The 72,089-nt window shown below is 47.7% G+C and overlaps 1 long non-coding RNA gene across 1 annotated transcript; it reads right to left on the bottom strand.

Moving 5' to 3' along the window:
• Positions 1 to 29,656: 29,656 nt before the first annotated feature.
• Positions 29,657 to 32,110, bottom strand: LOC144173662 (uncharacterized). The gene is made up of 2 exons (XR_013323349.1): positions 31,739 to 32,110; positions 29,657 to 30,834 (listed from the first exon to the last, which is right to left on the bottom strand). It is a non-coding gene; the product is annotated as an uncharacterized LOC144173662 (long non-coding RNA).
• Between the last annotated feature and the right edge of the window lie 39,979 nt (positions 32,111 to 72,089).

The raw sequence follows: 72,089 nt of genomic DNA on the forward strand, positions 1-72,089 counted from the left end.
GTGCTGCGACATGGAGCCCCGGAAGTCCCAATCACAGTCCGCGGAACGGCATTTACTGCGGAGCTGATGCAAGAAGTATTACGCTACAGCAACACGGATCACCGAAGAACGATGGCGTACTACCCCCAAACGAACGAACTAACAGAACGTCTGAACAAGACAATCGCAGATATGCTGTCAATGTACGTTGGCATTGAACATAAGACTTGGGACGAAGTTCTCCCGTATGTCACGTTTGCGTACAGCACGGCTATCCAGGTGACGACGCAGCTGACGCCGTTCGAGCTTGTCTACGGTAGAAGGCCGACTACGATTTTGGTTCACTGCTATGGTTCCCCGTGTTCTACGATTTGTACGCGTGTATTCTTTGTTGTTCTTTCGTTTGTCAGTTTGTTTAAAGAATGCTGTGTGCGAATTCATACTGCCATTGATGACTATCTACGAAGTGTCATTTTTTCCTGGATCACTGGAGATTCGTTCTCGTACGTGCGTCACTTCTTTGTTTTACTTTTTTCATAATGTGCAAGCCCTTGTTACTTGCAAAAATATCAAACCTAAGCTAAGAAATGTGTTGTATCTATCCATGCGGGGGCACGGCACCGCATCGAGTATGCACAAACATCATCTACTGCTCTTGCAGGTGACCGTCACTTGGGCCGTTTGCTCAGCGCTTCCCGGCACGTACAGACTGCGCCCTGATGACGTGACACCGCCTTGGCCCGGATCGGCACTTCCAGCGCAGATCAGCAATTTGAACTTTGCGCGCAACTGGCAGCAGCGCTGTGGGACGACGACGGACACCGCCGCCGAAAGAGGACTGAAATACCAGCCAGCGAACGTCCACTTCGGGCACGGCACCGCATCGAGTATGCACAAACATCATCTACTGCTCTTGCAGGTTAGTTACCTACGGCGCGCTTCATGTATTAGGAGCAACGACTGTTGTTTGATCATGGTGTCGTGCCCAGTTGAGTGTAGCATCATGTTAAAGCGCTCCGTTTCATTCCTGTGTTCTATCAACTCTGCAATATTCGACATGATCCTCTTGATTTGTGGGGATGTGGAATCTAACCCCGGTCTGATGTCGAAAACTGAGGCAGAGGAGTTTGCCGCTGCTCTTCAGTCTATTGAGAAACTTCTGGCAGTACAAGCTGAACTGCTGGCGGATTTTCAAAGCATGAAGGATAAGCAGGCTTCTACTGCTAATGAAATCGTTCTTCTGAATTCTAAAGTTGCGGCCCTTGAGCTAGCCTTGGGGTCCAAAAAAACATCTGTGTCCGACGATGAGGTAAAAGAAAAAATGATGCTGCAGGATGTATCAGCTCAGCTCACTACAATTACATCAAGGTGCGAGGACGCAGAAAATAGGCTCAGGCGTAGTAATTTACTATTTTTTGGGCTGGAAGATGATCCTAAAGAGGACTGCACTGCACCTGAAAAGAAAGTTGTTAAGTTGTGCTCCGACAAACTGGAAATTCAAATTAACAGTTCGCAGTTTGAGCGAGTACATAGGCTTGGAAAATATCAAGAAGGGAAAATCAGACCTGTAATAGCCAAACTGACTTTTTTAAAGACAAGCAACGCATCTTGTCATCTGCACACAAGCTAAAAGATTCAGATTATTCAATTGGCGAAGACTTCTCGCCGTCTACGCGACAAGCTAGAAGGAAGCTACTTGAATTTGCGAAACCCCAAAAAATGGCTTTTAAACTATCAGTTGATCGCTTGCTGATTAATGAAAAGACTTACACATACGACAAAGTCACTGATGCAGTTGTCATGTCACATAGATAGCTAGACATGAGCACGCGCCCAGGGGCAAATGCTCAGCCGAAGCCACCCATATATTGGACATTGTTGGCAGTATCTTTTGCTAACATTCGTAGCGTTTTGCCTAAACGTGACTTAGTCTGTTCCCTAATTGACGATAACAAATCTAATATTCTTGTTTTCACTGAAACATGGCTTAATCCTGACATAACTGACGATGAAATCCTACCACATACCCAGTCTTACAATATATATCGCAAAGATCGAAGTGGAAAAAGAGGCGGAGGTGTTCTTCTCGGCATTAAGAAATCCTTAACATTTTTCTTGTCAACTCAAATTCATCTATTGAAATTGTGTGGGTTTCAGTAATAATAAATACAACGAAACTACTAATCGGTGTTTGCCACCATCCACCTGACGCCAGCGCAGCTTTCATTTCCGAACTACGCAGTAGTTTAGCCACAGCTGTTCATCTCTTTCCCGCGCATTCTGTTTATTTGTTCGGTGATTTCAACTTTCCCCTTATAAATTGGGATAACCTTTCATCAACTTGTCGAACATCAGTTGAATTTATTAACCTCGCCTTAGATTATAACTTTTTCAGATAATTCACGAACCCACCCGCGGTAGTAACATTCTCGACCGTTTACTCACCAGCGCTCCCGAAACAATCGGAACCGTATCACACCTAAAAGGATTTAGTGATCACGATTTACTTCAAGTAGACATAAATGTTCCATTACCTTTTACAGGCACCACAAAGAAGATAATACGCGGCTATAATAAAGCTAACTTCTTAAAAATAAACGAGGAACTTGAAATATTTTTGAGTGACAGGCTGCTGCCCTCTTTCAATAATTGCTCTGTGGAAGATAACTGGGTTTCTTTCAAGAATAAAATGTCTGCTCTAAGTAACCAATATATCCCTTTGATCTCGATAACTAATGACAAAGCCAATCCTTGGTTCACTAAAGCTCTTCGGAAGCTTAGGAACAAAAGAAACGTCTGTACAATACAGCCAAACGTATAAACAGTGCTTCTGCATGGGAAAGGTACAAGCTATGCTTAAAAACCTGCTGTTCTGCCATTACTGAAGCTAAAAATAAATACTTTTCCAAAGATTTACCTTCTCTTCTACAAACCAATCCAAAAAAGTTCTGGTAAGTAATATCCCCAGACCGCAACGCAAACCAGATATCTTCCTATAGTGAATCCAACGCCCCTCTTTCAGATAAGGATTGTACCTCTTCCTTTAATGCATTTTTTCATCGCTTTTCACCACAGAGGACCACATCAATTTACCTAACGTCGATGATTATGACTGGCAATACACAAAAAGTATTGATGTCACAGTGGAAGGCGTAGCATGCATCATCAACAATCTAAAATTATCTTCTCCAGCTGGTGTTGATAACATCTGTTCCAAAATGTTAAAAAACACCATATCTGTGTCTAGCATTATTCTGTGTATGATATTCAAGCAGTCCTTATCCTCTGGACAGTTGCCCAGTGACTGGAAAATAGGCAAAGTGATCCCCGTTTTTAAATCTGGAAATAGAAATAACCCGGAAAATTACCGCCCCATTTCATTGACCTGCATTTGCTGCAAGATTATCGAACATATATTAGCTTCCCATGTTTTCAATCACCTCGAGTACAATCATTTCTTTTTTCATAATCAAAATGGTTCTAGGAAAAGCTTATCGTGTGAAACACCATTACTTGAATTCACAACTGACCTGCACTTTAACATGAACAATAACCTACAGACTGACTGCATTTTTCTCGACTTCTTTTTGATCGTGTTGCCCATTGTCGCCTTATTACTAAATTAACCGCTCTTCGCCTCGAGTCCTTCACGCTATCGTGGCTTAGAAATTTTCTTTCCAATCGTCAACAGTTCACAGTAGTTAACAATATTGCTTCATCTCCAACTTACGTTACATCAGGTGTGCCCCAGGGCAGCGTCGAGGGCCCTTTGCTCTTCCTTATATACATTAACGATTTGCCACTAAATATTTCCTCTCGTATTCGCATATTTGCCGACTATTGCATTATTTATAGACCAGTTAACAGTACTGATGACCACCAAGTGCTTCAAAACGATCTCAGCCTAATTTGCCATTGGTGTAACACTTGGCTAATGTCTGTAAATGTGTCAAAATGTCAAGTAATTTCTTTTAGCCCTAAGCGCGTCAACTCACATTTTTTTCTACAATATCAATCACAATGAACTGTTGCAGACCATTTCCTATAAATATTTAGGCGTTTATCTAACCGAAAACCTCTCATGGTCATCCCATGTTACAGCCATATGTGCCAAAGCATCAAAGACATTAGGCTATTTACGTCGTAATCTTAGTAATTCACCTTCGCATATTCGTAAATTAGCCTATCAGACATTTGTTCGACCACAACTCGAGTACGCATCATCTGTTTGGTCCCCGCATCCTAACTATCTAATCGACATGATCGAATCGGTCCAAAAGAGAGCCGCCCGTTTCATCTCCCGTGATTACAGCCACCATTCCAGCGTAACACAAATGAAGCTTGATCTTTCCCTCCAGCCTCTAGTGCTTCGCCGTGATATCGCCCTGTTATCATTGCTCAACAAATATGTTTATAACTGCACTCGTTCCACATTACCTATCCAAATCGCATCAAACACGTCCCGAAGATTAAATAACCATTTAAGTTTTTCTCTGTATGTATGGTTTCACACATGCATTTAACTTTTCTGTGCTTCCTGTGGTCATTCGCCTATGGAATAGCCTTCCTGATAGCATTGCTTCAGAAAATAATCAGGAAAAATTTCGGTGGCTCAGTGGCTAAGGCGTTGCGCTGCTGAGCACAAGGTCGCGGGTTCGATTCCCGGCCGCGGCGGCCGCTCTTCTGATGGAGGCGAAAAGCATAAATGCCCGTGTGTACGAGATTTCGGCGCACGATAAAGATCCCCAGGTGGTCAAAATTAATCCGGAGCCCTCCACTACGGCGCGCCTCATCGCCTGCATTGCGTCGGCGCGTTAAACCCCACAATCAATCAATCAATCAATCAATCAATCAATCAATCAATCAATCAATCAATCAATCAATCAATCAATCAATCAATCGTATTCTTCTACACGAGCACTTGCAGAGCAGCACATATAATTAGGCATCCCCTTGTTTCCTTCACTGGGCAAGGTTTTCGAAGTGCTGCGGTTTTTTCACTTTAATCTTTTTTTTTCCCTTACCTTCAGCTTTTTTCTGTGCGTGTCATGTGCACGCTATCTGTCGCAAATATGTTAATTCTTTTTTCGCATTTTCTGACGTCAAATGTTATTGCGAGATTTGCATCTTTCATTTGATGTGGTTTGTGTGCTCTGAACATTGTAATACTTTTTTGCGTTATTCTCTGCAATGTACATATGAGTTTTTTTTTTCTCTTGTTTTTCTCTGATTTTGCCTTGTGTGTACTGACGCTTTTAGTTCTTTACAATCTTTTTTGCCGAGTGTTGGCTACTTGCACCTTCTGTAATTTTCATGTACCCCCCTTACTCAATGCCCCCGGGCCTGTAAGGTATTTTAAATAAATAAATAAATAAATAAATTTTATGTCATGCGCCGGGGGCTCGTTCAGCTGCTTTTTTCTGTGTGCTGTTTCTTTGTTTATTTCCTGCCTTGTGTGTCATTTCTCACAATCCTCGCACAAACTGCGCTCTTCTTAGGTGGCTCACGCACAACTCTGTCCGCGTCGGCACCCATCGAGGGGTCGTCATTGTCCGCCTTGTGCCCGGGCCGCGGGCCGCGGATAAGCCATTTGTGGCTATTTTCTGGTTTCCTCTGGAAGCGGCGGCATTTTGCTTTGAGGACGCGGCCCCCTCGCTAATCCGCCCGCCTGCAGTCTTGAACTTCAACGTCGCCTTCTGCCATTTTGAGTTCCCCAGTGTCTGGATGACTAATTGTCGATTTTACGCTTCCGCCTTATGCGGCAGGTTGTTTCCGCTCCTTCGGAGTGAGATGCCCAGTACCCCTTCCTTATTTGTTTACTTTTCTTAATATTGTTGTGCGTGGGTGGGCGGTGGCTGAAGGAAACACGCTTCCTAAGTGCCTCGCTTTTGCTTTTCGCAGCGTTGTATATTGAGATGGATTACCTGCGCGCCCAGTCGTGCAGTACGTTTCTTTCCACTTTTTCTTGCTGTACTTCCTTCGTTTACACTTTTGAAATCATGTGTCCACGTGCTCACAGCGCTCCCTACGAGCCTACATATACCCTGTATTCGACCCTTGTACTTCACTTGAAAAAGGCTGGATACCAGCTGAAAAGTCGTATTAAACATTGTTAGGTTTTTCGCGGTGACTCTATTTTAATATATATATATATATATATATATATATATATATATATATATATATATATATGCAAAAGACCAGTCACACAGATATGTTGAGCCCAGGGGTCATCCACGTTCACATATGAGGTATTGCCCACACTGTAGGTTCGACAGACGGATACCACAAGAATATTGGTTGACGCTACCCACTCACAAAGTGATGTCGACCTAGACCCACCATCTACAGAATTAGTCAGACGAATCTGCAGGAACGAGCCTGAGTAACGAAGTGTCCATTCCAAAAACACTCCGTAATTGTGTAAAACTGCTAAATTTTCCCGACATTTGGAGATTCTGTAGTCGCAGTACGGCGAATCTCTATTGTCGGCGTTTGATTTACGGCGAACCAAACAAATTGAAAAATATTTTGATTACGCACCTGAAGGACAGGAAAAATGGCGATGTTGCTGTCCTGCAAGTAAAAGTGTCAAAATTACTTTTGTGGGATTTGTAGGAAAGGTAGATTTTCATACGCTTATAAGACAAGAATTTACGCCGTACTAAACATAGTCGCGATAGTTTGTTTTATTGGTCACTTAACTAGACACTGTTCATAAACGTGAATTACCAATGTGTATGGTAGTGCACTTTAATAAATCATTTGTAAGCCTTATTTGACACATCTAAAGTAGGTCTTAACTAGGTGGGCAATAATTCGCCAGCCATGTCTAAAACTATTCGTCACGTTTCCAGCAATATTCACTTCGTGGAACGCAGGTTGGCGGCTGTAGCAAGGATATCACTGTATTACTCCACCCAAGGAGATATTTTTTAGGCGACTTGCATGAGCGCCACTGTTGGAACATGGCGCACATTCAGTAGAATTCATACAAAACTCTCACATTTATCAGCTAGGAAACGTATTGGTGCCTAATATATTACTTTTTTTAGCAACAAAAGAGACCCGGACGAATTTCTCTCCGAGCGTCGCTTTTTTAAAGAGACACTTTGTATAAGCTTTTCACCAAAATACCCAGAAAATTCTGCCGAATGCACACATCATGTCAGCGTTTGAACAAAGTTGTAATAACGTTTGGGACACTAGAAGACAGAGGACGTCGTGAATGGCCGATACCAAGATAGAGATTCGTGAAGTATGATAGACTTCTCTCATCCAAGACATCATGCACAGCATCACAAATCTGCTGCCTGAAATGCTTCAACTGCAAGGTCCATTAGGTTACAACCGCCGTCGTTCGAAGTGGACTGCCACGACAGGTAGCGTGAGCAAGCTGCGTCCGCCAAGCTGGATGTAACCTGAGATTTAGGCTCACCATGGTGGCTAAGTGGCTAAGGCGTTGCGCTGCTGAGCAAGAGGGTGAGGGTTCGATTCCCTGCCGCGGCGGCCGCATCTCTGATGGAGGCGAAAAGCAAAAAAACTCCCGTGTATACGAGGCTCTGCCGCACTTTACAGATTTCCAGGTGGTCAAAATTCCCTCCACTATCCCTCCACTACGGTGGCCCTGATCGCCTGCGTTTGGTCGGTGCGTTAATCGCTAAAATATTCAAACATATTCAAGCTGTGGTTTTGAAGTGTATATTCTTGTTCACCGGAATAAACGAGGGATTTTTTTGGTCACGTAGCGCGCGAATCGACGGCTGCATTTTTCGGGGGAATATTTTTATTATATTTTTTCACTCTGTATACTCCTCGGAGTCATTTAAGGAAGTCGAAAACTAGTCTTCAGTTACTAGAACAAGCTAATTCACTTTGGAGCCAATTAAAAGTTTTAGTAGGCATCTTTTGCGTTTTGTGTATTGAAAACGACAATGTTCCAAAAATGAAACCTGTCCAAAAATGTGCTTGCTCATTGTAAATATGGCTGTATGTTTTGTCAGAGGTTATGTACAGTCAAACCCGGTATAACGAACTGGAATATGCGCCACGATTAGTTCGTTATAGTCAATAGTTTGATATAGCCGAACCCACCTATAACGAATTTATTGTTACGAGTTCGCAATACGCGGGAATCCCCGCATGCATAAACAAACAAAATAAAGTATGTCATTACGATACACAAAACAATCAATTTATTGCAAATAATAACGTACTTTCCACCTTAACTCCTTCACTGACTATTTCCAAAAAAAGCGGGAATTTTTGCTTTCCCTTTTGTTTTAGCAGCTTCAACTAGCGCAGCCTTCTTTACACGAGATATTGTTTGCTCCAGTTCGAGTCCGTGTCCTTCAACATCAAAGAAACATTGTCGGAGGACATCGGTTACCGAAAGCACTTCATTAAGCGTCGGACGGTTTTCATTCGCAACATCCTCTGCCTCCTCGGTGCTTTTCATCAGCATTGCGACGGTGCTGCTGACGGTGCCCGTGTCCGAGGGGTTTACAGGGATGGCAACGTCGTCATCGAAAGTCAGGAAATCTTTGAAGCACACTCCTTTCGTCGCAGCATTGAGAAGGTGGGCAAGCTGCCGTCTCGGTCCGGACTCACTGACTGGGCATCCTCCGTCGTGAGTCCCACGCGTCGGAAGCAGTTACGGAAGGTGTCGTCGTGCTCCATGTCGCTCCATACGAGGCGCAGTGTCTCAATCGCGGCCTCTGCTCAGTGGTGGCGGCCAATTACATATCTCAATCGCCGCTCCGAGACTATGCACGCCGAGTTTAAGATACCAGATGTGAACTTAATTATAAGGAATATGTTTGGCGTGTATTTTCGTAACTGATCTATTTTTGCTCGATATATAGCATAATTCGCTCTATCCGGGTTTGTTATAGTCGGGTTATAATGTATAAGCCAAATGCAAATTATTAAAACCAATTTCAGTTTTTTGCATGTAGCTTCATAGTCCGGCATTTACAGGGTTAATAGTCTTCCCATCATTTCCTTGTCGCGCAGTCCGTGTATCTTATTTCAATATGTGCCTCTTATTTCACAAGCTCTCCGTATTGTGCACGCAACAGAAAATGAATGAGGTCGTTCCTCTCAAAATTTCGAAGTTTAAAGACGATAGCCAGCATGAACGTTTTCAAAGTGCTCTTTTAGGAAGTGTTCAAGTGCTGCGGAAAGCACCAGTCCTCGCTTGTGTTGCAGATGCGATGCATCAGCAATTAATTGTCTGGTCAGACACTGATGCGGCACAACGATCTAGATATTCCGCATGCTGTGGAGATTCGAACCCAGGGTGAAGCCACTTGCTCCTTGTTGCGCCACTTTTATGAAATCGTATAGCGATCCCCCTCACCTTACCCTTACCTGTGTTCTGTATTTAGGGGGAGTTCAGAAAGTGCGCTGAAGCGCACCGAAGTGCATCATGGAGCAGAAGTGCATATAAAAAAGCCGATTCCAGCATAGGTGAAATATAATGTTGTCTTTAGATTTTGCGAGAGCTTCTCCCACGTCGAAAGTCAAAGAAGAATACCTTATTTCCTCGTTGGAGTTTGGCGACATTACATTAGCGACGAAGCAAGAAAACAGTGTCTCTTTTAAAGAAAAACGTATTGCTTATGTGAAATCACCCGTGTTACAAATACGTTAGCAAGGAACTAAACGTACCTGAACTGTATTTGTTGTCTGAGAAGCAGGCACACAGCACACAGCGTCGCACACAGCCCCGCACACAGGCCCGCTCCAGATGGCTTCCCTTAGATAGCGCGCAAGATGAGTCGTTTCTGCCACTGCGCTAAAACCTTTCGTCCGGGCATAAAGCAGTTTCAGCGCTTCGTTTTCTAGCGCTATTACTGGGCCAAAACTAACAGCAATGTAAGCAAGTTTGATATTGCAGAGAACAATACATTTTACGTTTTTTTTGTGTTCAATATTGTGTTGCCTGGAGCGTCTGACGCCGAACAGAATTATCGGTAACTGGAAAACCTTCTACTGGACCAAATGTAACCTATTATGTATTTCATTTGCTTTACTTATACTTGGGTGAGAGAGCTGATAACGGGTTTCTCTGAGGCAGTCCGCGGAACACCTCTTAATTGTCAGTATTATGTTTTTTCAACTAGTGTACTGCCTGTACGAGGGGTATTCCTTTAAAGGCTTTATCGCAGCAATAATTTCTGTCTGGTATTACATACCTTGGACTCAAACCTTTCCACTGGCTTTTCCTGAAAAAAAAAGGCACGTCAAGGAAAACACTCAGCATATATAATATGCTGCTATCAGGATACTGCCAATAGCTGTAAAATACAGAATAATATCAAGCAAACGAGGAACTAAAATATTCAGGAAACGAACAAAGCCTTCATAAGCATTTATACGAAAGGAAAGCAAACATACATTGCACTTGTTGAGTAGTTTTGCGCTGAGAGCGTATCCCGAAACAGCATGTCAATGTTGTAAATGAACAGAGGTGTTTACGATATAGGAAGAAGAACCGTTAAGGGGAAACACTGGGGTCGGTAGAAAAATTCGTTGTGGGCGCACCCTCACTTAGCGTTATACCACGTTTCTGAAAGCGAGAAATTTTCTCCGAGCGTTCTTCCCAGATTCTCTGTGTGAACAAACTGGGGTCACAAGCCCTTAACACGTTAGGTTTTTTCTTCCACGAGTTACAACATTGTTTACTCCAGGACGCTGGCATTGCGAGGGCCATCGCCACCACGGATGCAATTCTGGAGGAAACCTCGCTTTTTTATCGGAGAAATAAGGGCCCCGTGGGCGTGGTACCACTGAACGAGACAAAGATGTGTGCCCATGACACCCAGGTGAATAACGCAATAGTTAAAGGGACACTGAAGTCAAAACCGAAGCTGGTTTAAATAGACAGATTGGCATCTCCGGGATACTGAGTTCCCACCTTCTACCTTAAAACATATTGCCTAAATAATGAAAAAGTGAAAGTATCAGTCACCCAACAGAGATGGCGCAAACGGAAACGGAGTCACGTGACAAACACCAGATTGACGGCGGCGCACCCAATCTCTCAAAGACGCACATAAAATAATTCTTTGCACGCTACATTTTCTAAGTCATAAACAATTATAAATGTAATGGTACGATTCAAGCCATGCTAACATTCGCAAGCTGTTAAGCTGAGCCGCCGATTGCTATTGCGATGGTCATCGCTGGTTCTGCGCATTCACAAGCCTGATATCTCCTTGTTTACATCATGGCGGCTAGTATCGCGCCTGCCTTACACTCTTCTGCTCGTCTGTGGACTGTCACTTGAGTCTGATAGAACAGTTTTGCTCCCTCACGTAAAGCTGCGTGCCTGAACGATGCTCGCAGGCAGGTCGGTGGCTGAACGAAGTTTTCACTCAGGCCGGTGGCCGAAGCTGTGTGTATGTGTGTGTTGTCGTCATGTTCACTTCGCGATAAAGTGAAACGACGAGCTCCCGCGTTTGGACTGTTCTTACCACGTTGGAATTATCACTAGAGAAAATTCAACCCGCTCCGCGTATGTGCAGAGTGGGCTTTTTTTAAACCTCGGCTTGCACCGGAGTGAAGTCGCTTGTTCGCCCCCGTAAATCGCCACAAGCGAATGCTTCCCTTACAAAGAACAAGAGACAATCGATCGCCTGATAATTTTGCGCTTCGGCCTCAAAGCACATATAATGACGATGTGTTTGTTCTAAACCGTATCTTGAGTGTGTTAAAGTTCAAGTAAATGTGTGCGCCAAACCGGGTCTTTCGATTATGGCCATTGTGTGCGCTATGCTTCCGCTGCGGTGCGCACTTAGTAAAACGAGATTTGTATGATGTTATGCGCGCTTCTCATTCCGTAATGGCGCCAAGTAGTTTGTTAAAAGCTGCTTGGGTGCTCTTAAAAGCTGTACGCACACTTCTGCAAGATCGATAATAGGCTACTGACTTCGCTAAACATTCAACCAACGCCGGAATAATGGTTACCGTATGAAGAGGCAGAGCTGCCCAAACGTTATATAAAACGCGCGTCGCAATGCCGACGTAGCGGGCCGCAAAATTTTAGCGTTGCATACTCTTACAAGTTAATTAAACTAACAGATGGCGCCACGCTTTTAGGCCAGTCAACGCCGCCGGAATTGGCTAAGTGCATCAAAGGGAATAAAACCCGAATATCCATAACGAAAATGGAAATCAAAGAGCGCTGTTGTCGTCGTTTGCACTGCTGTTTTACGGTCAACTGAATGTGAAATGCGACGCGGCAGAAACCAGCTTCCCACGTCCCGTGTGGCACTACGGTAGACGAACAGGGAGTGGCAGGCAACAGAATGGTGGGCGGGAACGTGGCTTGTCGTGTTCGCCGAGTGCGCGTCCTGTGGATCTTGCGGCTTCGATGGTTCGCTCGGCTGGTTTTATTTGTCCTCCTAAGACAACATCGCTCTCTCACTCGCTTTCGGCAACCGTTGACGTCACGCGAAACGTCGTGAAATGGCGCGACGAATAAAATACGTTTTTCAATTGCGAATTTCTCGGCAATTAAAATATCTATCGACGCAGAATAACCGGTGAAATGGCTTGGGAGCAGTAGAACTTTCGTATGAGCGCAGCTCGCTATTTTCCTTTAGTGTTCCTTTAAACAGTAAACAAAGAAGAGCAGTTGTTGATAAAAACATCCGTTGGAGTGCGCTAGTTCTTCGCAATATACTAAAAAGAGAAACGGCGAAGAAAAACTCATCAATGTGACGTGCACAGACGAATATAGGCGAATCGAATGCTGCGGCGATCCCCGGCGAGCATTTATCTATCAGCGCTATTCTTTCTGGAACGACCTACTCAGGCATAGAACATTGGCGATTAAACAATATCCTAGTCTATTGACGACACGGTGGGTCTTCGTATCCAACGAATTCCCCGGCACGGTTCAGGGTAAAACGGCAGAGGCACTCATCTGGAAATAGAAAACGCAGACAGGCCTGACTAGGTACTGGTACAGAAATATTTCAGACATATTCGCGGTATTGATGATGATGGTTTGATTTTATTGGCGCAAGGGCGACACGGGCAAAGAGCGCCACACAGAAGTTATTTGATGAGGAGACAACAAGAAATAAAATGCAAAGACCTGCACAGAGGTCTTGGAGACCCCGTGAGCAGGTGCGAGTGCGTTGCGTGAGTGTGCCCTATCCGTAATCTAGCCAAGGCGACTTCAGTGTATCTATTGCGTGTGTCGGTGGTGTATGGTCCGAAGTGTGGTTTTATTACGTGTAATTTGTTGTCGGTTTGTTCGCTCCAGTGTGTTTGCCATGTTTTGCGAAGTTGTTGTCTGATGTGTGGTTTCACGTCGGTGTAGGGTAATGTGGTTATGTCTACTGTATTCGAGAGTGTAGCAGCAACGGCCATTCGATCCGCTGCTTCGTTCCCGGCTATACCACAGTGGCCAGGGACCCAGCAAAGGACTAGTTCAAATTTGTGGATATACACGGACATAATACCCTTGACTATTAGATTTAACACGTGATTTTTTGAAGCCTTTGTTGACGACAACGCCCGCACGACACTGAGGGAGTCTGTATATATAATGGATTGTGGGATGTGACTTTGAAGGATATGGTTAACAACAAGAAGTACACCATAAGCCTCTGCCGTAAAGATACTCGTATTACTGTTAAGAGTTTTAGTGACATTAAGGCCGGGCCAATGCGCCGCGCAGGACACACAGGTGGCAGTTTTAGAGGCGTCCGTATAAAATTCAGAAAATTGATACTTCTGCTGCAAATAGAAGAAGTGCTGCAGAATTGCACATGTGGGAGCTCGGTTTTTATCTACATGTGTGAAGGATGTGTCGCATGATACAGGGCGGAGATGCCATGGTGCTATAAAATTTGTTTGAGAACTTTGTATGGTGTCTAAAAAGGAGACAGAAAGCTCTGACGCTTCCTCTCTAACTCTGTAAGAGAAGGGCGCAGAGAACGATGGTCGGTTTAGGAGTAGTGCAGTCATAGACGTACCATAAAAAGCCGATTTAAAAGGATTGTGTGGCATAGATGAAATTTTAAAAGCAAAAAGGAGATCTGTGTATGCTCGCTGACGTTGTAGGTTCCACTTATTACACTCCACATAGAGGCTTTCGACCGGGCTAGTCCGGAATGCGCCACATGCCAACCGCAGCCCCAGATGAAGCACTGGGTGCAGCATTTTGAGGGATGTCTTACATGCTGGCCCATAAACAACGCTTCCATAGACTAATCGTGAACCTATCAGGCTGGTAAAAACACGTAAAAGAAGTTGTTTGTCAGCCCCATATGAAGAGTGGGAGAGTACCTTGAGTATATTTATGGCCTTTAAGCATTTATGTTTAAGTTGTTTTATGTGTGGAATGAACGAGAGCTTTTCGTCAAGGACTACACCTAAAAACTTGTGTTCATTTCTGACTGGAATTGAGACACCATTGAGTTTGATGTCTGCATCCGGCCGAATGCCGCGACTTTTCGAAAACAAAACACAAGTACACTTCACTGGATTAAATTTAAAACCGTTGCTATCTGCCCAGCCAGCTAGCTTGTTAACCCCAAGCTGGACTTAGCGCTCGCAGATAGACAGGTTAGAAGACTTAAAGGATAACTGCACGCCGTCTACATAGATTGAGCAGGAAATGGTTGGTGGCAGAGCCTTGCGAAGAGAGTTCATTTTTACAATAAACAAAGTGCAACTCAAAACTCCACCTTGCGGAACACCGTTTTCCTGCACATGAACTCTAGAGAGTGCAGTTCCAACTCGCACGCGAAACGTTCTTTTAGAGAGGTAACTGGCAAGCGTGTTCCACATGTTACCCGACATACCAAAGGACTTCAAATCGCTGAGGATGCCGTACCGCCAAGCAGTGTCGTTTGCCTTTTCAAGATCAAAGAATACTGTCATACAATACTGCTTATGGAGGTAGGCATCTTTAATATACGACTCTAACGCAACGAGTTGATCGTTCGTAGATCGCCCCGCCCTAAAGCCTGCCTGGCAGCTCTCGAGAAGACCGTTGTACTCTAAGAAGTACACGAGTCTCCTGTTTATCATCTTCTCGAAGAGCTTACACAGGCAGCTTGTCAGGGCAATGGGGCGATAACTGGCGGGAGAGGAAGGGTCCTTCCCTTCCTTTAGGAAAGCCACTACTATGGCCTCCCTCCAAGAGCGTGGGAAGTGCCCCGAAAAAAATATTTTATTGTAGAGGTGAAGAAGTGTTTCAAGCGTGTCTGCATGTAAGTGTTGTATCATTGTGTATGAAATCCTGTCTGCACCTGGAGCTGAAGGTTTACAAGTACCGAGTGCGACCTTCAGCTCATGAAGTGAAAAGGGGGTGTTATAGGATGAGTTCGACTTATTAGTGTCTCGCAAGGACTTCTTCTCACATGATGCTTTGTGTTTAATGAAAGTGTTGGTGTAGTGTGCTGAACTGGACACGTGTTCGAAGTGTTGCGCAAGTGTGTTAGCCTGGTCTTCCAGTGTGTCCCCTGTTGTACTAACCAGGGGCAGGCTGTGTGTCTGTTGTCCTTTTAGTTTTCGTATTCGTGTCCAGACTTTTTGTGTGTCAGTGTATGAGTTGATGGAAGTGAGGAAGGTGCGCCAACTCTCCCTTTTCGCCTCACGACGCACTCGCTTCCCAAAAGCCTTTGCCCGTTTAAAAGAAATGAGGTTATGTGACGTGGGGTACCGGCGAAGGACACCCCACGCCTTGTTCTGGGCCCTGTCGCGCCCGCCTGCAGTCCTCGTTCCACCAGGGCCTCCTTGGGGTGCGGGACCCACTGGAGGCCTGGGGAATGGACTTTTCAACGGCGTCGACTATGTGCGCCGTGACGAGTTGGGCTGCTTCCTCCACGTGTAGGTGTTTTATGGTTGTGTGGTGTAGTTTAGATGTTTCTGTGAATGTACTCCAGTTTGCTTTTGATTCATTAAACCTGTTATGGGCAGATGGACTGCATGGGCCTTTACCTCTGTATGTTAGGGATGTGGGGAAGTGGTCACTACCATATGGGTCCGTGCCCACGCCCCACTCAAGACATGGAAAGAGAATTGCAGAACCAATTGCCAAGTCGAGATGTGAGTACGTATTATGTCCTAAGTTATGGTATGTAGGCTGTGTTTTGTTGAAAAGGCATGCTCCTGAAGATGTAAGAAATTTCTCTATCAGGCGACATCGGGCACCCGTTCTGGAGGAGCCCCAAAGAGAGTTGTGCGCATTAAGGTCGCCTGTTAGGATGTATGGTGCGGGCAGCTGGTCGACCAGCGCCTCGAAATCAGAGCTCGAAAGTGCATGATCAGGAGGAATGTAAATGGAGCACACCGTTACCAACCTATTAAATATTATTGTTCGAATTGCTACAGCCTCGAGGACAGTGTTGAGAGTGACAGGGTGGCAGGCTAAGGATTTCCGGGCGACAATTGCCACACCTCCTGAAGAGTGTGTGCAGCCAACCCTGTCCTTTCTGAATACCATGTACCTATTTAAGAAATTTGTCTGTTTGGAATTGAGGTGAGTCTCTTGGAGACACATGAGACTTGGCTGATTGGCATGCAGGATATCATACACATCATCAAGATTTTTAAGGAGGCCTCTGCAGTTCCATTGAATGATGTTTTCTGTTCCCATTATTTAGGTTTAAGAATGAATGGAGTGTGTGTATGTGTTCATGTGTCGTCTTTCGGGGCTGTTACTCTGGGGTTAGGCTTTTTAGACCTGTCTGTAGGCTTGGAAGCTGGTGGCCGCTCCTTGCGCTGCGTTGCAGGCAGGAACGGCCCGACATCCATCTCGTCGTAGGATGTCCGAGGGGTGCCCGACGGACCGGGCCCCCCAGACTTGGCCCCCCCTCGGGAGCCCTTCGTTTGAGCCGCCACTGCCGAGGGCGTCCGGGGCACCAGAGGTGGCACGGGCGGTGCGGTGACGGTGGGAGCCGGTGCGGGGCCCGTGGTGTCCATCACCTCGGTACCCTCCAACGGACTGGAGGACGGGGAGAGAGAGGCGGGAGCGGCACCGGTCCCGACAGAAGTGGTTTGAACCACGACCGCTGCTGCCTCAGCAAGCGGCGTGGTGCCGGGTTGGGCTGCGTGAGGCAACCCAGCGGGGGGCGGGGGCGGGACCAGGTCAGACTCGCTGAACTGGGTCCCTGTGGAAACCAGACGCCGCTCCGCCCCCGGCGAGCCGCGTCTGCGTACCTCCCCAGAGGGAAAGAGGCGAACCTCCTTCGCGCCTCTGGGCAGGTGATGTTCTCCGTGACCTTGATGTTAATTATCTTTTTTTCCATTTGGAATTTTTCACACTTGCGGGAGTACGCTGCATGCGGCCCCCCGCAGTTTACACAAGTGAAAGTTTTGGATGGACAGTTCTCGCTCGGATGATCGTGCGCCGCGCATTTTGCACACGTCGTTCGGCCACGGCAAGAGTTCGTACCGTGCCCGAACCTCTGGCACTTAAAACAGCGCCGCGGGTTCGGGATGTAGGGACGGATGGAGCAACGAATAAAACCTGCGTTTATGTATTGTGGAAGAACTGCGCGGTCGAAAGTCAAGATAATGTGTTTGGTCGGAATATCCCTGTCGTCTCTGCGGACAGTGATGCGTCTCACGGCAGTGACGCCCTGATCCTTCAAGCCGGCAAGGAGATCCGCATCCGTTTCGTTCAGGAGGTCTGTCTCGGATATCACACCCTGCGAGCTGTTGAGGCTCCGATGGGGTGTGACCCGGATGTCGAGATCAGCCAGTCTAGTCTGAGCAAGAAGCTTTGCAGACTGCTGCTTGTCATTTATTTCAATTAGGAGTTCACCAGTCTTTTGTTTTTTGCACTTATACGATTTTCCTACTATGGCTTCAAGATACTTGGCAATCAAGAAGACTGACTCAGATGCAAGAGGGTGGGTTGGATTGATGGATTCCATGACAAGAAATCGAGAAAAATTATCTGGTTCAGGAAATGTCAAAGATGGCAATGAAGGAAAAGATACTTCGGTGCGGCTCCTTTTCAGGGACCGATCACGTTTGGGGGGGGGGTTTAGAGAATGCCATACATCATAGTATAGAAGCAGGGGACGGGGGTACTTTCTTCTCAAACCTTACCCTGATAGCCTGAGAGGTCCCGGAGCTCCCTGCCTGGTAAACAGACAGGGAGCCCATCCGCCGGAGCTTGACCTGGGCTCCAACGGCCACCGTTTGAGGCTTCTACCCTTCACCTTTAAACACATCACCACTGTAGGTTACAGTTTATGTTGGGGGCTCGGGGTCCGCGGTGTCACCAACACCGTCACCATGAATACTCAAGGTGCCCCGTGCGGGGTATTCGCGGTATTGCTCCATCCCCCAGTAGTGCAAGCGGAAGCGCCAGCGGCCTCAAAAATATAAGCCAGATCATGCGTAGGCCAATGATCATCCCCCTGAGTAGCAGCAACTGCATTTGCCATTGCACAGCTGGCAATGCCTATGTGTTAGAATTGAGTCTGCTGCATGCTCGGCGACGCTGGCGCGAATGGACCGGAAACGCCCTGAGTGCGGAGTAAGGCTGTCGTTTCTCTGAAAATCAAATGATATAGTTTGGCGCTCTGGACGTTCTCGCATCGCGTGCCTAAAGTGAGCAAACGCTCGTCGCCACGCGCCCTTCGACAGAATTAGTACAGCGTTTTTTTACGCTGACACTTGTAGCGCCGTCCCTACAACTGGAATGGAAGTACCCGATTTTTTTCTTTCGTAAGTAACTATCAAAGCAATGCTAAGCTCTAGCAGGATGATCAGCCTTTCTGTAATGTGCAGTTAAACCCGGGTTTAATGGAGTTGCCACAACTTTGAAGTTTTTGTGTTACATGCTGGTTTTAGTTCCATGCTGGTTTTGAGTTAAGCGCCACGTGGCTGAAGCAGAAACGAAATAAAAATGCTAGACATGAGTTATGGTCAACTCAGCCTTAAGGAATTTGTGTCACGGATAAAAACTGCGTCATTTACGCCTCCTGCTTTTCCGCAAACTTATTTACTAAAAAATTTCCCCCTAAAAGCAAGTTCCACTTAACCGGTATTCCCAAACGTGCCCTAAATATCACTTATGACTTTTGACACTTCCCGGTGCCTTAGCCATTTTAGCACCAAACGTATGCTGAAGGGGCGTCTTTTTATGATCTTGATGCTTTTGCCACACTCAAAACTGTTGAGAAGATGCTTACTGCGATAATCTACCGGGCGGCGATGTCCTTCTTTCTCGCTGGTACAGCCGGCATTTAAAGTTGCGAGCTTGTTTTGAAAAAGCAAAACGTTTTTTTTGTTTTCTGGCACCATAAGTCATCGCCGACAAAACGACACCACAGATGGCAGTAGAGGCGCTCGAATATTCGCGGTCGGGCCGGCCTAGCAACTAGACGAAACCGCACCCATACTGGAAACGCATACTAGTTTGGCATGGGCAAAGTTCGCTAACTTAGTGCACTTCTCCGTCCGATTTTTCAAAAAAGTGTAAACATCAACGGCTAACCAGCGTAGCGAAGTCGTTAAATGACGGTTAGGCGTCTTAACGCCTTCGTTACACACAGGTAGGAGACACATGGGTTTTCATGGGACTGCCAATGGGGAATTAAAAAACTTAAATCCATGAATCATTACACTCGGGTTCGTTACAAGCAGGTTTAACAGTATCTCTATGGCTGCTATAGGAAGAATCTGGAGAGGACTATAAAGAGCGCTCTTACCCTTATTCACTCTCAGCAGGAGATGCGAAATACCGGTCATGACCGCTGTGCTCATCAACGCTACCCCAACAATGTGAACGAAGGGGCGGTCCTTGGCGTAAATATTTCATTCGGGTCGAAGATATGCTGGGAGCATGCGACACGCACTACTAAGCATGATATGAAATGCGCAGGCGACACGAATGCGACGCGAATAGCACAGATTAACACCGTGGTTCTGTCGGCCTAAACAGCTGAGCTGTTCAGGCAGACACCATGACGTGTCGCGTAGCGAGAAAACCGAGCACACGTGAGCTCGTGCATCGCGGCGGGTGCCCGGCATCTTCCGGGCTTGCACGTGGCTTGCGCTGCATGCGGAGCTCTCCGCCTTTGTCGTCGTCGTCGTGAAGTGATCGGCGTCCCAGGGCCCGCAACGCCGACGATGATGACGGCGAGTCGGTCAAGCCAATCTAGCGCAATCATCAATGTGGAGCAGCTCGACCAGCTGACGAAAAAGGGGATGTCTGCCCAGGCGAGGCCGCTGTGCAAGATATTTGCCTCACATGGATGCGCCGCCGTAAGACCGGCGAAAGGGGTGGCGACGATTGCTACTGAATAAAATACTGTACATATTCTTATGGCCTCTGCTTTGGACAGGCTATCAAAAAAGGTTTGCACAGCTGGGATCCGGCTACTCCCCTCGGATCCGATGTCAGTTTGGGAGGAATTAGGTCGACCCCTAGTTCTGCTCCTTCTCCAGTCGTGCACCACAAGTGCGAGCTGTGCCAATTTTTTCTCAGTTTCGCTTATTTGTGGAGTGAAACTACAAATTGTTCACACTGCGCACGGGTAGCGCAATATTTAGGTAATACAAAAATAGTCGTCGTTTCGGGTAGAAGTTGCCATTAAGCTATTTCTGTGTATGCTATCAATAACAAGGGGTCCCGCTGCAGTTTATTACCCTGTGACCCCTTTCTTTATTGACTATATTTCAGTGATGCACCCTCTTGTGACAAAAATAACGTTCTCTTCTCTTCTACTCTATTTTATTCTATTCTATTCTATTCCACCACCACCCGCCACGAGTATGCACCGTTACCTGCTTCGGGAGCCGTCCGAGTTGACATTACTACTTCATTTCTGGTCTGTATGCCAGCCCAAATGAAAAGGACATCGCCTGGTAAGGCAGACATGCGACGGGTGTCATTTTTAGTCGGAGCATCGGCTTTCTCACTGCTGTCAGTGTAGCTGCCCTTTGACAGCTGCCTTGCCGCCGCACTCAAGTGTCGACAGAGCGTCGCGCATACGCTCGCGCATCGCCCACAAATACGCACGCGTTAAGCCATTGCGCGCATAGCCACACTTCGCCAGGGCAGAAGCGTAGGACACTCCAAATGCTCAGTGGAAACCTCACTTCTGGGGAGTATGCCCCTCCGTGTCTATACGCATAAGGCCTCGTTCAGAAAGTTACCCGCCGCGGTGGCTCAGTGGTTAAGGCGTTGCGCTGCTGAGCACGAGGTCGCGGGTTCGATTCCCGGCCGCGGTGGCCGCTTTTCTGATGGAGGCGAAAAGCAAAAACGCCCGTGTGTACGAGATTTCGGCGCACGTTACAGATCCCCAGGTGGTCAAAATTAATCCGGAGCCCTCCACTACGGCGCGCCTCATCGCCTGCGTTGCGTCGGCGCGTTAAACCCCACAATCAATCAATCAATCGTTCAGAAAGTTGCCGCAACTGTCGTAATATCTTTAAATAATCACGTCATTTATCGTCTAAGGCAACCGTAAAACGCTTTCGTCCATAGCAAATGACATAGCTGTTACGTCGGTGGTATAAACAAACCATTACAAATAGAGGGCAGTTCGCACTAGTGGCAAGAATTCTAGTCACTCAGAAAAACTGGCTGCCCCACCTAGTCTATTCTTGGTTCAGCCAAGCTTATGCGTGCTTAGAGTTGGAGACTCATCCAAGTGTTTTTCGTAGTTATGTTTTGGGACTTGGTGGTCTTTTTTCCGCGTGGTGTCGTCGCTAACCAACCCAATTACCAATTATTATCTGTAATGGAAGTGTGCACAGTGTACGCGCGCCGACAGGATTTGCGGTTCCGGGGGGAGCATTGGGACGAGTGTTTGCTCAAAATATGTGAACTCGCCCAGTGGCGCGCGTTCTGCTTGCGTGCCCCGGTGTACCGGAGGCTACTTAAGGAGTTCATTAAGGTTATCGTTTCACGGCCTTGCATTATTTCTTCCTTTTACACTGACAATACTGCACCAGTCGTTGCAGCAAGCCATAGAGTGAGCACGCCGGGAAACGTCTCGAAAAGCGTGCTTCTACCAGTTCTATCAAGCTTCCGACAGGTGACAGGACCGGTCCACCAGAGCGCGGCGAGGAAAAGTTATACAGGTGCCGGCGCGGGCGATGACGTCCTCACTGGGCTGGGTTTTCGTGCGCCCGTTCGTTCGCCAACCACTAGCCGAAACAGCATCGCTGATCTTTCCAATCTCTCTGTTTACGCGCCTAGAGCGCGCAATAGAAGCACCCATTTTCGGAAGGCACGCTTCCTTACACTTTCCCCATACATTTCTTTCGACGCTCCGACTCCCCTCCCGGCAGATAACAAAGCAGTGATTGATGATAATAATCATGATGATGACGTTTCTTTCTGGAACGTTTTTTTTTGGCGGCACTATGGTGCACCTGCAGATATCTATAAAATTTGCATGTGCAGTAATATACCGATTAGCTGTGAACAATGTGGTTGATACCTATTTCATATGAATCGGCAAAGCACGAAAGGGAAATGTCCCATGACAAGATCTTCCTAATGTTTATTCTGCATCGATATGAACCTGCAACAGGCTCTTCTGAACGTTTACTCTGCATCGATATGAACTTGAACATCGCTACTTATATATCGTCGGTATGACTCCGTCAGAAGCATAAACATTAGACAGTGAATCACACGCACCGGGTGACTGCGTAAACCCGAATGAAACTATACGCGCTCACAAACCATGCCAACGAAACCGAACGGGTAGGCAGCGAATTGTTTGGTGATCTCACGGTCTGTTGCAGTGAAAGAGCATGATTTCCGGGGCATTCTTGTGGGTGTACTTGGAGAGCGACGACCTGCTGGCACGTCGTTTGGAAAATGTGCGACCACTACGTTTCTGCTCCGTGGAGTTTGCGGTAGACGGTTGTACTGGGACGAGCTTAGCTGGTGCCAACTCTCGGTGCTCATCGGCATCGTGATGCACTACTTCGCTTCACCCCTCCTATAAGGCAGCACCATTCATATAGACGAGGTTATAGGAAGGATGCATGGCGCGTTCATGCAGCTGTGTGCGCTCCAGCTCATAGCGGAGTAGGTAAATCGCCTGGCACCTCCTGTTGCGGTGACAGAGTTCTCGACTCGAATCCTGGCACAGCAGCGTCAATGCAACTTTTACTGGCGCTCTCATTTCCGTGACGCATGTTACGTCAGTCAGGTTTCGGTGAATTCCGGCATAAAACACTTCCGTGTTAAAATTTAAAAAGCAGTTTTATGGTTTTACCCCAAGCAATACTTTTTGACCGATTCTGCATTTGGCCAGAAATAACTTCTTTAAAAGAATCTCGGACAAATGCTTGTCTGATCGATTTATCCATTTGGGTCTTGCTAATGGATGTTGCTAAAAACTACACAAAAGAAATTTTGAAGTTTCCTGCCTTCGACGCTGGTAGAATGGCTAAAATCCCTTTTTCAAAATGACACGACTGACAAGCTGGGAAGGCCTAACAAGCGATATCAACGCCTAGCCAAACTGCTCATCAAAACGGCGGTGAAGTTTAGCGAGAAAATTATGATTATAGTGTAGCATGTGAATGCTGCTATAATACTTCAAAAATACACGCGGCAGACAGCGAGGAGACCTGAAACGGCTTTTCATATATTGGTTTTGTCGCAAGTTAGTTGAGATGTGGAACTAGTTTTTATTTGCACAGATGACACACACAGGTATATAAACACTGCTCGCTAACGTTTTTTCATAACGCACTTTAAACAACACTCAAGATTACGGGAAAACTTCGTGTTTTTGCACATTCCTCACTAACTACCCAGCCAGTTCATATTTCCAATTTCTTTTGCTTGCAAATGCTCCCCTTCAGTTCTCCAAAAACTAATTACAGTATTTTGTCCCAACACACGTTATAAGAGGCCAGCGGGATTTTGTAGGTTACACCGATCTGAACGTGTATTCGGGTTTCATTTTCTCGCGTGCGGATAGCGCTCGCAATCTATTCCAACGTCCTGGAACCATGCGCATCCTGGAACCATGTTCCCGTGCTAGGTATCATGAAACTAAGACTGAGTACCGTTCATGCCAACTGAGATAACACTTCCCATGGGAACCCGCCGCGGTGCCTCAGTGGCTGAGCCGTTGCGCTGCTGAGCACGAGGTTGCGGGTTCGATTCTCGGCCACGGTGGGCGCTTTGATGATGGAGGGGAAAAGCCAAAACGCCCGAGTGCACGCGATTTCGCCCACGTTAAAGAACCCCAGGTTGCCAAAAATCCGGAGCCCTCCACTACGGCGTGCCTCATCGCCTGCGTTGCGTCGCCTCGTTAAACCCAACGATGAATCAACTTCCTATGGGTAAGTAGGCATTTCAGGGCATAATCTTTGTGCAATCTATTTCGGTAGGGCGCCAATAAAATTTCAGTTCTAGCGGTATCCCAGTACCGCTGGACTCCGGGAAGACCCCCTGTGGTTACACAAGGCGGAAGTCGCCTAATGTGTACTTTGCGGTGCACTAACACAACTGAAGAGGTGCTATGCCGAATAGTGTCGTTAATAAGTGGCCGACCTTAGCAGCGGCCGGTACTACCGCTAGTGTAAACATAAAAATAATAACCTACTAAAAACGGAGCCGTGAAGACAGCGTATTGTACTTTCATTTTGGTTGATGAAACATGCTGTTATTCTTGTGGGACGTAATTCCTATGGTATGCCGGTTACCCGATTTAGAATATACGTCGAGTGTTTTGGTAATAAAACGTTGATTGGCCGAGTATCAAATGCTACCCTATTTTACAAAACAAATAGGACGTTAGTATTTTTTTTCTACCATTGTTTGTTATTTTGTTCTTTACAAGACCGAGCGATAATTAAGAAAGGTATTTTTTAGAACCTATATTTTGTCTGCTTATTATGTGATGGCGTTTAAAAACACGGCACAGTCTATTGGTTAGGACTCGTAAAGAAAACGAGGCGAACTAAACCGGCATTCCCTTTTTATTTTTGCTTCTCCAACCCTTGCTGTAACCAACATTTCTTAGTGTGAGAAATAGCGTTCACTTTCAATGCCTGTAAGCGTAAATAATTTGTTCTGGAAGTTTATTCATTCTGTAGAACAGTCCGTGCGCAGGAACTTACGGCTACATTGTCCTACACTGATGAAAGTGCTGCTCAATAAATCTCCTTGCCCACGGACAAATTACTTTAAACAATTTTCTTGCAGTACGCGCTGTACATTCCCGCTGATTAGGTCATTAACCCTACCTGGTTATTTTGTAGGGCGCCCTCGCACACGTACAATTTGCACTGATGATAATCGATTTCAGCATTTTGTAAGTTTATACTCACCATATTCTGGTCTTCAACTCAATCCGTAGTCCGGAATTTCTGAGCTGATAGAAATTATTTAATGTCCTGTGTTTTTCTTCACTTTTTATGTAGCTCTAAGCAGAAGAAAATTATGACATATCCTGTTTGCTTCCTCGATTACGTTATTCAACTGTAAGCCGATCTGAGGACATCTGATCGTGTAACGGTGTGGTTTCGTTCAAGCAACAAAGCAGCGTTCACACACTTCGAAATATTGAAAACCGATGTTTATATTCATGACGACTCTTTGCCTATCACTACGCCGCATTTTGCACTACGTCCGAGATATAAGCTTGAAATCCCAAGTGCTTGAAACATGTATTTTTAGTCTGTGTATTGTTTGTTTTTACAATGTGACACCACTCCTGTGATAATCCCATCACGGGATTGATAGTAAAAAAAAGTATATTTTGTACGCTTTGACTGGGCTATTTTTCGTGGTTATGTGTCCACAAAATACCTTTTGCGATGGCAAAAAACTGCCTTCAGCAAATACCTTTTTACATTTTTCATAAAATTTCTAATGTTTTGAGGCAAAAAAGTGGCAATTGACCACTATTTTTACATATTACAATATTAATTCTGACTACAATAAATTCCGGTACGTGTCGGCCAAATTATTTTCCAGGTCCTCCGTCACGCATGCTACAGAGCGCAAGAACGACGTGGTCAACCATGTGTCGTCTTTGTGGTTCACCTTAAACCACACCTGGCAAGCTAAGAGACTTATTTTTCGCAATGTTTGTTGTAGCGTCTCGTCTACGCACGGTGAGAGTGGAAATATTCCTATAAACTACGATTTGGGTCTTGTTCTCATTGTTTTGTCCCAACCACGCGGACGCTCCCTTTTTTTTCCCATATTTGAAGCGGAGAACCCGTTTTTTTATCGCATAATGCAGGGACGCATTGTTGGATAGTGAAAAGATGCAAAGCTGTCTTAATTACATAGAATCTCATTGTTCGATATATGATGTTCTTGTTTATTCAGAAAGTTCTGCAAAGGCCAGAGCCCCAGGCCGGAGCCTGCAAAACAGGTGCAGCAGCGTTCCTTTTGGTTCGAATCAGCGCATATTTTTATTTGCTGCTCTTACGGCCCTCTGGTTTTCTATTTGGTCGTTGCATTGAAACTGCGCCCTGAAATATACCTCCTTCACTACATGACCCTGCCTCATTCATGACTAGTTTGAAATGCGACGTTGAATACTCTCTTCAAGTAATCGGTTGGTGGTGCCTCAAACTCATGACGTTTAAAGCGCACCGCCAGAACAAAACTTCCGGCGTTATCTTCTTTTTGAGATCTTCCTATCTTGCAAGGTTATCTGCACGTTAAATATGTTTGCCCGAAAAGACGTTTGAGGTAAATACACCTAAAATATACGCACCAAAAAATATAAAGCCGCGCCGTAGGCCACTCCGAACAAAATCCTGAGCTTGCAAGCAAGGTCCCACTTGTCGAGGAGGCCTTTGCTGCCATACAAAAAAAAGACGAAACAATTATTTTCTTCTACACTACAAATATCTCCACACAGTGCAATAAAAGTAGAATTAAACATCCATTAGTCCAAATTTTTGTAGTCCTGAACAAGTTGGACACATGTTTGCCGACATTTACAACCGTAATTCATAACCCAAGTTTCCTGCAAAAACACGCATTCTCAGAACAGTGTTTTGGGGACAACGGCCGACGTAGTAAATATGGGAAACCATCTCGAGGTGTAATGAAATGAAAAACGTTCGCAGTCATAAAACAGCGCAAACACGACTGGTACAAAAAAGGCAGGGGGATAGAGGCCCTGACTATACCTAAATTTATTTCAAGAAACCAGCATTTATATACACACACGTACAGTTATGCGGAATAACTGCGTCCATCAATAAAAATAGCTGCACGTTTTTTCGTCGCCCTTCCCCACGCACCGCTCTTTCCTCAGCCAAACAGCTTCCGTATCTAACAGCGATAAGAAAGCATGGGTTATGCAGTTCTCTACACGTACGTATTGTGAAAAGCTTCCACTACTTCTCTTTTTGTTTTGGCGGGGTTGGTCGACCAGAGCAGGCATGTTCACATCGGCTCGGGCTTTTATGACCCTTTTTTCGGGGCTAATTATTGGTTAGCGTGGGTTAACTTTATCAATGTGTCCGTGAAGGTGCGTGTCAACAACCAGTACCAGCCGCTAACAAAAGGTATGTTGTTCGCCCATTTTTCGGGACTTTTCTGAAGAAGCCCGGCAGTGTTGCGACAAGCCTAATCGCACAGCTGGGGCCGTAATCTGCTGATCCGATGCGGCTCGGATGCTCGTGACGTCAAAATGACGTAAAAATCGCCAAAGCTCCCCCCTCGGAGCATGGCTCGGAGATCACGGGTAGTACGTCATGTCCGGAAGTGCGTGTCAATGCCTTCGGGGACAATCTCATAACTTTGAAATGCTGCTAGAATGAATAAAATTGTTTAAACATAACAAAGCATTTCCTGTTTGTGTGTTTTCACGGGCACTGCCGGCTGCTAATGCTAGTTTAACAGGTTTACACGCATTTATGTTTTTACTTTGTTCCGTTATGAGGCGCCAGGGAGCGCTGCGCGCGGCACAGCTGTTTTTAAACGAGGCATATTTGAACGCTCAGTACAGTTGCTGCACAAACATTTCGTCCCACAAGGGCGTTCTCTTGGGACGAAAAGCGACGTAAACGGTACGCTGTTGCCCGGCAGTTATATATAAGAGGACTATGACGTGAGTACGATATTTTGATCGATTTTCTAACGCCATGTTATTGTTCGGCCACTCTCGCTTGTGCAGTGAATTAAACCCGTTTTTCAAAACGCATGTGTGCGCGTTTTGCGCACGATCAGATTGCGTACTTATATTGTCACGAAGCCAAGGATGACGCAGTTGTCTTGAAGGAAAAGTACGTTTATTGTAGCGAACTTGTGCTCCCCTAACAGCTCTAAAGAATACAGAGGCGGCGAAGCAGCGGTCAACAAAGTGACTTGTGCAGGCGAGTGTCGTCGAATCGAATGCCGCGGCGTCTGCTCTGCACGCTTTTATCTTTCGGCGCAAGTGTTTCTCGAACCGTCCATTGAAATACAGAACATTGTAGATCAGAGAAGATTATTCTGGTCTAGTGCCGTTAGGGTGAAACAGCCTGCTTATCGGAATGAGATAGCCCGTGCGGCATAAAAATAAAGAATGGAAGACGCGCTTCGCGGACACAGATAACAGGGCCAGGCGTGGCCGGGCGGTAAAAACAAAGAATAAACAAACCCATACATGGTTCGCGGCAATATCATGGCAAGCTCGTTTTAATTTTTTTAATGAAAGCAGGGCTGCAAGTGCAACGTCAATGAAAAATAGTACTGACCTCCAATCTTTAGCGTCCCGAGGATACGTTACCCGCCTAGCTTTGTTTCATGAGATATATTAACATGATATTCTGCGTGACGAACTGCTCTAACAGCCTCAGCATGTATCATGTCACATTGACCACGCCCATAAAATTTTGTGTTTAATCATGCAACTTGAAGTAGTTTGCTCAGTTTTTTTTCTTAAAACATCCCGAGAATCAAACCGCCTTCCCGCAGGTATTGTTTTCATCCACGATAACCACTTCTTTGTACAAGCATAGGTACAACTGCGCAATGAGGTGTAATTTTTTGTAAGTGAGCACCTGCATTGTATCCTTACGTTAGCATATTTTGTAATTCCACTTCCCTATTTATAGCCTCTATCCTTGAGGGTTAAATAGGTAAAGCATATCGCAATACGCTTCGTTAACTAAGATAGAGACTAAATTTTCAACCCTTTGTTGTTGTTTGGCCGTTAAGCTCATAATGAACACATTTTCAGACACACTGCATCTGGAGAGCTGCTGGACGTGGAAGGCCCTGTACGAACAAGCAGTACTGTGGGCCTCAACAATAGGTGCCAACTATGAGCACTTCAACAAGCTGGAGTAGAGAAAGCAGTTTTGGCATTGCAGCACACATGAATGTGCCCTTCTTTATTTTTGCAATGAAGATAGCATTGGTCCCTGTGCACTTTAAATAACGCTGTGTACGATCACTACAGAAATGCTATAGTTGATTTTGTCACGATTATTTTTTTCCAAGTGTTGGTTACTCTTGGACGGTGCTGCGGAATGCAGGGGAAAAGGAAACAGTTCAGCATAACTTGTCACACTCTGATTTATTGAGGAAAAATTCAATACACCTTTGTAGATGCTGCTGTTGGCACGTCATAATTATTTTTTACAAGCAGGTGTCCTACATGATAAAAAAATCGCAATATCACTCTTCACAAACCTAAGCAAGCAGTCATCAAAGCACTGAGTGCTAGAATACAGGCGACTATGGGGTAAATGAAACTTTTGTAACCATTTTTCCACTTATCATGAGAATGTCAGAGTAAACCATGACAGTGAACTCTGCGTTAAGAGACAGCCTCCAACATTTTAAGCATGTTTATTTTTTTTGTATCAACACTGGAGATGCATACTTGCGTATCGTGTTCTCTTAAGTAAACTGATCTGTCAGGGATTGCCAAACAAAGTCACCGTGCAATGGTTGCGCTATGTCATAATATAACTCTTGACAGGACTGAATTAAATGTGTCCAGAAGAGTCGGCAGTATACTGACTTTTTTTTTGTTTGTGGTACATGCATCATCATTATTTGCTTCACAGCAGAATGACGGTTACAGTGTAATAAACAGAATTTTCTGAAGAGAATCTTGCCCGGTCTCTATATTCACAAGGCCTCACGACCCATCAAAACAGTAGTCACTGGCTATCCCAGATCAAGCAACACCGTGTCAAGACATAGTATATAGTGGTCGAAAGCAAAGCAACTTTTTCTGTTATCCTCACGCCACCATGTCAAACACAAAACGACAAGAAGCTTCTCTACAGAAAACAATGACGCGTCAGGGCATAGTATATGCTGCTTGAAACAACAACAAAACAACCTTCTCCCAACAAAACAAACACCGCACACCACACACAATCAGAAACGAAAGTTAAAAATGACACGTTTAGTGCCACCAAGCTGTCTGATGATGCGTTGGTTGCCCTGCTCTGCACCTGCCTGTCCTTCAGGAGCAAGAATCCACATGTCGGGGGCAGGCGCCTCCTCAGCCGCGTCGTCTGTATCACTGCCCTCGTCCACTTGCTGCTGCTGCAGCTATTGTCGTCAGTCGTTCCAACAGGCAGCCACACAACACACATTGACAATGTTGGCTGCTAGAGGAGGCCTATGAAGAAAAGCTGGTGCGACTGCAGGCAAGGAAAACAGCTCTTGAGAACTGCAATGTTGCACTTCACGACAGACCACATCGAAGCATGTGCGGCATTGTACTTTTCTTCAGATGTGTGGGGCCTGGATGACGAGCGGGGGGTGTCATGAGCCACGACTCCAACAGGTGGCCATTATTAACCCCAGAACTCGCCACCAGGCTTTACACGTCGCGCGCAACAGTGAACAGCTAGTCACACAAAGGCACTGTAGTCGGCAGTCACGGTCAGGGCCTTAATACAGGCGTCGCACACCTGAAAGAAATACGTAACACAATTATGTACTAAAGCATTAAACAAGTACACAGTTTTTAAAAAAAGGAAAAGGTAATAAACAAGAGCAAGAATACAAAGAACTGGGTTACTCAGAACTGATTCATTCCGCAACTGCATGCAACGACGAACGAGGTCGCTGTGTTGTATGTGCCTTTTCTTTAATCTTCGTTGTTTCGCGTAGCAGGGGAATTAGAGCATGCAGGCGACCTGAGAGGAAAATTGGTTACTTACAACTATAGAAAGGGCCCTCCCACCCGTCTATGCGGTACAACTGGGGAACACAACCTTCCCTCCCCACGCCGCATTTCGAAATCGATAAACCCTTAAAACGAGCCGACAAGCTGAACTTGTCACTTTTTCACTATGTGTCAAGGAGGGCAAAACATGTCAGCCGAAGTGACAAGGCGCCGAAGCAGGTAACACATGATGGGGGGCGGGGCGAGGGCGACATACGTTACGAATATATTACATGGTCCGTTATGAAGTCTTTTAGACGCCCAACACGATACACCTGTTTATCTTCCTTTATAAGCTTTTTTTCTTGCAGGACGCCACCCTATTCGATACCTGTGAACGTGTTCATTTTAGCTACATTTTTTGACATACCTTTTCGATATCATTTCACTTAGGCGAACATAGGCCGGAGAGTTAAAATATTATTTACATATGCATGCATCTGCTAAGTTGTTTTTTTACACACTATTTGATCATTCACAATTGCGAAATTTATGGGAGATCACTGCCACCACACGACTCCGCTCAAAACAAAAGCATTTCAGTGACTGCTTTTCAGACATCGCGCTTCTTTTCCCTTCGATGCAAAACAATGGGGCTACATCATTTTTTGCTTCCGTAACAAACGTAGCCAGAAACAAGTACTTACACCGTGCTTACGTCGCCGGGGTATCCAAAACTCCCGTGTGTCGAGCTCCGTCAGTGCCGACACCACACTGTGAACGCTGCGACTGGCGGCGGGGTGCGACAGTGTTTCATGGTGGCAGAAAACACTTTGCACACTGTCAGTTGCGAAGAGGGGCAAAGCACGCACAGCACCTTCGTATCTGTTGACACTTCGCTGCACCTCGATGGCCGATAAGGGCTTCCAATTTCAGCGCCTCGGCAACGGCGTGAATGCTGCGGCTGACCGACGGATGCGTCATGCCAAGAGTATCACCGCTACCGACAATCTGTGAAAGCTGCCGGTAGCGAAGAACCTCAGCGCGCACATCACGTTCGCTTCCGTAGATAGCCCCGTCGCACCTCGAGGCCTAACGTGCTCGTCAAGTGCGTCGCACAGCATCCGTGCCGGGCCCTTGTTGACACGGAAACGGCGCTGAAAGTCGCCGTCGCTCAGTCGATGCTCAGGCACGGGATCCTCCTCCAGCAGCTCCAACAAAAGTGCAAAGACAGGCGGCATATACGCAGCCATCGTACAATCCGATGCTGTGTCAACCGCGCCAGATTTCACCCGCCGGTCGCGGGAGAACGAGCGGGAGCCTTTGGCTACGTGACGTCACAAAAACCGCCAGAACATAGCCAAAATATAGCCGCGTGACGCAGGCCGGCTGACGTCAGCGCTCCGAGCCAATCGCGTGACACCCCATCCGAGCGCCTCCTCACGTGACCGCACCGGATTGCGTCTCGGATCTAATCCGAGGCGCGCCGGATGGCCAGCAGAATACGGCCCAACGTTGTCTTGGGGCAGCGGCTGTGCCAGGCGCGTAGCCAGGAAGTTTTTTCGGGGGCGGGGGGGGGGGGGGGGGTAGGAGAACCGCGATTGGAGACGGGGAATAATGTAGGGGAAATATGTAGGCAAGGCTTCTTGGGCATTATTTTTCAAACGAAGCTTGAAATAACTGATTTAACATGCCATTTGTCTATGCTGAACGCTAACAGTAAAGCCCGCCGTAAGGAGCCTAGATGATGATAATTATGATGATTTAAATTCCCGTCCGCCGGTCTAACTGTAGGCCACGGGTGATTCGTTCGTCCGTAGAGCAGGCGGTTATGTGTGCACGCGCTCCTGAGCGTGATCATGAGTGCGCTCGTGAGTGGCGCGCAGTCCCCGAAGTTCGTCAGGTGGAAGTGAGGCCGGGGCGAACACTGGGTATTTAATATCAAGATTCTCGTGTTTTAGATTATCCTTGAGCTAAGGGTATAATATCTTCTCTTTTCAGCTATAAAGTACAGTCGAGCATGATTTGAAGGTTATCGCGCCATCATCAAGCGGCCAATCGTGCCACCTTCATACGGTTTCGTTTTAGAACCAGGAAAATCAAGATTTCGCACCATTCCCTCCCTTGTTGGCTGTTCCATGCTACAACAATGGCCCGCAAGACTGACTTTCAACCCTTTGGGTTTCAAGCACATATTCGTTGTTATCAAGAAAGGCATGTTTGCCTTTTACGTACAGCTACGATAACAGAACTGGCATGGAAGATTTGCTAAAGCTGGTGTTCTGTCTGATTCATTTGAAAGGGTAGCTTTCCCGCTATAACTTTCGAATCGCACTGGAATGTACGTACGGCACATTCGTATATTATGGTGGTTAAGCACGCAAACGTGCGTCTCCTTAAGTAATCACCTTTTTGTTATTTTTTGTGCTAGTAACGCCAATAGTAAACTTTTGCATAGCGGAACACCATACTACACTGCCATTGAATGTTGAGCTTGTTGCACGTTTCTTAAATTTCATTCAATTTCTAGCCGTTAAATTGATTCGCATTGGCTTGAGTAAAATTCCGGTTAAGCAAATACAAAACGCTTATTCTAACCAAGCGGGAGGTCAAGGAAACAATGGCATAGTGCCAAAAAGACAAAGCTCCGAAATAAAGAAAATTGAATTGTTTTGTTGACGTGCAGGAAATACAAGATGGGCAGAGCAACGCTGTCAATATAGCAGAAATTATGAAATGCAATAGTCACTGAAATGGGACGTCGGTATAAAGGTAAACATATCAAGGATTCATAGTAGACTGACGAAAATACAGTGACATGCTGTGTCATTTTATTAGACTTGGTACCAGTGTAAACACAAGAAATGACAGGGTAAAGTTTAGACGACATGTATGCCTATATCAAGCTTTTCCTACTGTTACGCCATTTCCCGGTGGTGCTGTTGCGCCAGCGAAACAGCGGCACTGCCTCTACCGGCTCGCGTGAGGTTCCAGGCGCTGCTCGGTGTATCCGGCGCGAAATGCAGCCGGGCTGTATATGTTGATATGTACAGCATCTGGAGTGGCCACAGGGATCAGACGTTGACGTAGTTCTTCTTTTCAGCTTTATATGAACAAGAATGCCATGAAAACTGCAGGTTCCGCCCGGCATCCCACATCAGACGGTTTTTCAGGCTCCTTGAACCGCACCTCAGCCTGGCACTAAACATTTCGGATGGGTGGGGGGGGCGGGTGAGCACGGCCGGTGTGCCACCCCCCCCCTCTGGATACGACCCTGGGCTGTGCCAACATGACGACCGAGATGGAGACGTCCATTGTTTTGGAACAGGCGAACTCCGGTGTTAGCCATATGTATATTGAAGTTGCAGGGGACAAATTTCTTCCGAGGAATTCAACTTCGGCGCGGGCTGATCGCACGCGGGACAGTGTATGAAGGCCCTAGTCGGCGAGAGCACTGCCCCTAGCCAGTCGAGGCCCATGCCAAAGAACTTCACCAGGAACGTGAAAGCTTCGTTAATGAGGGCAACAAGGATGCCGTACGTTCTACCGAGGGAGGAGACCAAGGTGGTGGTGCGGCTTCGGGGAGCCCTTAACATCGCGAGGACTCATACCACCATCGAGGCATCGGCAATCATCAGGACGGCGAAAGTATCAAGGGAGGAGCAGCGGCCACCTTCTCCCCTGATTTTGAGCAAAACATCATGGTGGTGAGTACCCCCGACGATGCACGTGCTTTACGTTACGCCAAGATATAATCGATCTGCATTGGTGGCAAGGTACACGTTGTTGGTACATACCAAACCGCGCCATATGGATTCCTTAAAGGAGTGTTTAGAGGTATCCCGACTGAGCACTCGCCGGCCGCGATCGATCGGTACATTGTAAACTCTAGAAATCTACAGGCACGTGGCGCGAAGAGGATTCACAACTCTACCACAGTCATCGCTGCTTTTGAGGGCCTGAAGGGCCCCAAAAAAGGTGTGCTACGGTCCCATTCTCACCAAGTGCACCCTATACAGAAAGCAATTAGATGTATGTAAACAGTCCGGAAAGGTTGGCCACCGCCGCGACGTTTTTCCTAACCCTCACGTGAAGGCTCGCTTCGCTTGCGGGGCCATAAACCCCAAGGACGACCGTACCTGTACCCCAACTTGCAAATTATGGGGAGTGCCACAACGGACAGGGGACAAGGTTTGCAAGAATAAGTACAAGACTCGATATGTAGTTGAAAAGAGGCAATGGGAGAGCATGATGACCGTACAGAAAGTGCAACAGCAGGAACAAGGGCGATCAAAGCTGAGGAATTTCCACCGCTGACATCAGCAGCCGCAACAGCTGCCGGCAAAGCTGATCGCCGTGCATCGCGTTCCGCCTCGAAGCACAGGGGCAGCGAGAGTAGACGGCGTAGCGTTAGCCTTAAGTGATCACCATCATGTACCCGCGTAAGTTACGCCGATGCAGCAAGAAATGATGCCATGAAAGCACAGGGACGTAGCGCCAACATCACCTCCTATGCCACCGCAAGCACCAAGACCGTTACCAGCACCAAGACGCCAGCGGCAACAGCAGCAAGACGAAGGAAGACGAGGCATAAGGGCGTTGAGGAAAGCCAATAGGGAACTCCGACGCAAGAACAACGAGCTCTAGACGACAGTCACTAGGCAAGAGGCGGCTATGCGCAAGATGACAAAAGAGAATGGGGAAATCAGGAAGCTTCTGACGACCGTTCCTCCAACAACAAACAACCCAAGCAGTGCCTTGTGAACCCACACCCAGCAGCAGCAGTGCTGTCCCACCACCGCTGTACCCGCAGCGAAGGAACCGGCACTCAAGAGACGAGCGATCGAGACCCTGAAGGAGCGCAAACTTAACGGCCGGGTTGAAAACCTGGAAGGCAATGTCGACGGAATCAAGAAACACCTTTATGGGCTCGAGGAATATGTTAAGACAACCTGCACTAAGATGACTTTCGATAAGTTCGCTTACATCGAGCAACATGTCAGCAGCTAGCGAACACCATGCAGTAAACCACGCCACAGCAATACATTCAGCAACAATCATGGCCGCTACAGCAACAGCAACAACAGCAGCAGTGAAGGGTCTGGTGACCTGGCACTGGAACTCCAACGGTTTCGCTAGCAAGAGAGTAGTCTTGCAGCAACACATACCACAAGTAGTACGCAAGCGTGATATAATCATGATACCAGAGCCTCGCACCCACGCGGTGTCGCTTCCGGGTACACTGCTTACACCAAGTCTCCGAACATCACCGGTGGTAGAGGGTTATGCACATTGGTTCCCAAGGAACTCTCCTTCATTGAACACGAGTTGCACAAGAGTAAAATACAATACACTATCATCCAGGTCGTTTCGAGCAAGAAACACAAGAACAGCACCTTTCTGGTTAACATCTACAGTAGCCCTTCGCACTGGAAACAAAAGTTCACCACACTCCTCCACAGATCCAGCACCACGGCGGGGACCCACAAGCTCGTCGCCTGCGGGTACTTCAAAGCGGCGAACCCGGCATGGGGATAAAACAAGCAATTCGCCAAGCGGAGATATCTATTTAAAGACACAGTAGACCTAGGCTTCAACATAATCACGGACCAGACTGATCCTATGAGAATCGGGGACTCTGGGGCCAGAGGCATGGCGTCAGACCTCACGTTCGTGCAGAAGGGCTAGAAGGGCAAGATCACCTGCGCAACACAGGGTCCGAGCTCGGCAGCGACCACTACATTGTTGAGGTGATCATACTGGAGGAGGTCAACGCCTCGGAAGACACCAGAAAAGACAAAGGTACCGATTGGGATGCTTTCCGTGGCCTGTTACCAACGTAGGAGGACCACATTGAGAACATAGAAGGATGGTCGGCCCTCATCGTGGGGAAGAGCAAGGAAAGGACCAAGATAATAGAAACGGACGCGCAGGCCGACAAGATAGACAGGCTCCTGGCACACTTAATCGAAGCGAAACAATTCATCTTTTACAGGGGGAAAAACAACGGCTGAATCGGGGACTCAGGAAAAAGGTAGCGGAGCTGAATCGCTCCATCGAGGCCCACTGTCGTGTGCAATGTCGCGTGCAACAGTGCAATGAAATCTGTGCGCTGCGGACGAGCAGATGCATTGCGGGAAGACCTGGAACTTGATGCGGCATCTGCTCGATGAGACAAAAACAAAATCCCATCAACACGACCGCCTCACAAAGATCAATCACATAGCAGTCAAGGAACACGGGAAACCAGAAGTAATCAGACGCATGTGCAGCAATGCCTCCCGGTCACACCCACGGAAAGGCACCCCTAGTACCGTGGTCAAGCCAACGATAAGCTCGACCGCGACATCACGTAGAGGAGGTGCGACCGCCCCCGCACGTCCTTAACAGCACATCGGCAGCCGGCCCGGATCACACCTCGAACAGAGCGTTCAAGAACCTCAGCGATGCCGCCATCGAGAATTTCACCCGTTACTAGAACAAGTGGTGGAGGGCGGGGTCGCTGCCCCAGCAGTGGAACACTGGCAAGACCATCCTCATCCCGAAGCCGGGCCAGCCACCGAACACCCACAACCTCCGGCCCATCTCGGTCCTACCCTGCGTGTGCAAGGTGTTGGAGCACGTCTTCATGTGCAGGTGACAGGACTACCTGTAAGAGTCGGGGCTGTGCCCCGCCATGATCATCGGGTTTCGTCGTTGTCTCGTCACCCAAGCCGTGATGATTCTATTGAAGAATGAGATCATTGACGACAACCTAACGAATGGCAACAATGCCATCCTGGGGAAGGACCTGCAGGGAGCCTTCGCAAAGTGATGCACTCTGCCATCCTAGGCCAGGTGTCCAGAATAAACATGGCCGTAACAACTGATAACTACATAAACTACTTTCTGACATGTGGGACCCCCGACCTCTTCGCTGGCGATCTGCGACTGCAACAGAAGAGGCTCGGCAGTGTCGGGACCCCCCAGTGTTCTCGGTCATCTTGCAGTTGTTATTCACGTTCGTTGTAATCGGGGTGCCCAGGCAGCTGTCTCGAGTTGACGGAGTCCGACACCGGTGACATCACTCTGCGGGTTACGGGAGGCAGTGATGGTCACATAGCGAGCACGTTACAAGAGGCCGTCGACACGAACGAGACCAGCTATGCGGATCCGGCTTGATCTGCTTGCCGAGCAAGTCGGAGCTGCTGGTGTTACCACCGAAATACGTCAGACGAAACGACAGCCAGCCGAGGGATCCGAGACGAAAAAGATGGTGACGTGGAGCGTCTAGGTGATCCCGGAGGTCGAAAAACACGGGTGCTCGCCATGTGTATAGACAAACGTCGCGGCAACGGCGACAGTGTTGCCCGCCTTGCAGCCAGAATCAGCAACGCATTGCATCTCATCAAGCGGGTCGCCATCCACCACGCCGGAATGAAGGAGGAGAGCTTGGTTCCGCTTGTGCACTCCTACTTATCAGCCACGCCGCCTAAGTTGTACCCTTCTACAACTGGATGCACTGCGAAAGCAATAAGATCAACGCCCTGATACGCCGATCGCACAAGGCCACGCTCGGGCTGTTCCAGTGCACTAGCACCGAAAGGCTCCTGATCCTGGGGGCACACAATACCCTCCAGAGAAATTCCTGAAGCGCAATGGTCCGCCCAGCTGGAGCAGCTCTCTACGACCGAGACTGGCAAGCGCATGCTGCAAGACTTGGCATTCACAGCTGCTGCGAGGAAGGCGAGCAGCGAAACTCCTATCCCGGACGAGACCCGGCGACGGATTCGGGTAGACCTCACTAAGAGGAACATAAATGCCCAGTTTAACAAGAAGAGAAGAGCGGCCAGGGCGAACGCCCTCGTCGACTTTTACGCCAAGGGCGGCAGAATAGAATAGAGGCAGTGAGGCATCGTGGCTACCATATTCGAGGCGTCGCCCGGCTTGATGAAAGCGGCGGCGAGCCTTCAGGTCCGAGAGGCGTGCCAGGCGGAGGAGGCGGTCATTGCCCTGGCCATCGCCGACCCCGGGTGCTAGACAGTGTTGTGTGAATCCAGGAGGAATTACGCCAAGGGCAAAGCGTGTGTTAGGCTTTGCGTGTTCTGTGCTCGGCCGACCTCCAATGAGAGAACAGGTGCGTTAAAATCAAGGGGTTCCTGGCGCACGCGGGCAACCATGCGTCGGACAAGCACGACAACCACAACAATACTGCACATGCAGTGGCGCGATCACTAACCAACCGCTCCACTGCAACCGACCGTCTAATGTGGGGCAGCGCAAAGGACCGTATGACGACGTTCGACAAACTTAGACAGTTCCATCGCTTGGCTCGAAAGACTGTCACGTGAGCGAAGCTGGCGGGTTGAGCGGAGCGGAGGCGGTGCTGTTCAGACAACTACAGACTTGGTCCTTACCCACCACAGTATTGATGAAACATGTGTACACAATGTGTATGTGAATGATGTGTGCTGCATGTGTCAGTGGGAGAGGGCCACCCTAACACACATCCAATGGAACTGAACCCCGTTCCCGACGAAGCGTCGACAAGTACAACGATTTCGCCGTGGCTAGCTGCGGTGGCGAAGTAGTACGACCGAAAAATTCAAGCCTGGGCCGTCCAGCAGGTCTCGGCGGCTCTTGAAAGACAGAGGCCCAGAGAAACCACTGGGACGCTGCCCCCAAGGGCGGCCGAACGCGGGAGTAGCATATGCCGTAGTGTAGTAAAGACCACCGGCTGAGAACATGTAAGGACCCGCGTCGCAGTGCCATTTAATAGTGGTGTCGCTCTTCAGGCGACTAAATAAAGTTGCTTCTACAGTCAAACCCGTTTATAGCGAAGTGCAATATGCACCGCGATTAGTTCGATATATCCAATAGTTCGATATAGCCGAACCCGCCTAGAACGAGCCGGTTGTTATGAGTTCGCAATCCGCGGGAGCCCCCCCCCCAACCTCACCTACTCCGCCATCCGCGTATGCAGAAAGGAACATAGTACAGTAGCCCTTACCATAGCAAAATAATCCATTTATTGCAAGTAATAGACCCTTTTCAGACACGTTGGAAACGTAGTAAATACGCGAGCTTTCATGATGACAACACTGAGTTCATTCGCAAACGTCAGCCATGATAAAGAAGACGCAGCTGCGCGGCCCACTCGTTCCACGTAGTCACCTCGGCCTTCAGTCTGATCGGGTAGGTTTCTGAGCGTTTGCTTGCTGTTTTGATTTGATGATTTTATCACCACATGCGGTTACGAGTTCTGCAGGAGTCATGCCGACTCACTGCTGCGTCCCACTCTGCAAACGGCACGGATGTGCTCGTCGCTCAAACGCGGTATACCAGAGAGGTTGGTGTCCCACCCGGTGATAGGAAAGACCAATCCCCGCGACGCAGAAGCCATATCATCCAGTGCCCCGGTACTTCGAGTCCGTGAAGTCCGAGCTTAGGCGATGCGTGAGCACGCTGAGCCGAGCATCCGGCAAAATCGCTCCGTTTCCTTCATCACGGCCGCGCGCAATGTTGCTCGACTGGCCTTCGGCTTGTCCGCTATGCCTGATAGTATTTTGCAAAGGGTCTATAAAGCTACTTTCCACCTCCACTGCCCGCGTTACAAAAAAAACGGTGATTTTTGCTTTCAATTTCGTTTTGGCGACTTCAACTAGCAGAGCATTCTCCACACGAAACATTGTTTGCACCAGTCACAGTCCGCGTCCTCAAAAATCTAAGCAGCATTGGCGGAGCACGTGGACAGCCGAAAGCGCTTTATTATAATCGTCGGACGAATTTCACTCGCGACGTCATCGGGCACGCTGGCGAGCTCTTCCCACAGTTCACCGATGCTGCTGTCTTGGTCCAGACTCGCTTACTGGGCGGGTTCCGTGAAGAGTCGCGCGCGTCGGAAGCAGTTACGGAAAGTATTGGGAGCCCCGTCGCTCCATGCGAGGCGCGATGTCTCAGTCGCGGCTCTTGCTCCGTGGTCGCAGCCAATCACCATCTCAATCGCCGGTCCGAGATCATGCATTTCGATGGCCATTCAAGGCGCCCAGAGGTCGATATATCGGAGGTGAACTTCGTTATAAGGAATATGTTTCCCATGTATTTCCGTAACTGAATTATTTTTGCTCGATATATAGAGTAATTCGCTATATCCGGGTTCGTTATAGCGGGGTTTGACTGTATCTATATATCTTGTTCTTTGGTTGCTGTGTTGGGGTGCAATTGCATTGGGGCGTAATTGCATGACGGGGTGCAATTGCATTTTAACACAAAAGTGCTTTATGCCTGGGTAACCAAAATACAGCGACGGTATATCCGTCACGGAAGTGACGTTGCCAGAAAAAGTGCAAATGAAGCGGCGGCACCCGGATTCGAGCCCACGAACTCAATTGCCTCAACGGAAGGTGCGTGGCGCTTTGCCCATCGCGCTATAAACAGAGACGTAAGCAACTCTATGAACGCGCCTGATGTCCTTCCCGATCACTCACTCAGATGGTGCGGCTGTCTTGAAAAGGCGAAGTGAAGTAACGCATCATGACGCTAATGAGCACCGTCAGATTGCGCGCCGGTGACACCACCTTCGTGTACGGTGGACGGGCGCCAATTGGGGCACCCTCCACTGCCGCGTTTTTCCCATGACCGTTATATTTCAAGCTGGTGTTTCTGTGCATGTAATTTTTAGTTTTGTTGTCCCTGAATAAATCGGCTATTTTTTGTTTTTTGCATGTCGGCGTCACTTAGTCTGGCGGGGTCTGGCTCACGAACCCTTCGCACATGAAGGAGGTTCCTTTAACTTTTAACGGCTCCTGTGCTGGCCTGTTTCAGTTTCGTGTTTTACGGATTCCTGTGAAAGATGGTTCATACATTGTTTGGGGACGAAGTGACAAGTGGCTGCAGGGCCTAGTTTTCAGTGATGATATGGGCTCTCTGAAACTATTGTTCATTACGCATGCAACAACTTATAAAAATATTAAATAGTAAAACTATAATAAATATTGCAGGGATACCATTTCACACGTAATATTATTTCCTGTTATGGAAGCATGGTCCGAATACGCATCTGAAATTAAGGAGTTGTCGATTGCTAAACGAAGGAATGTTTAAAGTTATTTTGACTGTTTAAATAAAATAAAACGCATCTGTCAATTAGCAACACTATATATACATATTTATTTTGGCTTAAAAGATAAACCAATATCCCAAATTTTGGTAATAAACGATGAATGCAACTTGTTCATATAATTGATCTCTTCTGTATCTTCAAATGTCTGCATATGTTCCTTCTTTCACTGGCATACGCGCCTAAACAAAGCAACATTTTGTATTATTTTGCGTGAGGTTTTTTAAACGGAACTGTTTGGTTGCACACAATACGACCAATCTGCTCTAAAGATCATATATAGGCAATTTTCGGAATTGTATGATTGTGTCCCACATAACATTTATTATTGTATTACCGCCTTATTTTGTTCCACAATAAGGCGTTATTATCTCGATATATGCTGTATGTGATGGTCTCCTAGTTGTCTCGTTCTATGAATGCAATTCTACAAATTTTGTTTATGTTTATGGCGGCCACGTGGTATTTGAGGTTTCATTACCTTTTAGTTGGGCCTTCGCCACATGATTGATTGCTTGATTGCTTGCATAGCACAAAGCGTACAAATATTGAACTTAGAATGAATGAAATGACTTTGTGATTAGATTTGTAATAAATATTAGTTTTGTACTATAGCATAGAATATCCGATATATAGAGACTATTCGGCTCACCCGAACTGTTCTACTTTAACCCGACCCCTCAACATGCGTCACCTAAAGTTCACGCGCAGGGTCCACCAAAATGAGGCCACATGAAAGAACATCTTTCCTACGTGTGCTTTTGTAAACCACCTAGTGTCACAGGCAAATAAAGCCGCACCAAACGCGTAGTTCAACCATGACAGGTAGGGGTTCTGCACAGACGTGCGAATTTACTCATCTGTCTTCCCATGCCATCGTTCCACACTGAGTAATGTACAACGAGGGTGCCGTTCTTAACGCAGCTACCTTGCTTCATCTCTCGTCAACCGCTGCTGAGGCCACAGCCATGGCCGTAGCTGCTGCAACTCACACAACCATTAACCAGCTCACGGTAATTACGATTTCAAACAAACCTTCCAAAAAAACTCTTTAGAAGAGCACCCCCGGTGGCACTAAAGCTCCTGAAAGCCATTTCCGGAACGGAACCTACGCCATGCCTCAGTCCTTGGGAATCAAGCAGCGCATGCTGCCTCCGGCGAGCTTCACTTCGGGGCGTTCCTTACAGGGCCAGGCTTCCCGGCCTCTATGGCTGCACTCTCCATTCTGTTCTCTCCCCCCTCAAGGACATCCTATCGCCCTACCCTCACAATCGCCGAAGATATCTTCCATCCCACCCTTCCCTCATCGTCGAAGAACAAGTAGTCTGGCACGGACAACAGCCTAAGGGCATTGTATACCTGAACTCGTGCAGATTGGTGGCATGTCGGGCAGACCAATGTCCAGTTCTGCTGGGGATACCAAATATTCAAAAAATGAAAATATGCTGCACCACTTGCACCAGTGCAGCCAGTTCAGGTTGAAAAATGCTTCTACTGTCACACACTAATGCACCAAAATCCCATCCCAAACCTCTCCTCGCCACACTTCGAGTATAACTACCCAGAGTGTCAAGTACCTTCCTCCACTGCCCAACTTGATTTCCTGTGACCTCACCTCCCCGTCTATCTCTCTTCGCTCATTCCGGGGCTGTGGGAATGCAGGTTAGCCAGCTATGACCTGCAGGAGCAGCTCAAACTGATTCAGGGGGCCACCAAGCAGCGGCGGCGTGCGGCCTCCTGGACTGAAGAGGCTGTTGAGGAACTGGGCCCCGGGCCATGGCACCGCTCAGAACACTTTTATTCCCTTCGTATTCCTCTACTACAGATGGTGATAATGTCCCAAGCTCGTCTTCTTCATTCCTCAACACACTCCCGCCCGCGACAGTGATTCATGCACACAGACATGCACAGGACCCGCGCAGGAAATACCACAAAGATAAAGTTCAGCATCCTGGTTGTGATTCATTGAGCCGGTCGGTCTCAGGTCGTGAGTTGTTTCCTTTTTCACCGGTGCTTCGAGGAGTGATGTAGCTTCCTTATACCGGTTCTGTTTAGCGCTAGCAAGGGATGTTCAACAACGCTCGTTTCCGGGGTAGGAGTTAGATACCGGGCGATCTTGGGTCGAGGTTCTTTGCAACGCCGGATTGATTGGTATTCCTCGGGATTCAGACGCCGTTTTCGTCGGTAAGAGTGCACAGTAGCCCTCATCGCCCTCCTTCGCAAAAATGGTTGACCTCTTCGTTGTTGGAGATCAGCTGCAGTTAGCGTTGGGACTTCAGCTCGAGGACTCCTATGTTGTCCTCCGGCACCCTGCCTAACCTTCCGTATCTTGCGACAATTCAATTTTTTGTTCACGATGGCACTATTTGAATCCAGAGCAGCCAGAACGGAATGCTCCTGCTCTCTAGTCACACACTCGACGGGTTCTGTTTCTAGTTCATCGGCCTCTTCACCCTGTGGTATGAGCTCGCTCTGCGGCTGCAGCGTGACACCAGGTGCAGAGTTTACGACGCATGCAGAAGACTCAGTGGTTGCCTCCAGGATCGCTGCTGTCAGCGATTCGTTAGCAGGGACAAAGGGTTCTCCAAAGGCAACTGGAGAGGCGAGTGGAACGCTGCGTGTCATTCGGAGGGATGCACCTTTAGGGGGTGTCCACGAAGTCTTGCCTTTGCTGTCTTGCGGGGTTGTGCAAACGTAGCCATTTTTTGATAACGTGTCTCGAAGCATCCAATTCATTCTAAAAATCAATCCGAGGTATAAATCAGATTCTTCATATTCGTTTGTGTAATCACCAATATCCAATAGGTTTCTGACCTGATTGGCGAGCTGTACGAGGGTGATCTGCTTTTGCTGTGCGGATTCGTAGAGTGATTTCAGCGTACCGAGTTTCACAGGGCGCTGCTTCAATGCGCGGTCTGCGGCTTTGACAAAGTCTAAAATCTGTACTCGGATGGTTTCTCTGAGTCGTAGCAGTTGGGCCCTGTCCTCTGCGTCGTGTCCGGGTTCAGTGTGGCTGGTATGGAGCGTCGAGCAGCCGGCCATGGCGGGCATCGCCCAAGGGCAAGGCCTCCGAAATGAAGGATTCACGAAGTATTTCAACCAGGAGTTTCCCAGGCCTCGCGAGCCTTGAAGCTGCGCAGCGCCGTCATGTAGTCCCCTGGGCTGTTCCTCCCGGGTTTCACGGCACCAAATGATGAGGAACTGGGAGGAACTGGGGAGTATGTTGAGGAAAGAGAACGAGGAAGAGCATAGGACTATCACCATCATTAGTGAGTGGAAGAAGGTGGAATAAAAGGCGTTCTAAGCGGTGCCATGGCCTGGGGCCCAGTTCCTCAACAGAGGCCACCCAAAGTTTCTTTGTTTACAAGAAAGCTTTGGTGCTTCCTACTATACAACGTCCAGATATAGAGATAGCGATCGTCCCGTCAGCATGTGGACGCAATGGGAGCCGGCGTGCCGAAAAATTACTGGGTGTAAATGTGGCTCCCTGAAAGGTGTTGCTAAATTTAATCCCCAACCTTGACAGGTTCGCTTCGCTTGCTGTTCACTCTACGTGTGTCTGCATGAAATGCAGCTGTCGTAGCACTAAATACCAGTTGCACCGATCGGTATTTATAAAACCACCCAGACAAGAGATTTATGGTTTAGTCTATACAAACTTTGCTCTGAAAACATCACCATTAAAAACCTCACTTCTACACATACACCTGCTCGACTTGCGTTGTTTATTTCCGGCACTTACGCTCTTTGAAGCATTTGGAAACTATGGACTTTCACTTAACGTCGAACAGGTTTTTTTACGTGAAGTTTGTCTATGCACGTGATAGCGTTCGCAGGGAAGGCTTCAATTTGTATAACACAGCTTCTGTTGGGTCATTCTGGTCATGGAAGCGCATTCATTCATTCGCGCAAACAACGTTGCTCCCCCCAAACAGAGCGCTGTTCTATAGCAACCCCATTAATGGCTGCAGCGTTTTTACCATGACTGGAGCGTCGCTTCTGGGATCTCCTTGGTGGTGGGAAACAAGCCAAGCAAATGGAAAATATTGGTACGACAACACCCCTCCCCGATTGATTCCTGCTGGAAGGACAGTAGATATCTTCAGGATAGCGTGTAAGTCACTTCGACCGTACAGAAGTGGCGAGAACCAGGTTAAAAAAATTGCCTTTAACGTGAGGCTGCCGGTCTCATTGAGCTACACAAAGAAAATACCGTTGCATATGCGGTATAAAGTTTCAAGGATCTTTCAGCGTATTCCTTTAAAAAAACCTTATATTAGCTATGTTTGTAGCCCAGCCTTCCTCCGATGTTGACTATAACCTGATGCCTCAACATCATACTCACTGCATCTACTTTTTCTAGTATCGCTATACATGCTGCTGTGACACTACCTCCACAGAAACTTAAGTCAAAGCAAATCTCCTGGAGAAATTACACACCGCATACTTGCCAATGAAAGCAGAGGGTGCGGCGGGCACAAACGGCATGGTAATAGAGGCAGAATTAAACAGCGCCCGTCCGGTGTGGGGCTGCCAGTACGTCACTCCCAAGGGAAACAAGCTTCAAACGACGGTTGAAGAACACCCTCTAATCGTCGTCACTGACCCAACGTTAGCGAATCCTACCAGGAACCGCATAACAAGTTATAATAGTGTTGGCCTCACGCTGATGAAAAACGTAACGCAAGCGGAGTGGAAAATTCTGGATGTGTCGCGGGGCAGTGATCACTATACTGTCGAGACTATTATTCTGACCTCTTTTTTACGGCCAGAACTAAACTCCAAGAACAAAACTGAGTCGACCACTATTCCCAAGTCCACAGCTCAAAGCGACACAAACGTCATAAACTCACTTGAGCAGTGGATTGTGGACCAGAACCAGCATGTAAACAAATGCACACACGAGATCGCCGTGACCACATATGTGCCTGCAGCGGATTTCTACCTCCTGTAACTCTTGTAAGCAGGCAAATGCTCCAACAAAGATTGAAGAGGCAGAAGCATAATAGAAAGCTCACATACACTTTAGCAGAAACTACGGGGACAAGCGCAGTACGGTGCTGAGCTCATACGACAAAACTACCATCAGCTCTGCGGCAGCTTACAGCGTACGCTGGCAACAGGGAAGACATGAAAGCTCCTTTGCCACTTTCTGGATCCCACACGCAGTAAGGTGAAAATTCGGATTTTATTTTAGCGCCTGGCACGTTTCCAACCCTGGCAGTGACGACGATATATTCGATGAGACTAAAGACAAGTGCATTAGCACACCTTTACCTCCCGTTCCTCATGGCACGTAAGATGACCCTCCTAACCACGAGCTCGACAAAGTAATAACGATACAGAAGCTCTGGCAGGGACTCCAAGCTGTGACCTGAAACGCCAATCAGAGCGAAGACAAGATCAGAAACTAGCTTCTCAGGAACCTCGAAGACACAATCATCTAAACCTTAATGGTGTACTTCAATGAGAATGGGGAATGCGGCACACTACCGGCTCAGTGGAAGCACGCGAAAAGGGTCTCATTTCGAACTCAGGGAAACATACCACGCTCGGCACACTGCACCCCATAACACTAATGTCGTGCGCGGAGAAGCATGTTGAGTGTTTGATCTTCCTCCAACTGGAACCAAACACAGAAGCTTAAGACATTTATCCGGCGACAATTTTCGGTTTCCACCCCATCTATCAAGTCAAGACATCCTCCTTCAACTAAAGCAAGAGTTCTTGCGCACATTTCCTTTCACTCAAAGAGGGTTATCCTCGCTCTAGATTTGAAAAGAGCGTTGGTCTCTGTGAGCCGTGACCCCATACTCAAAAACATCGAAGACATCAACTATGGAAAACGAACATTACAGTATATCCAGGCATTCCTCATGGATTTTCTAGTGACAGTAGGCATGAGACCACTACGAACGGCATTTCAACTTATTACCAGCGAAGGAACACTGGAAGGAGTGGTGCTTTCCCTAAAGTTATTTATTATAGCTATGGTGAAGCTCTCGCAGCAACTGAACCCCATTTAGGGGATAAAACAAGCGCTCTGCTGAGTGTCACGTGAACCGATGGTGGGGTGGTCTTTACCAGCTCGGAGCAATGGACACAGGGAAGCCGTCGACTTGTTTAACAACATACATGTATTGCACACACAAAAAACCCTGAGGCCAAGCACTCAATATTTAAACGACACACAAACGATAAACTCTCACATCTCTAACTAACAATCGCAACATACAATTCAACTCTAACCCAAAGGTCTCTACAATAAAGTTCTACACAACTCGTCCAAATCAACTTATTCTATCACCCTCAAGGTGATCTCGCTCCCTAGTTGTGTCCTAAGACTGCGTCCCTATTGGACTGGCCTACCCCGGTCGTCGGCGCTGACGTGTCGCACCCTTGCGTGGCCATGACTCGGTGGTAGCCGTCGTCTCGCTTCGTCGGTGCCGGCGTTCGATGCGCGCGGTCACTCCTTGAATGGCGTGGGCTCCGCGCTTCCTCACTTCTTTTCTCTGTGGCTACACCCTGGTAGCCGCTCTCGCTGGAAGTCCTTGATGCCGGCGTTCGACGCGCGCACTCATCCCTTCGGCAGCGTGCTTCGTCGCTGGCTACCCCGTGGTAGCCGCTGCCGCTGGAGGTCTCAGGTAGGCTTGGCACGAACATCGCCTTTCGGGGCCGTCGAGACGAACGTCGACGGAGCGTGGACGCTGGCCACTGGTGCCCGACCGATGCCGCTGGGGCCACGAAGACACAGGTTCGTGGTGCACCTGGAATGACGGTGCCGCTGCGAAGTCGGCCCGCTCCCGCCCAGGCTCGGATGGCGTGGTTGATGGCCTGGCCGCGTCCCCCTGGCTCGTTCGTTGAAGCGCACGTGCTCAGGCCGCCTCCTGGTTTCTTCGGTTTCTTGCCTTCCCTTGTCTTGCCTCCCCCTTCTCTTTGTGCGCCCCGCTTCTATACCATCTGGGCTATCCCGTGGCGCACTGCCATTGGCTTCTTGCTTCCTCCGTGTCCTTATATGGCCATCTCGCCACTTGTCACCTGCGTGGCCTTCCCTGATTGGCCGACCAGTGTGCTCCCACCTTTTCCCAGGATTCCTTGGTGCGTCGGCGCTGGCGCTTGCTGATTGGCACGCTCCTGGCGCGCACTTCAAATGGCCGCTCCTTTGTTGTTTTTCCTCCTTTTTTGGGGGGTTTTGATGCGTCCCGCTCTGAGGGGGTTCCCTGACACATGGCACTGAGATGATATCATGATTTCGACAATTGGTTTCTCAAGGAGGCGACATGCAGCATGCGCTTCAGCAAGCCGCTGATGCGGTCTAACCGTATACCTGTGTTCGCGGTCTGCGATGCTCGCTGAAGAGGTCCGAGCTCATCATTCTGACCAGCAAGCCATGTTGCAAGCTTTTAGAACTCTCCACAATACAAATAAAGCTCTAGGATAGGGACATTCCCATAGTACAGACCATTGGTATACTGGGACTTTTAATCCATCAACACGGAGGGGGAGCGCTAATCATCCAGCGCCTCAACCACAGCACCTTTTAAATAAGGCATATTGTAAATAGAGTCACAAATTGGACCCAAGGGGTAACGGAGGATGATGTCATTAAGGTGGTGCAAGCCCTTGTTGTAAGCCGCATGTTGTACGCTACCTCTTACCTAACGCTCAAACCAAGCAAAATTGACCAAATATACCTACTAGTTCTGAAGGCGTGCAAGCAAGCGCCGAGCCTCTCCCCTCACACCAGGAGTTAACTTTCAAAGGTGGATCTGCCGCCGATTGTCGTTGATCGATGATCCACGACGATTCGCTGGTTCGTTGGCCAACGGCACATGACCTACGATGGTCTGCCCCAAGCAAACTCAAAATGTACAATATGTACACTTTATTTAGATTACGTATTTACAACTTTCACGGCTCATGATCGCATACAAGTAATCGGGCAAAGACCGCATCGAGTGGCGCTGCCCGCTCCTCCGCGCTCCTGCTCCTCGCCTCTGTTCGTCCCTCTCAATCCTCAAACTCCTCGGTTTTACAACCCCCCCCCCCTCCAAATGGGACGTCAAAACTTGAGTGAGAATGGGTCATTGATTAGACCACACTAGGGCACTGATTGGCCACCATGACAAACAAAGCTAGGTGGGCTCAAAGTCACGTGACCCACCTCTCACTCTCATACAGAAACCCAAAGGTATTCCGCAAAGCACAAATATAACAGAAATGAAAACCGACCAACTAAAAGAAGACCTAACGGCGGGTATCGGGTCTCGGGCGGCAAGTCTTAAAGTATTGTCATACCCTGCACGCCTATGTTCGTGTTCCGTGCGGCCAGAATCATTTCCCTTTGTAAAGTCATGGAGCGCCTAACAAAGCCTGGTCGCCTACCCATTGACTCACCCCAGCCTCCCAGTCACCAGATTCACACGTGTTATGAACTGAAGCGTCGCCCAGTAACTTTGAGAAGGGCAAATGTCACAGACAGAACGTCTGGTGACCTATTCTTATGTATGACGCAAGGTTTAATCTCTTGCGCGACCTTCAGCTCCCGTCCGCTTCGGACTTTCTAACTCCGGTAATCGCGGTCGTTAAGATGTCGACGGTACTCTTCCGCCGGCTTCCCAAACGAACTAGCCGAAAGCCTCCTTCAAAAGCTTACGCCTCCAACTACTGTGTGGGGACCGACGCGTTTGTACGTGTCACCTCCGGGCCCGCTCCTCGGGTGGCCAAAAAAGCGCTGCGAATAACAAAAGCCTGCGCGGTTTGTCCTTAGAGCCCTTACACCCAATTCAGCTCGTCCGGCATAAAACCAAATACCATATAGGTAAGTAAACAATATATTCCCAGCGAAAGATATCTAGCTTCCAGGCAGTATTAGCTAAGTGAGATGCTCGAACTTAGCACCTCCCCACCAAGAATGTTGTCCGTACGCTAGCTGTACGTACAACATAAACTCTGGCTGGGGTTCTAAAAAAACAATATAGAACAACCAAGACGGTCACTCATAGCGCTTGCTACATAATACGCATCCCGCTACCCACTCAGAGGTACTGTAGCTTAAAAGCTCCGCTGGAACAAACCTTGACTGTCCCTAAAGACACTTGCAACAAACAAAAGCAAAGACCACAACAAAATCCTCATTATCCTTACTTTAGGATGTGTGCCTTCCGCAAACTCAGACTAAATAAAAACTCTCTATCACACAGGGCATAAACGTCAAACTGGCCTTATACGACATGCCTTAGAGCTGGCCTTATAGCCTTATAGCCTTATAGCTGGCCCTATACTGGCCTTATAGCCAAGAAAAACATCAACAAACTCTACACTAGCCTCGAAAAAGGCGATAGCTTTAAGCAACACACAACAGCGATCTTGATTTACACCCAGAACACGTGAAAAACACTTCCCTTAACACTCAAAGGCTACCGGCCCACAAAGGGTGCAAACACTGGAAAATACAACTGGAGTACTATTACCAACTGCAATACAGCTACAAACGCATGCAGGATCATTCCTTCACCCTAACAAGAGTAAAAGACCCTCAAACGCACCCAAAAGTAATAAATACGGCTACGTCTGTAGCAGTAAACAACATGCCTAAGAAATTTCGAATGGTCTCTTCGCGCACTCTCGTGCGAATGTTCTTTCCGAATGCAGACGTAAGATTGTTCATAGATGCTGCGGTTCACTTGCTGAGTGCTTGAAGCGTACCTAAAGATCACTTCGTTGCTTGGACCAGGCTTTCAGGGCACTGTCTCACGCAAGAACAAGGGAAATACCCCCTCTATCCTACCCCTCGATGCGAGCACCGCTGTCCGAATGAGCGCTGCACAACCCAAATGGGGCGTCCACGTTAGCAGTGACATGCTAAGCCGATAGGAAGAGAAGAAGAGGCAAACTATTAAAAGCCAGAGCGCTTGGGGCCGAAACGCCAGCGCTCAGGCTTCAGCAAGCCATGGGTTGCAACTATAGGTGCTCTACGCCAGCAGGGCCACTTCCCCTTGCCATCACCGAACTCATCGCAGGATTTCCTGCGTGCGTCTGCACGCCACAGTGCTGCACATCTCATGCAATTGGTGGATCCCTTTGTCGCACTATCAACTCCGGCCTTTTGGCACTCGGTGGATCAGAAACAGGAAAACAAGAACTGCGCGACACACCCAATTCTGCCACCGGTTCCGGAAATACGGACGTACGCGCCTCATCCTGAGCCGCTAGCTCCGCCGCACCACCACTTCCTTGGTCGTCGGGCTCGCATGCGCCCGTCTACAGCTCGATCGTGCTCTCTGGCACCTCATCGCCAACGTATTCCCCACAAACGCCACCCCGGGTGCGTGGTTCGGAACTACGCTGTGTTGGCTGTCAGAGGAATATCGGGCAGTTATGGCACCACTCAAACTCTCCTCCGGGAAAAGAGAAATCTCTTTTTTGACAGTAAACGATCGACGGAAAATGAAACAAAAAATGCGATGTAGCAATAAAAGATCGTCAGGGAAAGCCACACAGTAAAACACGTATTTTTAACATTGTATCCCTGTTCCATGAGGCGTAGGCGTTTTACCATCGTTGTGGAAACTTGCCTTTCGCTATGCGTCCCTGGGATCGATTCTAGTTTGTCCTGTGCAGTGGCTGAATGGCTAAGGCCTTGTGCTGCTGAACCCAACCAAGCGGATTCGGTCCTGGCTTTGGTGGATACTTTTCAGATGGAGTCGGAAAGTTAAAATATCCGTGTTTCGACATATTGCCGCACGTTCAAAATACCCACCTGGTCAAAATTGATTCTCCGTGCTCCACTACGTCGCACCGCATACACCGGGTGCAGTTTCTGTGCACTACACCCCACAACGAATCGAATTTTGTTCCTGCAACTGATTTCATATTTTTATCAGCAGTGGTCTGTCTCCGAAGAGCATTCTGAACGCTGAGTGCATGAACTGGGAGCCTTCACTCTTGTTGCCTAATAGAACCAGTCTCACACATCCGATGTGGCGTCAAGGTATTGCGACGGAATCCACAATGCCTGCCATCGTATTCAAACTACTTAAACGAGCCTTGGTACCTTTAAAAGTACTGTTGTATCGAATTTTTATCCTATTTTGGCCATTTTGTATAAGAGTTTGCCCAAGTATCTCGCCCACTTAAAGACCTTGGGAGAGCCGTGGATTCATTAAGTGGAGTCCGGATCAAGCCCAAACATTCACTACTCTGACTTCTGTCATAACCTCATTGCCAATTTTAGGAGACTACGACGCTTCAGCTCCCATGGAATATCTTACCGACGCATGTGGCGACAGGATCGGCGCCGTATGGGCCAAAGGCGAACGGGTCAAAACCGTGATTTATCGTACGGCAGCCGTTTGCTGTCCAAGTCGCAGTTCTAATACGCAATTGCTCGGAGCGGGAGTGCTTTGTCCTTGTCTCGGCCCTCGCAAAATTTCGACCCTACTTGTACGGCAGACATTTTAGAGATAGCACTGATCACAACACCCTGTTCTGGCTTACTAACTTCAAATACCTAACTGGACAGCTCTGTCACGAGGCATTACTTCTAGAGGAATGTACTTTTTTCGTCGACTCTAAGTCGGGTCACTTCCATAAGACCCAGTGTACAATATATCGCACACACGTTCTCAGCGCCGTAGCGGTTTTACAACAGCCGTACAAGCTAATACCATCTGTATAAAGAATTGCACAGACATGTGCTGACATCTAGCTCAGAGTGGGAGAAGTCGACTGCGCGGTTCTTTTTGCGCGCCATTTTGACGATTGCCTCCGTTCCCGTGGAGTCGTTCTACTCGGCCCGGCCCAGTAAGATGCTCTAATTTTCTTACCGCTTAACGAAATGGTTAGAAATTTGTGTTGAATGGGTTCTTGAATGTGTAGGGATCATCTAGAACTTCATTTTATTTCACGCAAACGTGTATTTTGTTTGTTGTCGAGCTAAATTCTTTGGTGTGCAATTTATTGTACATTGGGATCGAGGTACATTGTATTAGGTATTTTCGAGTGTGTGCGCTATCTGTACTAATACGATGACCGCGCAGTATAGTGATATTGTTACGAGATGGATTTATTTACAGTGAGGTTGGACGGTGTAGGACGAGCGTAGATGGTAGAGTGGTCCGTGAATGATGGGGCCAAGCCGGAGTGCAACATCGTTCTCTTCTTTCTCCAACTCCGGTGCTGAGGCTGGCATGGTTGCAACCCCTGGCGTGTAATATTGGCGCAACATTTCCCCTGCCCCAGACGAAGCCCTTTGGGCAAGTCAACTTATACTGCGTTCCTGGCAACGTTTTAGGCGGCAAACATGCACCACGTGTGTCTTTTTGGATTGTCGCCCACTTGAAGTTAAGCGTGAAATAACATTAACAACATCGCTGAGACGCCCCATCACAACAAACGAGCCGACGTAATGGGACAGAAGCTTCACTGATAAACCGCGCTTCCGCAATGGCGTCCATAGCCACACAAAGTCACCCGGCGCGTACGTAACATCACGTCGGCGACTGTCAAATCGCTTCTTGGATCGGTCTTGGGACGCGAGAGTACGTAGGCGAGCGCGTCGACGGGCATCTTCAGCTAGGCAGAGCGTCCTCACCAACAAGGGTTCGTCATGCAGCGAGAAAGGAAGCATGGTGTCCAGGCAGCAACTAAGTTGACGGGCGTAAAGGATGAAAAACGGGCTGTAATCGGTGGTTTCATGATTCGCCGTGTTATATGGGTATGCTATAAATGGCAACAGCTCGTCCCAGTTTTTGCGGTCCGAAGCGACGTACATTGATAGCATGGACGTCAATGTTCGGTTGGTTCGTTCAGTCAGAATGTTAGTCTGAGGTTGGTATGGCGAGGAGTGGGGAAATTGCACGGCACAAAGGCGGAGAAGCACTTCAACCACCGTCGCAGGGAATTGGCGCCCACTGTCACTGGTTATGACTTTTCGGGTTCCATGGCGTAGCAATACGTGCCGGAGCAAGAAGAGCGAGATTTCTGTCGCAGTTGCAGATGGTAGAGATGCCGTCTGAGCGTATCGCGATAAGTAAGCCACACATACAATAATCCAGCGGTTTCCCTGCGATGAGCGCGGAAAAGGTGCCAACAAGTCTATGCCAACTTTTTAAAAAGGACAATACGCCCAGTCCACAGGCTGAAGTCGGCCGGCCGGGACAGTGGTTGAATGTTTGTAACGTTGACATTGGTTGCAAGACGCCACATAGCGCTCAGTAGTTTTGCGCATGTTTGGCCAATAAAAGCGTTGTTGGGTGCGTTGAAGAGAGCCCGCCAGCCCCATGTGGCCGTAAATTACGTCATCGTGCATAATGTTCAGAACAACGTTGCGAAGGATTTGCGGTACCACAAGAGGAATGCGAAAACCGTCAGCGGAATAGTTCTTGAAAAGCAAGCCGTTGTGGAGGCAGAAACGGCTAGTAGGGCTCGACTCGGCTGAGGCGAAAAGGTGATCTAAACTCTTGTCCTTGCGTTGTTCGCGTTTAAACACAGCTATATCGGGAACGCCGTCGACACCGAGGCGAGGCACTCACCAAGGTTGTCAGCATCTGAGTCCGTTGATTGTAATGGCAGCCGGGAAAGGCAGTCGGCATCGGCATGCTTGCGGCCACTCTTGTACGACACCGTGAAATCATATTCCTGTAGTCGGAGAGCCCAGCGCGCAGTCGCCCACACGGATCTCGAAGATTGATGAGCCAGCAGAGGGAATGGTGGTCTGTGACGACAGTGAAGGTATGTCCATAGAGGTAAGAGCGAAATCGTGCGGCAAAAACGACCGCGAGGCACTCGTGTTCTGTGACTGTGTAGTTCCGGTCTGGCTTACTGAGAGGGCGGCTCGCATAAGCAATAACATGCTCCGCGTCACTGTGTCGTTTAACAAGGACTGCCCCCAGTCGAATACTAGTGGCATCGGTGTGAACTTCCGTTGGTGCTGCGAGATCAAAGTGACGAAGCACCGGCTCCGCGTCCAGAGATGCTTCAGGTGGCGGAAGGCGATGTCACAGTCAGAGCTCTATTTGAATGGGGCGTTCTTCCGGAGAAGGCACGTGAGAGGGTAAGCTATGTCCGCAAATCCGAGAATAAAAGGGCGAAATTATGAGCATATCCTAAAACGCTGCGGAGGTCCTTAACACAGCACGGTTCTTAAAAGCGGCTGACGGCTAGAACTTTTTGCCGATCTGGTATGGCGCCCTCTTTATCGACAACGCGACCGAGTACAAATGTTCGCCTTTCGCCAAATCTGCATTTTTTGAAGTTTAGGGTGAGACCAGCCTTGTCCAAAGAGTCCAAAACAGCGGCCGAGCGAGCGTTGTGCTCTTGAAAAGTGCGACCGAAAATCACAATAATATCAAGGTAGCACATGCACGCCTCCCATTTAAGTCCACGAAGGACAGTGTCCATAAAGCGCTCAAACGTGGCAGGGGCGTTACAGAGTCCCAATTGCATTACATTAAATTCGAAAAGTCCATCGGGCGTGACAAACGTTATCTTTTCTTTGTCGTCGGGGTGCACAGGATTTTTCCAGTAGCCTGATCGTAAGTCAATTGTGGAGAAGTATGAAGCCGAATGAAGACAGTCTATTGCGTCGTCTATACGGGGCAGTGGATATACGTGCTTCTTGGTAATTTCGTTAAGGCGCTGGTAGTCGACGCAAAAGCACCGTGACCCATCTTTCCTTTTGACCAAAATTACCGGAGCCGCCCAAGGACTTGAGTATTCCCCAATCACGCCCTTCTGCAACATCTCGTGGATTTGTTCGTTAATGACTCGTCGCTCAGAGGAGAGAAGCGATAAGAGTTGTGCCGTATGGGCCGGGCTGTTCCAGTGTTAATCACATGGTGGGTCCGTGTGTTCGGTACAGACGAGCGTTGATGTTGGCGGGCGAAATCAAATACGCTTGAGTACTGCGTAAGCACTAGTACCAATGCGCGACGTTTTCTGGGCAAGGGAGCCATTTATCGTAAGTAGCGCTAGAGACGGGACACAGAAGAGAAGACACGCTCGACGGAGCGGTCGTGTGTGTCTTCTCTTCTGTGTCCCGTCTCTAGAGCTACTTACGATGAATCAAAACCAACTAGTCCAACTGTCAATTTTATTGAAGGGATCCATTTACCATACTCTCCTACTTGGCAGTGTCTACTAGACAATTATTCGAAGGAGAATCCGAGGTTTCTGCCAAAACCGCCACTGAAGAAGACGCAGATTCGGAGAATTTGGCAAGCTTCACGTCAAAGGGAAGAGCGGCGGGCTCAGCAGAGTGGTTAACTGTCCACAATAGGGTGTATCCTTGGACAACTGAAACAACTGACCGTGGCACCAGAATGTCTTTTTTGGCACACTTCAGAGGAACTGGTTCGACCAATGCTTCAAAGCCGTCTACATCAACTCCGTGGAAAAGAACAGAAACAAATGCGGCTGACCTCGCTGGTATGATTGTGTCAGCCAATACGCAGAAGGCACGGTTATCGGAAGAAGTGCCTTCCACAAGGGTAGGTAGCGCGGTCCCTTCCACGTAAATTTCTCCGTTGCGGCAGTCAACGGTGGCCCCGCACTGCTTCAAGAAATCCACACCCAAAATGACATCGTGAGTACATCGCGGAAGCACTGCAACTTCCGCTCTGATCGTGTGGCCACCAAACGAAACATTCATTGAGCAAACCCCTAGTGGGCAGAGGCACTCACCACCAACACCCCGAAAATTCACCATTCGGTTCCATGTAAACATCCCTTTACGACCAAGGCTGGCTACGAAAGCTAGGCCCATGACAGACGCTGTTGCTCCGGTATCAATCAAAACCATTCTTCTGGTGTCATCTAGCAATACTTCAACTGTGTTCTTTAGCATAGATACAGGCGAAGGTAGTTCTAATTGAGGCGATCCGGTAAGAGGCATACTACGCGATGATTGTGCTGCGGCCTCACCTCCATTGGCCGCGCCGGCTAGTTTTCTGGAGTTGGCGACCGACGCCGGCAAGGTGAGGGTGAACGCCGCTGTTGTGTGCTGGGAGGTGTAATAGTCCGGTCAGATGAAAGCGATTCACGACGAGGCGGCGGCTATGCCATGGGGCGCAGATACTGTGGCACGGGGGTGTCGTAGCGGCCATTCCGAGTGTTGGGGCGGTTCCAAATAAGTGGTTGCTAGTACCGTGGTGGTCGACGGCGACGGCGGCAGAAGCGGGAAATGTGTCCCTCCTTACCATAATTGTAGCAGGTAGGGCCACGCTCACGGCGGTCAGGAAAGTATTTCTCGTACACGTCGTCAGAACGAGGTTCAAACGTTGGACGCCGAGGACGCTGGCCATAGGTTGAACGTTGGGAACGCTGAGACAACCGTTCAACGTCGCGACTGGTGCGTGCTGACTCGTGGACATCACGGCGCTGCGGACTGTGAGCGCGAGTCATAAAGCTCGCATCGCGGAATGCAACACTCGACGGAGAAAGTGTGTTGGCCTGGACGTCCTGTAGCACGTAGCTGTCCCGGATGCGTACGCTGTCGGTATAGTGCCCGGGCTCTCGTTGTCGTAGCAGTTCCTCGCGGACAATGCTTCGTATCATTTCAGCAAAGTCTGCAGGAGTTTGCAGGTCAACGCTTGCCACAGTTGTAACACTAGCCAAACGACCGAACTTAGGTGTAATGCGACGCTTCTTCAACGCCTCGAAGGTGCGACAACGCTGGACAACGTCTGACGCCGATTCCAACTTTCCACGTCCTATTAAAAAGTTGTAGACATCACCAGCAATCCCTTTTAATAAGTGACCCACTTTATCATCTTCAGACATTTGCGGGTCGACGAGTCTGCCGAGCTTTAACACCTCTTCAATGTAGGTGGTGCACGCCTCGCCTGGGACTTTGGCGCGATGGAGCAACGTCTGTTCAGCCAGCTTCTTCTTTCCGACGGAGTCGCCAAAGCGGCATGAAATTTCTTCGACGAAAGGGTCCCAGGTTGTGGGCTTGCTTTTATTGGTTTCAAACCAGGTCAGGGCAGTCTCATCTAGCGAGAACACGACGTTCGATAGTTGTGCAGCGGTATCGCAGCGGTTGTACCGGCTCACCCGTCGATAATGCGTCAGCCATTCCTCAACGTCTTCATCGGCGTTCTCAGTGAACATTCGGGGCTCTCGCGGGGGATGCCAGCCAGGCGTAGGTGGCGGCACAGTGTTCCCACCTTGAGGCATCGTAGGAGACAGCGGTGGCAGACCCGCGATACGTCGGCTACGGCGGAAATCCTGGAGGTCCGGCGTGGCGTACCCAGCTCCTCCACCAAACTGTTACGAGATGGATTTATTTACAGTGAGGTTGTACGGTGTAGGACGAGCGTAGATGGTACAGCGGTCCGTGAATGATGGGGCCAAGCCAGAGTGCAGCCTCGTTCTCTTCTTTCTCCAACTCCGGTGCTGAGGCTGGCATGGTTGCAACCCCTGGCGTGTAATATCGGCGTAACAATATTTATCTTTACAAAATATGCTTTTTTTGGGTTCTAATACAACGTTATCAATTTCGGATTTTCTGGATGGTGCTTGGGCTGTGGCTGAAAACTGCCGTGGCGAAATTGGAAGCCATTGCTTCTCAGGACACATCGAACCTCGACTTGTCAGAAGACGAAGAGGACACGACTGTTCCACTGAATATTTTTGTATTATTCTCCTCGTCCTCCTACTGCTCGTCCTCCTCTTTCTCCTCGCGCTCCTCCTCCTGCTGCTCCTGCTCTTCCTTCCTTCTTCTTCTTCTTCTTCTTCTTCTTCTTCTTCTTCTTCTTCTTCTCCTTCTTCTTCTTCTTCTGAAACCGTTCCTTTTTATTGATTTTTTTATTTCATTCTTTCTTTTTCGTTGTTCATTTTAATATTGACTAATTTCCAACTCGATTCCTCAAACACAAGAAGAAAAAAGCTTCCAAATTTTTCTAATTTTCCTCGAATCATCCACTTAGGCAGTTATCTCTTTCGGTTTCACGACAGTTGTTTGGCGGATCCCCGGATTGGGTATGCGCCAATAATGTTAAGGAACAACAACAACAACAAACACCCCTCCCAGATGCTTCCTCTTCGACCACGATAGCACCATTGCCTCCTGTCTTTTCTGGATAGCGGGCGCCAGACGCATCCCTGAGCTTTCTGAACCAGAGTCACCATCAAGGTGCCGTAACCCTTTATGCTCACAACGCTCGACGTTTTGATACACTCGCTGCGACAAATTGTTTTTGTTTAACTTCCTCAGGAAAATGCTTCAAGCAGTTTCAAAGCTAGAATTTCCAGCTGGTGAACTGTCTTTTCTTTTATTACGCGCAATATGTGATTTTTTTTTCGTGCACTGAATCCTGGTGTGCAATATATTGCACATGTCATGGTAGACCAACGCCACATTTTACATCAATAAAACTTTTTTATTGTAATTTCCTGGGTTTAATGGGCTTAAGTACACGTTTTCTTCTACTACACGCGGCAGGTTGTTAGTCGGGTCTCACGAGGATAACGATGTCGACTGTCTGTCACGTCACCCTGCTCACACCCCTGAGACAACCCCACTAACCGATGTCAATTGCGTCTTCGCAATATTTGACATTCTCAGCTTTGGTAGCAAGCAGCGCGGTGACCCGACACATCGTTCACTTATTTGGCGTATGACCTCTAGTTTACTAGGCCCATCCTTGCGTAAATTCATCCCCCGAAATAGCGTTTCCTATCGCCACAGCTTCCGTCGTGATAGTCGTGACCTCTTGCGTATTGTCCCCAGCCTCCTGCGTTTGAATGTCTTGTACCAACGTTAGGACGTACCCACCACAGGTGACCTCGGGATAACGAGAACTTATGATCGAGCGTGGCGTCGGTTCTTCTGCTCTGGCCTTTACCAATCAGTACGCCACTATGTCGCCTTGTCTGACAGATGCTAGCTTGGAAAAACAATGCTCCACACCTCCTCCGGGTGAAAGTCAACCCGTCGACATTCCTCATTAGCCGTTCTTAGGTTTGTCGCGCTTTACTTGGTCCTTTGCCACTGTAGTCCTCGGAGAACCAGTGAGTTTCTGTTGCGACACATTACATGACGCGGAAGGCGGTCAAACATGCCCTTAAAACCAGGCACGCGACTGGCGTCGCTGATTTTCTTTTCTACGACGTCTTCTGTGCCACGGACCCCCCCGCCAGTTTTTAAGTGACCGCGGCAGAAATTTTTTTTGAAAGGTATCGACAATATCACCGACTCTTCTTCGAAGAAACAAAACCTTACAATAGCTAATCACAAACGAACTAGGGATCTTAGCGAACGTTTCAACCTCACCCTGACCTACATGCTGCCCATGTACGTCTGTTCTAACCACCGAAATTTGGACTTCGCTTTACCATTCGTCTCTTTCGCTTACACCTCATAACACGACATGTCCAGTTTCTCACCAGTTTATGTACTGTTTGGCCGTGAACTGGCTTTGTCTTTGGATTCACTACTTCCATCCTATCGTTCGGCCAACTGGGTGGCGACCACCTTGTTTGTTCGCAGGTATAATGAACGACGCGGTACCACAAATTTCTCCGTACAGTCCCCTTTGCTCAGGACTCCCATGTAATGCTCTGGTCTCCTGAACGTCGTATTGTCCTCTCCGAAGAACTTCTTCAGCAGTGTTCTGGACCATCCAAAGTGTTGCGTCGCATCACAGCCGTGACGTAAAAGATTGCTTTTACTGTCTCCGCTGAGACATCGTCCTCTGCGGTCCTGCATCCCATTATACTAAACGTCGCCCCTTTGAAACCGTATACGTAACCTCCAACTAGTTATCCTTAGAAAGCACCGAGACAGTATCTAGTCCTTGGGGGTTATTATGATGGTGCAGTCCCTGCTAGAGACAAACATGCAATCGGTGCTATACCACCAGTAGAAGAGGGCGGGAGCGATTGTGCTCGTCCCCAAACTACTGGGCTGGTTACCTCAACACTGCCAGGGTTATTCTACCTTCTGAAAGTTGTAAATATATAGTCTCTTTGCTGCGCAACAATATATCACAAGTTCTCGCCACAGTTTAAAAGGAAAATTTCCTACCCTCCGCTAATTAGGACAATCCTATGCCGCAAAACTCACTGCAGGAATCCCAACTTTACACAATGGGTGCTGACAAAACAGTGATGATGAGCGATAAGGGCAGATGAAGCGCCTAATGGAAAAAACGCTTTCAGTGGACCGAATTCAACCGGGTTTCCCAGCGTTATGAAGCTGACGCCTATCCGATCGAGGCATTCCGACAGGGTCAAAGCCGTGCGCATATCAGAATTTAACTCAGGTTGCATTGGATGCACCTTCGTGTTTAAATCATCTCTCTCTGAAAAATTGGATTTGAGCTGAATTGATAATTTAGAGGCAGGTCCACGTTCCCTTTACTCATGGCTATCAACCATAAGATCGTCGACTCATGAGGTAGAGAAGAGCTTCGCGTAAATAGACTTTTTGGGTTAGGCTCACAACGGTCTACCTTCATTCTATAGAAAGATTTGTCAAAAAACTGCAAATTCTTTAGTTTGATTCATTTACTTTTTCCGAGAAGATGGCCATTCTAATGAAGAGGAAGAGACTTTCCTCGTCTGTAAATCAAACGTCTTAGTTTTTTTCAGATATTGTTATCAGGAGCCGACGCTTAAAACAAACTTTACTTACTGACGAAACTGCGAGAAGTAAAACGACAGCCAGCACTCCCGAAACGCCGTGATAGACGAGAGCTGTAATCCACAAGGCGACTTCATTGTAATCTGAAAGAAAATCAAGGAACAAATGGTTACTCGTATGGAAACCGTTCGTATGGCATTGGGTTCGTATGTTACTGTGGGTAGTTTAAAGCCACACTTAGTTTTTTAATGAAGAAAGATATGCTCTGCGGATGCGTGGCAACCAATGCTGCATAAAGAAAGGAATTTGGAACCTACGCATAGCCCAGGCGGTTTTTGCAATGAAACGTACGGTATAGCTGTGGCGTGTGGAGCGAATATGCATGCAAACATGTTAACCTTGTCCCCTGACTCATTACCGATGTAATAAGAGCAGCTTTGAAAATAAGACATTTTTCAGGTACACTGTCGTATAGGAATTCGCGCACAATAAAAAACTTTTTCATATCTCCTCAGTTTAAATTATTCGCAATCACTTTAATGACAAACTGTAGTGAAATAATTGTCCCGAATCACTTACGCTCTCTTTGAAGGAATTGTCCAAACCCTTGCAAAGCGTGGTACGCCTGGAATGATAAATTAAAAAACCGGAATCCTTGGAGCTTCGCCTATTGTAACAGACAACTTTATGCAAGAAACCATAAATGATAACCGCCATAAATGTGGTAACTATGGCTTCGTGCAAGCGTTTAGTACTGCTGATTAAGCAAAATAAAGTCACGTTATCACGGCTTTATGGTCATTCAAGAAACGGTCCCTTGACGTGAAAATTCGGCGAAAAATCAACAGTTCGAAATAGCTTGAACGCTAAATCTTCATATGAGTTCTGAACGTATCTGCAGATAAATAAGGCCGTAATTTTTTTCTCTCTCAATGCCTTCTATAAGTCCCTTGCTCCTTAACTAATACTCGTGGCAGTTGAATGTGCTAACTTTGTTTGAAGGAAAAAGGCTGGGGATATTTACAATTTCTAGACTGCTACAAATTCTTTTCGCATATCAAATGTCATTCCTAGACTACTTAAAAACAAGAAATTCTTGTCTGTGTATATCTGAATATCTGTCTACCTGGGGTTTCCCTTGATTCAGCCATTCCAAAAAGTTAACAGTTTTCATGAACTAGACGCTCACACAGGAAAATAATTTCTAAATTACCAAACTTCGTGGTAATTTCTCACTTGTGGACATTGTTACCAAAAAGGACACATTGTGCATATTTGAGGCAAAATATCAATTTCCAAAAGATATTTACCATGTTGTTTTAAATAAAATACATTGATGCGTGGTTCGAAAAAAGTGCGCCTCAAAAATGAAAAGCGGTTCGCAGCGACACTCGCCCTCCAGGCGGCATTCCACGACGTCAAACGGCAACAGTAACGAAACGTTGCCGTAGGCGTTGCGTGCGTTTCTATTCTAGCATGTTTCTAGGTGGGAAAGGCAGTGTATTAGAGGTGAGCTGGCCAATAAAGAGAGGATTTTGATGATAACCGCCTCAGACGACTATCGTCCTTCCACAATATTTGCAAAACATTAGGCAGATACTAGGCGACATTTTTCTCCACCGTTCTTTTTCTTTCTTATCTATAGGTGCGAAATACCACTGGCTGCTTCTTCTGATGATGATGGTTGGTGTTTCATGGCGCAAGGCCAACGAGGGCAAGGAGCGCCAGAAAAGAAGTTATATAATGAAGCGAGGTGATTACCACAAAAAGGTAGGTATAAAAACATGTAAATCGGACATTAGTAAAATCAATTAAAGGTAATGGTGATGGCTGGTGTATAGGGCCAGATTTGATTATGCATGATATGAGATATGGTTTAAAAACTTAACATCTGACAAATAATCAAACACACGTTTCATAGAAACACTGGCATCGTCACCTAGAAACAGCGATGGATGTAATGGGATACGATGTCTGTAGAGATCTCTGAAGTGTTTGTGTCGTGTTGTGTGAAGTGCCTTGCATGTTATTAGTATGTGGACTACGGATAGGCCCTCCCCGCACCTGCCACACAGGGGTCTTGGAGATCCCGTGAGCAGGTGCGAATGTGTTGCATGCGTGTGGCCTATCCGTAATCGAGCCAGGGTAACTTCGTTGTGTCTGTTGTGAGTATCAGTGCTGTATGCTCCCAAGAGTGGCTTTATAATGTGTAGTTTGTTGTCAGTCTGTTGATTCCAATGTGCTTGCCATGTTGTGCGAAGGTGTTGTCTTATGTGTGATTTGAGGTCGGTGTAGGGTATTGTTGTTATGTCAATGGTAGTTGTAAGGGCAGCAGCGGCCGCCATTCGGTCTGCGGTCTCCCTAACTGGAATTCCAGAGTGCCCTGGCACCCAGCACACGGTCACCTCAAGGTTTAACGCATGCACAGACATAAGAGTACTAATGAGAGCATTGACCACATGTGTTTTAGACTTGTGTGAGGATAATGTACGCACAACACTTAAAGAATCAGTATAAATTACAGATTTCGGAATTCGACTTAGAACAATATGTTGAACTACAAGAAGTATGCCATAGGCCTCTGCCGTAAAGATACTTGTATTTCTATTCATAGTTCTACAGACATTAAAGGTGCCACCATGCGCAGCACAGGAAACAGTTGTGGCAGTTTTTGAAGCATCCGTGTAAAATTCAGCACACTTATATTTGTGCTGCAGAGACAAGAAATGTTGCACGATCGCGCTTCTAGGCACTCTGTTTTTCTCGACACTTATAAAAGATACATCACATAATATCGGGCGAAGCTGCCACGGTACTAGAAGTTTAGTAGCGGAGGTTTTGATGGTGTCTGAGAACATGACATCAAGTTGCGACGCTTCTTCTCTTACTCTGAAAGTGAAGGGAGCAGAGACTGATGGGCGATTAGTAAGAAGTTGAGATATGGATGTATCATAAAAAACTGATGTAAAAGGATGCTGAGGCATTGATGAGATTTTAAAAGCATAAAGCAGGTCTGTGTAGGCTCGCTGACGTTCTCGCTGTCTGTATAGGCTCGCTGACATACAGACTTTCGACTGGACTAGTCCGAAAGGCACCACATGACAAGCGAAGCCCTAGATGAAGCACAGGGTCCAGCATTCTGCGGGATGTTTCAGTGGCTGACCCATAGACAACGCTACCATAGTCCAGTCGTGAGCCTATCAAGCTGGTAGAAACGCGTAATAGAAGTTGTTTGTCAGCACCAAAAGAAATGTGCGACAGAACCTTCAGGATAGTCATTGTTTTTAAGCATTTATGTTTTAGTTGTTTTATGTGTGGGATAAATGTGAGCTTTTCGTCAAAGATTATACCTAAAAACTTGTGTTCTTTCTTGACAGGAATCAAGACACCATTGTGATGAATGTCTGGATCCGGCCGGATGCCACGCCTCTTGGAAAACAATACACAAGTGCACTTCCCTGGATTAAATTTAAAACCATTGCTCTCTGCCCAACCAGCTAGCTTGCTAACACCAAGCTGGACTTGGCCCTCGCAGACAGACAGGTTACAAGACTTAAAGGATAATTGAACGTCGTCTACATAAATGGAGCAGGAAATCTATGGTGGTAGCGCCTTCCGAAGACAATTGATTTTTCCAATAAACAAAGTGCAACTCAAAACTCCACCTTGCGGCACGCCGTTTTCCTGCACTTGAACTCTACAAAGTGCAGTTCCAACTCGCACGCGAAACGTTCTTTCAGACAGGTAACTGGCAAGCGTGTTCTTCATGTTACCCGACATGCCAAATGACTTCAAGTCGCTAAGGATGCCGTACCACCAAGCAGTATCGTACGCCTTTTCAAGATCAAAGAAGACTGTCATACAGTACTGCTTGTGGAGGAAAGCATCCTTGATATAAGACTCTAACGCAACGAGTTGATCGTTGGTAGATCGCCCTGCCCTGAAGCCCACCTGGCAGCTCTCGAGAAGACCATTGTACTCTAAGAAGTACACAAGTCTCCTGTTTATCATCTTCTCGAAGAGCTTACACAGGCAGCTTGTCAGGGCAATGGGGCGATAACTGGCAGGAGAGGAAGGGTCCTTCCCTTCCTCTAGGAGAGCCACTACTATGGCCTCCCTCCAAGAGCTTGGAATGTGCCCCGAAAGCCATATTTTATTGTAGAGGTGAAGAAGTGTTTCAAGCGTGTCTGCATGTAAGTGTTGTATCATTGTGTATGAAATCCTGTCTGCACCTGGAGCTGGGTTTACAAGTACCGAGTGCGACCTTCAGCTCATGAAGTGAAAAGGGGGTGTTATAGGTTGAGTTCGACTTATTAGTGTCTCGCAAGGACTTCTTCTCACATGATGCTTTGTGTTTAATGAAAGTGTTGGTGTAGTGTGCTGAGCTGGACACGTGTTCGAAGTGTTTTGCAAGCCTGTTGGCCTGGTCTTCGAGTGTGTCCCCTGTTGTGCTAACCAGGGGCAGGCTGTGTGTCTGTTGTCCTTTTAGCTTGCGTATTCGTGTCCAGACTTTGTGAGTGTCGGTGTATGAGTTGATGGAAGTCAGGAAGGCGCGCCAACTCTCCCTTTTCACCTCACGACGCACACGCTTCCGAAGAACCTTTGCCCGTTTAAAGGAAATGAGATTATCTGGCGTGGGGTACCGGCGAAGGACACCCCACGCCTTGTTCTGGGGTTCCCGCGCCTGCCTACAGTCCTCGTTCCACCAGGGCCTCCTTGGGGTGCGGGACGGACTGGAGGCCTGGGGCATGGACTTTTCGGCGGCGTCGAGTATGTGTGCCGCGACCAGTTGGGCTGCTTCCTCCGCGTGTAGGTGTTTTATGGTTGTGTGGTGTAGTTTAGATGTTTCTGTGAATGTACTCCAGTTTGCTTTTGATTCATTAAACCTGTTATGGGAAGATGGACTGCTCGGGCCTATACCTATATATGTTAACGAAGTGGGGAAATGGTCACTACCATATGGGTCTGTGCCCACACCCCACTCAAGACATGGAAAGAGAACTGCGGAACCAATCGCCAAGTCAAGATGAGAGTATGTATTGTGTCCTACGTTATGGTATGTAGGCTGTTTTTTGTTGAAAAGGCATGCTGCGGAGGATGTAAGAAACTTCTCTATCAGCCGACCTCAGGCATCCGTTCTAGAGGAGCCCCAAAGAGAGTTGTGCGCATTATGGTCGCCTGTTATGATGTACGGTTCGGGCAGCTGGTCGACCAGCGCCTCGAAGTCAGAGCTCGAAAGTGCATGATCAGGAGGAATGTAGATGGAGAAAACCGTTATCAACCTATTAAATATTATCGTACGGATCGCTACAGCCTCGAGGAAAGTGTTTAAAGAGAGAGGGTGGCATGCTAATGATTTCCGGGCGATAATGGCCACACCTCCTGAAGAGTGGGTGCAGCCAACCCTGTTCTTTCTGAATACCTTGTACCTATTTAAAAAATTTGTTTAGAATTGAGGTGCGTTTCCTGCAGACACATGATACTTGGCTGACTGGCATGCAGAATCTCATACACATCGTCAAGATTTTTAAGGAGGCCTCTGCAGTTCTATTGAACGATGTTTTCTGTTCCCATTATTTAAATTTAAGAATGACTGGAGTGTGTGTGTTCGTGTGTGTTCATGTGTCGTCTTTCAGGGCTGTTACTCTTGAATTAGGCTTTTTAGGCCTTTCTACTGGCTTGGCCGTCGGAATCCGCTCCTTGCTCTGCGTTGCAGGCAGGAACGGCCCGACATCCATTTCGTCGTCGGATGTCCGAGGGGTGCCCGACGGACCGAGCCCCCCGGACTTGGCCCCCCTTCGGGAGCCCTTCGTTTGAGCCGCCACCGCCGCGGGCGTTGGGGACGCCAAAAGTGGCACGGGCGGTGTGGCGGCGGTGGGAGCCGATGCGGGGCCCGTGGTGTCCATCTCCGCGGTACCCTCCAACGCACTGGAGGACGGCGAGACAGGGGCGGCAGCGGCACCGGTCCCGACAGAAGTGGTTTGCGCCACAACCGCTGGTGCGTCAGCAAGCGGCGTGGTGCCGGGTTGGGCTGCGTGAGGCAACCAAGCGGGGGGCGGGGGCGGGACCAGGTCAGACTCGCTGAACTGGGTCCCTGTGGACACCAGACGCCGCTCCGCCCCCCGGCGAGCCGCGTCAGCGTACCTCCCCAGAGGGAAAGAGGCGAACCTCTTTCTCGCCTCTGGAAAGGTGATGTTCTCCGTTACCTTAATGTTTATTATCTTTTTTTCCAGTTGGAATTTTTCACACTTAGGGAGTATGCCGCATGCGGCCCCCCGCAGTTTACACAAGTGAGGGTTTCGGATTGGCAGTTGTCACTAGGATGATCGTGCGCCGCGCATTTTGCACACGTCGTTCGGCCACGGCAAGAGTTCGTACCATGCCCGAACCGCTGGCACTTAAAACAGCGCCGCAGGTTCGGGATGTACGGACGTATTGAGCACCGGATAAAACCTGCATATATATGTTGTGGGAGAACTGCGCGGTCAAAGGTCAAGATGATGTGCTTGGTGGGAATCTCTTTGTAGTCTCTACGGATAGTGATGCGTCTCACGGCAGTGACGCCCTGATCCTTCAAGGCTGCGAGGAGATCCGCATCCGTTTTGTTCAGGAGGTCTGTCTCTGATATCACACCCTGCGACCTGTTGAGGCTCCGATTGGGTGTGACCCTGATGTCGATATCAGCCAGTCTAGTCTGAGCTAGAAGCTTTGCAGACTGCTGCTTGTCATTTATTTCTATTAGGAGTTAACCAGACCTTTGTTTTTTTGCACTTATACGATTTTTCTACTATTGCTTCAAGATACTTGGCGATCAAGAAGACTGATTGAGATGCAAGAGGGTGGGTCAAATTGAGGGATTCCATGACAAGAAATCGAGAAAAATGGCCCGGTTCAGGAAAGGTTAACGACGGCATAGGAGGAAAGGATACTTCGGTGCGGCCCCTTTTCAGGGATCGATCACGGTTGGAGGGGTTTTTAGACAATACCATAAAGCATAGTATAAAAGCAGGGAGACGGGGGTTCTTTCTCCTTTGACCTTACCCTGGTAGTCAAAGAGGTCCCGGAGCTCCCTGCCTGGTAGACAGACAGGGAGCTCATAGGCCGGAGCTTGACCAAGGCTCCGACGGCCACCGTTTACGGCTTCTACCCTTCACCTTTACACACCTCGCCACGGTTGGACACGGCTTATGTTGGGATCTCGGGGTCCGCGGTGTCGCTGCTCACCGTCACCATGAATGCTCAAGGTGCACCGTGCGGGGTCTCTGCTACGCCATGCATACGTGTCTCCTGTTTATTCAATTTATTCCTCTTACATAGCTGACCACGCAGAATTTTACAATTTTTAAGTTACAATTACAGCGTTGTGTAAAATATTTCATTCCCGCCCATTACCCCTTCAAAGATCGTGACTCTGGCCGAGCCTTTCTGAGGGTGCGTGCCACAATGAAAGCAGCAACAACATATCTGTTATTCCATGGCTGCAAACGGGCCGTTAACACTCAGTGGGAGAACATCGGGCTGATATTAGAAAGGCCCGGGTTGAAATTCACCGCTGCAGCCATCACACTCTGGCTTTGGAAATTGTTTCAGTGGAAAAATTCTTCGGCGTGAAATGTCAGAGCGTTTATTTTGAACTTTGAATCAATGGACTTCAGATTTTCGAATAACCTCAGGTTGCAGGCGGGCAAGCTTCGCGCTTTACCATCTTTCCTTTGACAGTGCCGCCTTTGTTTGGAGTTTAGTTGTACCTAATTAAGGGCTACTGATGTATCGCCTCCACTCTCATGTTATCGTCATGGATTGCTTGCCCGCTCATTACCTCACAAACTCTGACATTACCAAATTTTCTGAGCATAATGATTTCCTGCTTACGAAAGCGCACACCAATAGTGAAAAAAAACAGTTCGGTTTTCGGGTTATACATTTTGGAATACAATACCGGTTCAAACAAAATTGTCTCTTTTCTTAACGCGGCATGAAAAAGAACCATTCGAAAAATTTAGCGCTTTATAGTGCCCTCGTCCTGTAGCAAACGAAGCGTTATTCACTGAGAAACGACCTTTTGGGCCAAAATTTTGTCACTCGCTCAATTCTTTGCGGGTTTTGGTAACCTAATTAATACGCCCACCGAAGTAACACAAACCACCTGCAGTTGAAATCATCTTTTAATGGCAAACATCGACACATTCTTTACGGAAGCATGCGCAATTTTATCATACTTGAGTGATCAATGTCCTATTTTTACATCTTAGGCTCAAAAGACACCATCCAGATGAGTTGCTGTTTGGTATCCTTCAAGCAAGAAATACGTGTATACGGCTGGTCCTACTTGTTTGATATTGCAGATGTAACTACTGCCTACTCGAAGGGTATTGCTGCGTTCGTAGAAATATATATGGCAAATTTTTGTTTCAGAAAGATTCAGCAGCCAAAAAGAATAAAAGAAGTAAGAATAACGCCCCAATGGTAGCCTTTCATACAAAAGCTTTTTCATACCTTCTTGCGCACTCGATTGCCGGCAAAAGTTTTAAAGTGAAAAAAAAAACGCTAGAAACCATTGTACACGCTGAACTTAGAGCCGCGAAGACTTCCTACTACCAGCGGCTTTTTTCGGATACCAAGCGAAAACACCCTGACGCTGTTTGAAAGCTGATAAGTGTTGTTGCAGGACGCGAACAAAAATGTCCACATAAAGATAGTTCACAAATACTGCGAGTTGTCTGGCGTAGCACTTGCTGAACATTTTAGTAGCCATTTTAGCACCGTTGGTGTGCCCGCCTCTCCAGGGGCAACCGTGGAAAAACTGCCAAATACCCCTGTTGATAGTATATTTCTGGATCCAACGAATGAACTATAAATACACAGAACATTTATGGCTTTGAAGATTATAATGTGGTAGACGCAGACAGCACACAAATAAAATCAATAAAATACGTTTTGCTTCTTAAGACTGCTGTTTGGATTCATGTGCTCAATATGATTACTCAGGCAGGCGTATTCCCAGATCATATGAAAAAATCTAGGGTGACTATGCTTTTAAGAATGGTGATCCAAATAACGCCTCCAATTGTCAACCAATTTGGCCATCCGAGTATTTTGTACGGGTCCACAATTAATATCGTTTATTCAGATATTAAAATTGTTTGATGCTAAAAGTATTTTATCGGATGCACAATTTGGCCTCACACACGCAAGATCAAGAGAACCAGCTTTATTTACTCTTAAATGACGCGTATTAGTACGCAGTGAAAACAGTTTACTGTTGGTATCTTTATAGACTTTAGTAAAGCAATTGACCATTTAAAGCATTGCATTTTATTGGACAAGCTTTTATTAAGTGGAATTTGTGGAAACCTCTCGCGTTGATGAAATC

The sequence above is a fragment of the Haemaphysalis longicornis genome, unplaced genomic scaffold (assembly GCF_048455015.1).
Source record: "Haemaphysalis longicornis isolate Haplotype H1 unplaced genomic scaffold, Haemaphysalis longicornis Haplotype H1 scaffold_3, whole genome shotgun sequence".
Taxonomy (NCBI): domain Eukaryota; kingdom Metazoa; phylum Arthropoda; class Arachnida; order Ixodida; family Ixodidae; genus Haemaphysalis; species Haemaphysalis longicornis.